Raw genomic sequence first — 72,089 nt, forward strand, 5'->3', positions numbered from 1 at the left:
CTCTTAAAGATAGCGGAGTCAGGGGATGTGGGAAGAAGGCAGGAACGGGGTACTGATTGTGGATGATCAGCCATGATCACATTGAATGGCGGTGCTGGCTCGAAGGGCCGAATGGCCTACTCCTGCACCTATTGTCTATTGTCTAATCCCATTTTCCTGCCTTCTCCCCATAACCCTTGACACCCATTCGAATCAAGAATTTGTCTCCCTGCCTAGACCAGTGGAAACATCCTCTCCACATCCACTCTATACAGGCCTTTCATTATTGTTTAAGTTTCAATGAGGTACCCCCTCATCCTTCTAAACTCCAGCGAGTACAGGCCCAGTGCCGACAAACGCTCAGCATAGGTTAACCCACTCATTCCTGGGATCGTTCTTGTAAACCTCCTCTGGACCCTCTCCACCCCTTCCCACAGATTCACCACCCTCTGAGCAAAGAAATTCCTCCTCATCCACTTTTTAAATGTACATCCTTTTATTCCGAGGCTGAGCCCTCTAGTCCTAGACTCTCCCACTATTGGAAACATCCTCTACACACATCCACTCTTTCACTATTCTGTAATTTTCAATGAGGTACCCGCTCATCCTTCTAAACTCCAGCTAGTACAGGCCCAGTGCCGACAAACGCTCATCATATGTTAACCCACTCATCCCTGGGATCGTTCTAGTAACATAGAAAATAGGTGCAAGAGTAGGCCATTCGGCCCTTCGAGCCTGCAACGCCATTCAATATGATCATGGCTGATCATCCAACTCAGTATCCCATCCCTGCCTTCTCTCCATACCCCCTGATCCCTTTAGCCACAAGGGCCACATCCCTCTTAAATATAGCCAATCAACTGGCCTCAACTACCTTCTGTGGCAGAGAATTCCACAGATTCAACATTCTCTGTGTGAAAAATGTTTTTCTCATCTCGGTCCTAAAAGATTTCCCCCTTATCCTTAAACTGTGACCCCTTGTTCTGGACTTCCCCAACATCGGGAACAATCTTCCTGCATCTAGCCTGTCCAACCCCTTAAGAATTTTGTAAGTTTCTATAAGATCCCCCCTCAATCTCCTAAATTCTAGGGAGTACAAGCCGAGTCTTTCTTCATATGAAAGTCCTGACATCACAGGAATCAGTCTGGTGAACTTTCTCTGTACTCCCTCTACGGCAAGAATGTCTTTCCTCAGATTAGGAGACAAAAACTCTACGCAATACTGTATTGTATTGTATTGTATTCAAATTTATTGTCATTGTCTCAATTAGAGACAACTAAATGAATTTCCCTTTACAGTCAGTATCATAAAAATAAATAAATAATAAATAAATAATAAAACATATTAAAAATAAAATAGAATTAAAAAAAAAAAAAAAACCCTGTACAACTGCAGTAGAACCTCCCTGCTCCTATACTCAAATCCTCAAAAGTAAAGGTCACCTATTCCTTTTCTCCAGAGTTGGTGCCTGCTGATGGTTTTTGTGTCTGTCGACACACACTCTATCCTCCCCCTCTCCATGGTACAAATGTGTTGATCGGGTTAATTGTTGAGGAAATGCCGTTTGAAAGATGTTTCCTGGATATAATTAGGCAACTGTCCAACTCTGTCGAAAGACCCACGGTGTTTCAATAATATTTTTGTTTGGTGCCATCACGCAGCAGCTATTAGATGTGTCCTGGCTGATCAGATGTCAAAGGGGAATTCAGCGTATCAGAAATAGACCATTCGGCCCATCAATAGACAATAGACAATAGGTGCAGGAGGAGGCCATTTGGTCCTTTAATTCTGAGGCTGTGACCTCTAGTCCTAGTCTCTCCCACTAGTGGTTAGCTAAGTTAGATCACAGACTAGAACATACAGTCCAGCACAGGAACAGGCCCTTCGCCCCACAATGTCCATGCCGTACATGATGCCAAGACCAACTCCCCTCTGCCTGCACGTGATCCGTATCCCTCCATCCCTGCATATCCATGTGCCGATCCAAAAGCCTCTTAAACACCACTATCGTATCTGCCTCCACCCCCATCCCTGGCAGCACGTTCCAGGCACCCACCACCCTCTGTGTAAATAAACCTGCCCCACACATCTCCTTTAAACTTTGCCTCTTTCATGATTTTAATTTTACTTTTAGACTCCTTCAAGAGAGAGAGCACGGAGACAGGCCCTTCGGCCCACCTAGTCCATGCCGACCATCAATCGCCCGTTCACACTAGTTCTATGTTATCCCACTCCCTACACACTAGAGGCAATTTACAGAGGCCATTTAAACCTACAAACCGGCATGTCTTTAGAGTGTGGGAGGAAACCGGAGCACCCGGAGAAAACCCACGCAGGTCACGGGGAGAACATGCAAACTCCGTACAGACAGCGCCCGTAGTCGGGATGGAACCTGGGTCTCTGGCGCTGTGAAGGAGCAGCTCTACCCGCTGCACCACCGTGTCGGTCTGCTCATCTTAAAGCTGTGCCCTCTAGTCTTGGACATCTCCACCCTGGGGAAAAGGTTGTGACTGTCTACCCTATCTACGCCTCTCATCATTTTATAAACGTCTATCAGTAGGTATGTTGCAAAGCCTACCTGAAGCGTCTTTGAAAATCTGCCGCTACGGGTGTGCGCGATTTTGGCGCCGTTTAGAGGGGGCGGGTTTAAAACGCGATTTTCTCTAAGCTGTTCAAATCGAAGATGTTCAGCCTAGTTAATTATTAACGAAAAATCGCTGGAAGACCCCGTCGCAAAAGCTATTATTAGGTTTAAAGGCCTTGAATAATAGTTATAGTAGTTTAAAAATCAATCTCTAAACCCGCGACCGCCAGCAACCGCAGGGTCTCATAAAGCAGACAACTGAAGGAAGGTTGTATATTTTTACATTAAAAAGGGCTTCTAAAGATCCCTTTATACAAAGTTTACTATTGCGAGTAGCTCATTTTGGGCCCATTATATCCCGCAGTATTTTTCTGGGCATTTGAGGGCACAAATCTACCGCAATGTGAACGTTCTAAACCAGCGCGTTCCACAGGGACCCACTAGAAAGCTGATTTAAATGGGCATTTATTTACAGCAATTGAACACTGAATTCCTTCCATTTGGCCTATAAATTAATGTAAATGAGATTTAAAAATCATGTTTTATTGTGAATTATTTGTGAATATTATTTGGACATTTAGGCTATTTAAAAATGTTAATCATTTATTAAGAAATGGATAGATGTTTAGATCTAGTAATTGAAGTCTGAAATTAGCTACAATTAGGTAACTAACTAATTATATGCTTTAATTTCAGGTCATCCAAGTAAGATTATTTTATATTTGTTTCAGAATGCTTCAATCTATGATAACTGAAAATTTCATTCAGTTCTCTTAATTTTTAAGAAAGTTATGGGCTTTTGACTGTTCACGATCACAACTTTTTTGTTATGTCCATAGAAAATCAATAGGGAACAAGATGCTCATTTCCGAGTATGAAAATGGCCATAACTTTTTAAATACTTGAGATATGAAAGTGAATTAGGTGTCAAATTAAACTTATTTTTATGCTTTATCTGATGGGATAAATTACAGACTTGATTTTTAAAATCTCAAAATTTTGTAACATTGCTACTATCAGGTCTCCCCTCAACCTCTGACGTTGCAGAGAAAACAATGCAAGTCTGTCCAACCTCCCCCTGTAGCTGAAACCCTCTAATCCCGGCATCGTTCTGGTAAACCTCCTCTAATAAGTAAGTAAGTAAGTAAGTTTTATTTATATAGCACGTTTTAAGTCAACTCGCATTGACACCAAAGTGCTTTACATAAATTAAATAATAAGTTTCCATACAAACCATAGAAAAAGGTTAAAAAAATGAATAAAATGGACACAACACATGATAGAGTTCAACACAAACGTCCCCCCACAGCAGAATCAAACATTTCCACTGTGGAGAAAGGCACCAGAAAGTTAAGTCCTCTTCCTCTGTGAAACACCCGAGGTCGGGGCCCATTTGTGGCCGTGCAGCCAGTCCGATGATTTTCAGAGCCCTCTTGCCGTGAAGATGGAACTTCGGCGTCGGGTGAACTAAGGTGTAGGTGACTAAGAAATAAAGTTTCCCCCTTCCCCACCCCCACCCCCACCCCCCACCCCCCACATAGAAGACCTCCACTAACATTTTTTAACAGGACTTAAAATAAAATAAAATAAAAGAAGGTGTAGAGACGGACTGCGGGCAGGCTGCCATACACAGACGGTGCCCACTCCTGCACATCCGCCACCTTTCTCTGCACCAAATGTCTCCAAAGCCCCCACATGCTTCCTGTAATGAGGGTGACCAGAACTGCACACAATACTCCAAATGCTGACACTAGACAATAGACAATAGGTGCAGGAGTAGGCCATTCAGCCCTTCGAGCCAGCACCGCCATTCAATGTGATCATAGACAATAGACAATAGTTGCAGGAGTAGGCCATTCGGCCCTTCGTACTAGCACCGCCACTCAATGTGATCATGGTTGATCATCCACAATCAGTACCCCGTTCCTGCCTTCTCCCCATATCCCCTGACTCCGCTATCTTTAAGAGCCCTATCTAGCTCTCTCTTGAAAGTATCCAGAGAACCTGCCTCCTCCGCCCTCTGAGGCAGAGAATTCCACAGACTCACAAATTTCTGGGTGAAAAAGTGTTTAAGAAGGAACTGCAGAAGGGTCTGAAGAAGTGTTTCGGCCTGAAACGTTGCCTATCTCCTTCGCTCCATAGTTGCTGCTGCACCTGCTGAGTTTCTCCAGCATTTTTGTCTACCTTCTCTAGGTGAAAACGTGTTTCCTCATCTCCGTTCTAAATGGCTTACCCCTTATTCTTAAACTGAGGGCCCTGTTTGTCAGTATATGGAGAGTTAATGAACGTGATTCTCGGCAGCGATGACAGTCGGTGTTTGTTGGTGTGCGTGATATTTACTATTGCAGTTTCCACCGTCTGTGGGAACATTTCTTCTTCTCTTCCCGGAGGTACATCCTATTTTGCACATTATGTTTCTTAACTTCTTGCAACACTCTCCTCTACGTTAAATCGCCCATTGTTGATGCTCAGTGTTCTCATGCCAGAGTCTTCTCACAGTTGCTGTCAACCAACTTGTTTGTGTCTTGCTGGTGAATAGACTTCACACATGTAACAGGCCCAGCACCTGCAAGAACAGGTAAGGTGATCTTAATCTGCACCTCCACTCAACTGGGCGGCTGGGCTTGTACACTCTGGAGTTTGGAAGGATGGGAGGGGATCTTATTGAAACATTAAGGGATTGGACACGCTAGAGGCAGGAAACATGTTCCCGATGTTGGGGGAGTCCAGAACCAGGGGCCACACAGTTTAAGAATAAGGGGTAAGCCATTTAGAACTGAGATGAGGAAACACTTTTTCACCCAGAGAGTGGTGAGTCTGTGGAATTCTCTGCCTCAGAGGGCAGTGCAGGCAGGTTCTCTGGATGCTTTCAAGAGAGAGCTAGATAGAGATAGAGTTAGGGGATATGGGGAGAAGGCAGGAACAGGGTACTGATTGGGGATGATCAGCCATGATCACAGTGAATGACGGTGCTGGCTCGAAGGGCCGAATGGCCTACTCCTGCACCTGTTGTCTGTTGTCTATTGTCTAAACTATTCGCCAAACTCTGTGGCCAAACGTCAGAGTATTTATCAGGTGTGTAGGAAGGAACTGCAGATGCTGGTTTATACCGGATAGACACAAAATGCTGGAGAAACTCAGCGGGCCAGGCAGCATCTCTGGAGAGAAGGAATGGGTGACGTTTCGGGTCGGGACCCTTCTTCGCGGGGGGTGGGGGGGTTTGGCATATCAGTGTCAGGCAATCACAGTTTAGATAGAGAGGGGTTATAATTAAATAAACAGTGAAAACAGTGATAGGAAGACTGAGAAATCACCATTTCATAAGTTTAGTTAAGTTTAGAGATTTCTTACAGAAACTGACAAAATTCTTAAGGGGTTGGACAGGCTAGATGCAGGAAGATTGTTCCCGATGTTGGGGCAGTCCAGAACAAGGGGTCACAGTTTAAGGATAAGGGGGAAATCTTTTAAGACCGAGATGAGAAAAACATTTTTCACACAGAGAGTGGTGAATCTGTGGAATTCTCTGCCACAGAAGGTAGTTGAGGCCACAGTTCATTAGCTATATTTAAGAGGGAGTTAGATGTGGCCCTTGTGGCTAAAGGGATCAGGGGGTATGGAGAGAAGGCAGGTACAGGATACTGAGTTGGATGATCAGCCATGATCATATTGAATGGCGGTGCAGGCTCGAAGGGCCGAATGGCCTACTCCTGCACCTATTTTCTATGTTTCTATGCAGCGGAGACACAGGCCCTTCGGCCCACTGCGTCCGTGCCGACCAGCGATCCCCGCACACTAACACTATCCTACACAAAAGGATAATTTACAATTTTTCCCGAAACCAACTAACCTACAAAGATCGGCACGTGTTTGGAGAGTGGGAAGAAACCGGAGCACCCGGAGAAAACCCACGCAGGTCACGGCTAGAACGTGCAAACTCCGTACAAACAGCACCCATAGCCAGGATCCAACCCGGGTCCCTGACGCTGTAAGGTTTTTTGTTGCATGCTATCCAGTCAGTGGAAAGACTATACATGATAACAATCAAGCCGTCCACAGTGTGCAGATACAGGTTAAGGGAATAGAAACATAGAAACATTGAAAATAGTTGCAGGATAAGGCCATTTGGCCCTTCGAACAAGCATCGCCATTCAATATGATCATGGCTGATCATCCAAAATCAGTACCCCGTTCCTGCTTTCTCCCCATATCCCTTGATTAGCCCTAAGAGCTAAATCTAACTCTCTCTTGAAAACATCCAGTGAATCGACCTCCACTGCCTTCTGTGGCAGAGAATTCCACAGATTCACAACTCTCTGGGTGAAAAAGATTTTTCTTCATCTCAGTCCTAAATGGCCTACCCCTTATTCTTAAACTGTGTGACCCCTGGTTCTGGACGCCCCCAACATCGGGAACATGTTTCCTGCATCTAGCCTGTCCAATCCCTTAAGAATGTGAAATGTTTCTATAAGATACCTTCTCATCCTTCTAAATTCCAGTGAATACAAGCCCAGTCGATCCGTTCATAAACCGAAGATAGACACAAAAAGCTGGAGTAACTCTGCGGGACAGGCAGCATCTCTGGAGAGAAGGAATGGGTGACATTTCGGGTCGAGTCCTGTAGGGCAAGTTGGACATTGAAAAAGTTAGAAATTGCCATTACAAGACCCTTCCTCAGACTTTGTCAGGTAGATGGTAGGTCAGGACCGCTGTCTAGTGGGTGATAGGATGGTTTAGTTGTCTGATAACGGTACCATTAAATAAAGATAGTGTATGCTTCTCCGTGGATCGTCACCTTGTCGTGGTGGAGAAGCTTGTGTGGTCCTGAGATCCTGAGAGCGATGCCGTCTGGAGCTATGCTCCTGGTAGGGCACCCATGGCGGTAAGGTCGAGGGGGAGGTCTCTGACAAAGAGCCAATCCAACCAAGACCTCAACGGTGGAACAGGCGGAGGACGATGGCTGACCTTAGTGGAGCTAACGTCACAACGGCTGGGAAGGCGGATGAAAGCTGCAGCAGAAAAGGGTCTCCGGTCGTCTTGGACTCCATGCCACTGGATCCTGACCCAGATCTGTCAAGGACCGTGGGTTGGCTGTGTGTGCACCAGTCTTCATACGCCTTCCCAGCCGTTGTGACGCTCCACTAAGGTGACAATCCACATTCTCTCTAAACCTGTCCTATCCATGTGTATGTTCAAATGTTTCTTAAATGATGGGATAGTCCCTGCCTCAACTACCTCCTCTGGCAGTTTGTTTTTGTTGTTAATTACGGGATTTGACCACGTAACAGGTTAGCATAACCTGCTCTTGTGCTGCTAGTAAGAATGTCATTGTCCTGTTTATGGGACCCCCATATGACAATGGAACTCACCTGCACCTTGGTACATGTTCTATGTGCTTAAAAATATATAAACAATAGACAATAGGTGCAGGAGGAGGCCATTCGACCCTTCGAGCCAGCACCGCCATTCAATGTGATCATGGCTGATCATCCCCAATCAGTACCCCGTTCCTGCCTTCTCCCCACATCCCCGGACTCCACTATCTTTAAGAGCCCTATCTAACTCTCTCTTGAAAGCATCCACCTCCCTCTGAGGCAGAGAATCCCACAGACTCACAACTCTCCGGGTGTCAGGGGTTATGGGGAGAAGGCAGGAGAATGGGGTCAGGAGGGAGAGATAGATCAGACATGATTTAATGGTGGAGTAGACATGATGGGCCGAATGCCTAATTCTGCAACTATCACTTGTCAGCTTATGAAATTATAAATATTATGGAGTTTGAGAGCATGTTAGTGTACTTTCCGGGGCAAACACAGAATCTATAGTTAAAATTCGAAGGAATGAACTGCAGTTACTGGTTTACACTGAAGGTAAACACAAAGTGCTGGCGTAACTCAGCGGGTCAGGCAGCATCTGTGGAGAACATGGATAGGTGTCGTTTCACAGAGTGCTGGAGTAACTCAGCGGGTCAGGCAGTGTATGTGGGGAACATGGAGAGGTGACGTTTCTGGTTGAGACCTTTCTGTAGAACATTATCCACCTTCTCTAGAAGTGCTGCCTGACCCACTGAATTACTCCAGTACTTTACATCATTTTTGTAAACCAGCATCTGCAGTTCCTTGTATATTCACCCATCACTTGCCAGGCTTTATCCCGTCCCCAACCTCTCTTTTCCCGCTTTCTCCCCCCCCCCCCCCCCCCAACTCCCCACTCCATCAGTCTGAAGAAAAGTCTCGATCCACAAATCTGAGTTACTCGGCCCACAAAGTGCTGGAGTAACTCAGTGGGTCAGGCAGCATCTGTGGAGAACATGGATAGGAGACGTTTCACAGAGTGCTGGGGTAACTCAGCGGGTCAGGCAGCATCTGTGCAGAACATGGATAGGTGACGTTTCCGATTGGGACCCTTGTTCAGATTGTAAGTGGAGGGTGGGCAATGAAACACTGTTGACTTGACTCTAGTCTCTTGGCGTATGTTCTACATGCCCGTCTAACGTGTGTATTCTTGCAGGGATGGATTCCAACAATTTTTCGTATTATGACTATGACAATGGCAGCTATCTGGACTACCCGGCGTTGGACCTGAGTGCAGCCCCCTGCATGCACACCTCCATTGGCCATTGGATCAACGTGATGTTGGCCGTGGTCTACAGCCTGGTGTGTCTCTTGGCCGTGACGGGGAACCTGTTGGTGATGGTGGTCATCCTTCACAACCGCCGCTCCATCTCATCCACGGACGTCTACCTGCTCCATCTGGCCACGGCCGACCTGCTCTTTGCCCTCACCCTGCCCTTCTGGGCAGTGGACGCCGTATCTGGCTGGGTGTTTGGTGACGCCATGTGTAAGGTGATCAGTATGTTGCAGGAGGTGAACTTTTACAATGGCATCCTGCTGCTGGCCTGCATCAGCGTGGACCGCTACCTGGCCATTGTCCGCTCTGTCCAGTCGCACGGCCACAAGAGGCCGTGGCTGGTCAAACTGGTGTGTGCCATCGTCTGGCTCGTGGCCCTGCTCCTGTCCTTGCCCGTTCTCCACAAGGGTGAGTTGATCCATGATCGCAGGACCCTGTGCTACGAGATCCTCGGCGCACATTCGGTCAACATCTGGAGAACCGCCACCAGGTTTGTACGGCACGTGATGGGTTTCCTCGTGCCGCTGGCCGCCATGGTCTTCTGCTACTCCGTCACTGTGTGGAAACTGTGCCAGACCAAGGGCTTCCAGAAGCAGAAAGCCATGAAGGTCATCATCGCGGTGGTGCTGGCCTTCCTGGCGTGCTGGCTGCCCCACAACGTCACGGTCTTCGTGGACACACTGATGAGGAGCAGTCTCATTGACCAGACCTGCGCCAGACGCGACCACTTGGACAAGGCAATAACCGCCACGCTAACCCTGGGCTACACGCACAGCTGCATCAACCCAATCCTCTACGCCTTCATCGGGGTGAAGTTCAGGAGGAACCTGGTCAAACTCTTGGCTAATAAAGGGCTCGTCAGCCAGAGTGTCCAAGCCCATTACAAGCGATCCGTGTCGACATCCTCTGAATCTGGACTCATTGTGGCCACGATATAGATTCGTCATGACAGCAAAAACTCAACCACTCGTCAAAACCTGATTGGTCTTTTGTCTGTTGCATTGGATCAAGTGCGAGGAGATGTTTCTTCTCCGCTGATTTGTGGTCGGTCATACCACTTGTGTTTTCTTTGGCTTCTCTGCTCCCATTAATCCATCTCTCTCTGTCTCTCTTGCATTCCCCCCCCCCCCCCCAGTAGCCATTCATGACTGAGTTGTGTAACATTTGGTAAATAAAACACGCAAAGATTCTTGGCTTCACCCTGCAACAGGTTGTCACGTCTTCATTAGCTCTCTGTTTAGTTAAGTTTACTTTGGCGATACAGCGTGGAAACAGGCCCTTCGGCCCACCGTGTCCGCACCGACCAGCGATCCCCACACATTAACACTATCACACACACACACACACACACACACACACACACACAGACACACACACACACACACACACACACACACACACACACACACACACACACACACACACACACACACACACACACACACACACACACACACACACACACACACACACACACACACACACACACACACACACGGCAATTTACAATTTTACCAAAGTCAATTAACAAACCTGTACGTGGGAGGAAAGCGGAAATTCCGGAGAAAACCCACACAGGTCACGGGGAGAACTATGTACAGACTATGTGCAGACAGCACCCGTAGTCGGGATTGAACCCGTGTCTCTGGCGCTGTGAGGCAGCAACTCTAACGCTGCGCCACACAGAAACAGGGTATTCTTTAGATCCCAGAACCTGGAAGAAATATTTGTCAATGCCCAGCTTCTTGTTGAGTCATACAGCACGGTAACAGGCCCTTCGGCCCTACTCGCCCATGCCAACCCAGATGCCCCATCTACATTAGTCCAACTTGCCCAAGTCTGGTCCATCGTATCATATATACTTATTAAAAGCCCGATCTAGTACGTGTGTATATGTGTGTGTGTACGTGTGTGTGTGTATATGGGTGTGTGTATATATGTGTATATATGTGTGTGTATATGTGTGTGTGTGTATATATGTGTGTGTATATATGTGTGTATATGTGGTTGTCTTTACATCTTCGCAAAAACACAATGCGGTAACGATTACATTTTTACATATTCTGATTGACATTTTTCCCCTCGAAGCAGGGAACACCTTCGCTGAACATTTTATGCTTTATTTCTTGGCTTATTCTCGACATTAATGATTAAAAGTGTAAAAAAGTCAAAAGACTTTGAATTTAAAACCACATTTCAACTGATGACGTCACAATGACTCAGCTAGCAGAGACCAGCCTCAATGAAGATTTCATCCTATATTTGACATGTTGTTTACGATTAAAGCTTTAAAAATGCCAACTTTCATAAGGTTTTTACTGTTAAAATCATTCCTGCCAGTTTCCAACACACTTCGATACAATGTTGCGACACAGGGACACTCTGAACTTTTCACCTCACAGGAGGGGGAGGGCGAATCACTATTGAAACACGCAGGGCAAGTGACAATAGACAATAGGTGCAGGAGTAGGCCATTCGGCCTTTCGAGCCAGCACTGCCATTCAATTTGATCATGGCTGATCATGGCTGATCATCCCCAATCAGTACCCCGTTCCTGACTTCTCCCCATATCCCCCGACTCTGCTATCATTAAGAGCCCTATCTAGCGCTCTCTTGAAAGTATCCAGAGAACCGGCCTCCACCGCCCTCTGAGGCAGAGAATTCCACAGACTCACAACTCTCTGTGTGAAAAAGTGTTTCCTCATCTCCGTTCTAAATGGCTTACACCTTATTCTTAAACTGTGGCCCCTGGTTCTGGACTCCCCCAACATCGGGAGCATGTTTCCTGCCTCTAGCGTGTCCAAACCCTTAAGATTCTTATATGTTTCAATAAGATACCCTCTCATCCTTCTAAACTCCAGAGTGTACAAGCCCAGCCGCTCCATTCAAAGTGCAATTGGAATTTTTTCAAAGCCCACTGCTGAGGGAGGTAAGGGGAGTGTTGGAATCTTACGTTCGTGGATGGCTTGAGATGGAGGACCATGCCTTCCCTGGGGGCTACAGGTAAGAACGGGTGGGTTGGGGGAGCAGACCCAACCGGTCTGCACTTGGTCTAGTATCTCTCTAAACCTTTCCTATCCATGTACCTGTCCGAATGTCTTTTAAATGATGCTATCGTCCCTGCCTCAACTACCGCCTCTGGCAGCTCGTTCCGTATACCCGCCACCCTCTGTGTTGCCCCTCAGGTTCCTATTAGATATTTCTTCTCTCACCTTAAACCTATGTCATATGTTCCTAAGTTCAAGGAGCAGAATAAAGCCATTCGGCCCATCAAGTCTACTCCATCAATCATGGCTGATCTATCTCTCCCTCCTAGCCCCATTCTCCTGCCTTCTCCCCATATCCCCCGACATCCGTACAAATCAAGAATATATCAGGTCTTCAGATTCTACCCCAAGATGTCTACATCCCTGGAAAAAGACTTCTGCCTGTTAGGCAGAGAGTCATAGTGTGGAAACAGGCCCTTCGGCCCAACTCGTCCACGCTGACCAAGGTGTCCCATGTACTTGAGTCCCACACGAGCAATGGCCAGTATTGGTGTAGGTGTAGGTACAGGTATATGTATAGGTATATATATATGGGTTCTGAAGAAGTCTGACAAAGGGTCTCGACCTGAAACCCATTCCTTCTCTCCAAAGATGCTGCTTGTCCGCTGAGCTACTCCAGCTTTTTGTGTCTATCTTCAGTAAAGCTGCATCTGCAGTTCCTTCCTACATGGTATATATATGGGTATAGGTATCGTTAAATGTATGGGCGCAGGTATAGGTATGTGCATAGGTATAGATATGCCATAGGTGTAGGTATCCATGACAGTATAGGTACAGATATAGGTATGCTACAGGTGTGCATATACTTATATGTTTAGGGATAGGTAAATGTATACGTATTGGCATAGGTATAGGTGTAGGCAGGAACTGCAGATGCTGGTTTAAACCAAAGGTAGACACAAAACGCTGGAGGAACTCAGGGGTACAGGCAGCAATCGACAATAGACAATGGGTGCAGGAGTAGGCCATTCGGCCCTTCGAGCCAGCACCGCCATTCAATGTGATCATGGCTGATCATCCACAATCAGTACCCCGTTCCTGCCTTCTCCCCATACCCCCTGACTCTGCTGTTTTTAACAGCCCTATCTAGCTCTCTCTTGAAAGCATCCAGAGAACCGGCCTCCACCGCCCTCTGAGGCAGAGAATTCCACAGACTCACAACTCTCTGTGTGAAAAAGTGTTTCCTCATCTCCGTTGATGGCTTACTCCTTATTCTTAAACTGTGGCCCCAGGTTCTGGATTCCCCCAACATTCATCTCTGGAGAGAAGGAATGTGTGATGTTTCGGGTTGAGACACTTCTTCAGACTCACCTTTCATAAGGTCATAATTGAAAGTGGTAGAATTAGGCCATTCGGCCCATCAAGTCTACGCCGCCATTCAATCATGGAGTATTGTGTGCAATTTTACTTCGGAGTCACGTGAGTGACTACGTGAAGAGCCCGCTCAGCACGCATGCGCGACATTGCGTTCACGCAGTGCAACAGCGACGCAGCGGGAATCAAGCGCTCCCGCTACAGTTTAAAAAGATGGACCGTCAGGTAAGTCTACTCTGAGGTCGGTTTTTCTTGGCAAAAGGAGAGTTTTTGCTTTGTTCCAACAGCTAAGAAAAATGAACAGAACAAGGCTCTCCAAGAAGCCTGTCCCCCATTCGACTCCAACGGAGGAGCGTTCCATCAGTGGGGGGCAGGAGGCGGTAGGACCACTAACCCAGCGCTCCACCATCCCCGACACCGAGCCGAGCCAAGTCTCACTAGCGCCTGAGCAGCGGACTGGATGTAAAGCCACTAAGAAGACCATCCGGCCGGTGGTTTCCGATTCGTCGGACGGGGACGTCTCACCGCCCGTTCGGGGCAGAGACAGCCGCCTGAGCCGAATGGAGCGGCTCATGGAGCGTATGCTCCAGCGAGACTTGCTTCGTGAGGAGCAGTTTCGCAGGGGGAGTTCAGGCACTCCCTCCACAGTGCCTCATGCACTGGCCATCGCTTCCCCCTCATCCGATGACAGCTTTGGCGACCAGGGCTGGGCTGGTCAAGAAGTGGGGTTAATGGCTGAAGAAGTCGGGAGTATGCCAGGGGTACAGGAACAGGAAGAGCTGCTGGGTGTGGTAGACTGCTACGTGGCAGCCCCACGTGAAGGACGGCCATTAGAGCCAAAACTGGCGGCCAGCATTAAGCACCTATCCAACAGGCCCCTACAGGAGCAGGTGGTTAATGAGGTCTTAGAACAATATACGGCTCCTGAAAATTGTGAATCGCTCAAAGTGCCGGCTGTCAACAGCCAAATCTGGGGGCACGTTGGGTCAAATATTTGAAATCAGGAACTAAAACATCAGCGGATCCTCAGGCTCCTGACGTCAGCCATCACCTCATTTGCTCGTTCTGTGGATGGTACAGAAATGACCATAAACCAGCAGGACACCCTCGCACTGCTGTGCAATACTCAATTTGAGATAAATAACCTCCGCAAGGAGATTATTAGACCTGCCCTCAACCCGAAATTCGCGGGGTTGTGTAAAACTCCAACCATTGAGTCAGATACACTGGTCTTTGGCAAAGACCTCACCAAAAAAAGTCAAAGACATGGAGGAGGCTTCCAAAACTTTCGGCCTCATGAGGGCAGGCCCCGGGACGAGCAAAACCAAAACCACAAAACCCAAGCGGCAGTACCCCATCGCGTCCACCAGTCGATGTCTACCCTATGGGACTGGTGAAAGCTCGGGGTCCACATATCACCACCGGAAGCCTTTTTTAGACCAAGGCCCAGAGCGGACCCCATGGAAAATGCGCCAACACCAAAACCTCACCAACACGTCAGACAACGCACAAGACTCGTCATCCTGCAAAGAAGCAGAAGAAACACCCATAACCATGGAGGTAGGTGGGTCTGGTTCCTACCAGCATATAGAAAGTAGGGGCACTATACTAACAGGGAGGAGATTATACGTGTTTAAGGAAGCATGGGAGTCTATCACGAGTGACAAATATATACTCAATAGCATTCGTGGATACAAAATACAGTTTGCACTAGAAAAATTGCCACCAGTTCAGCATTCACCCCAGAGGGTTTTTTCCCTCTCAGTTAAAGAAAAACGAGAGGGACAAGCTGAACTGGTGAGACTAATCACTAAGGGTATCATTGAAAAAACAAAACATGAACCCTTGGAATTTGTGTCTAATATATTTACTAAAACTAAAAAAGATGGTGGATGTCGCATCATCATTGACTTAACTTCACTAAATATGTTTGTTAAGTATGTACATTTCAAAATGGAAACGTTTCTTACTGCCAAACAACTGATTTCCAAAGGATACTTCATGGCAAGCATTGACCTCAAAGATGCTTACTATTCAGTACCCATTCATAAGGATCATCGCAGATACCTGAAATTTATCTGGATGGGGCAACAATGGCAGTTTAAAGTGTTACCGCACGGATTAACATCAGCCCCAAGATTATTCACCAAGATACTAAAACCAGCCCTGGCAATATTAAGGAGACAAAAACAATTTGGACCTTTGCACTATCAAAACTTACAAATAGCAAAGGTACAGGCACTAAAACGACATGCAGGTCATTATGAACGTATCATGAAATTACCCACTGAAGCAATATCAGAGCTACAGTGGTGGGCAGAAAACGTTTGGCATAGTTCCAGCCCTATCATCATTGTTAACCCTACTTTAGTTATCCAAACAGATGCCAGTGCTCAAGGCTGGGGAGCGACTAACTCCATATCCAGCACAGGTGGTAGATGGACTAACCCAGAGTCATCGTTACTACTTACACTGGGCATTAACTATCTAGAGATGTTGGGTGCCTTTTATGGTTTAAAAGCATATGCATCAAATATGCATCACTTGCATGTTCGGTTACAAATAGACAATACTACGGTGGTGGCCTATATTAACCACATGGGCGGCATAAAATCGATATCATGCGACAAATTGGTCAACACAATCTGGCAATGGTGTGTCGAAAGACATATTTGGCTATCAGCAACTTACCTGCCAGGTAAGCTAAATACAGTGGCAGACACCAGGTCACGCAAATTTAATGACAACACCGAATGGATGTTAAACCCCAAAGTGTTTGCTAAAATTATCAAGCAATATGGCACGCCAGATATCGACCTATTTGCGTCAAGGCTAAATCAACAGGTACCTATGTATGTCGCTTGGGAACCAGACCCTGAGGCAGCAGCGGTAGATGCGTTCGCGCTGGATTGGGGAAATTTCTTCTTCTATGCATTTCCTCCGTTCTGCCTCATCAGCCGGGTACTACGCAAAATACAAATGGACTCTGCTTCAGGTATTTTGATAGTACCCGACTGGCCTACACAGCCATGATTCCCATTACTCCACGACATGGTTGTTGAAACCCCGATGATATTTCCCAGTAACCCAGAATTATTAACCCACCCAGTATCTGGCATAAGCCACCCATGCCATGATAAAATCAAACTCCTGGGTTGCAGATTTTGAAAAGACCATTACTGGAACTGGAATTGTCAGAAAATACCATCAACACCATGACAGCATCCCACCGAACATCCACAAGAAAACAGTACTTGTCCAGCATCAAAAAGTGGGAGAAGTACTGCTTGGATACAGGGACCACCTAGTCAACCGCAACAGTTACCAACGTACTAGAGTTCCTGGCAGCCCTTCACCACGATGAACGACTCAGCTACAGTGCCATCAACACAGCTAGAAGTGCTCTGTCTGCCTATTTAACTCAGGCACCAGGACATCAGGCCATGGGGTCCCACCCGCTGGTGGTTAAACTAATGAAGGGAATTTACAACTCTAACCCCCCCAGACCAAGGTACACCAATATATGGGATGTCAGTGTGGTCCTGACATACCTCAGGGGATGGCCACCAGCCAGGTCCCTCACCCTGGAACAATCTACGCTCAAGACTATCATGCTGATGGCACTTGTATCTGCACAGAGGGTCCAGTCACTACACCTTTTGCGACTGGACAACATGATCATAGCTCCAGACCAGACCAGAGCAGACCAGGAACACCCAACCCAGTCGTGGAATTCCGGGCTTACCCGCCAGAACCACGGTTATGTGCCATGACCCACCTACTGTCCTACATAGACACAACCAAAATAATTCGAGGGAGTGAAAAAGCCTTATGGGTCAGTCACAAAAAACCTTATGGTCGGGTGACGAGCCAAACATTTCGAGATGGCTCAAGCAGGTGCTAAAAGCTGCTGGTATAAACACTAACATGTACAAATCTCACTCCACCAGGGCAGCATCCACGTCGACGGCCAAAAGAATGGACGTGCCTATAATAATAATAATAATACATTTTATTTTTGGGCACCTTTCAAATCTCAAGGTCACCTTACAAAGATTAAACAGAAGAGAAAAAAAACATATAGTCAGAGAAAAATAAATAATAAGGACATCATCAATACACAAATTAAAGATAGAAATCGCTCCAAAAACACAAAATCAAAAAAACACAATGTGAAGAGAGAGCAGCGGCAGCTAAAGCGCGCCAGCGTCCACTCTCTCTTCCGACAGCCATCTTGGACACAGACTAACAAAGTACCTTACACATAGAAAAATCATCCCCCCACAGTGGTTACCACTGTGGGGGAAGGCACAAAAGTCCAGTCCCCAACCCCAGTTCTCCCAAAAGTCAGGCCTATTAAGGCCACCGCTGTTGCCTGAATGGAGGCCCGATGTTCCTGGCCGTTCTAGCCGGGTGGTCTTGCGTTGGGAGAGTCCTCACAGCGGCTGGGCCACCTGGAACGGCCGCTTCCTAGCAGGGGATTGTCGGCTTCCGAAGCCGACAAGGACGCACCGAGTTGGAGCTCCCAGGCTCCCGATGTTAATGTCGGCGCCGCCCGCTCCGCTCCGCAGACCCGCAGCTCGGAGGTGTTGCTCTCGGCGGTACAGCTCACCGGAGCTCCAGCGCGTCGATCCAGCGCAGCGACCCAGGCAAGGCATCGCCCGCTCCGCTCCGCGATGGCGCTCCAGCGCTGTGCCGCCACCGAAGCCGAGGTGCTGGGCGGTCCCCACCAGGAAACGGCGCTCCAAGCCCGCTGGTAGGCCATGAGGACGGGTCGACGGGCAGCCCAGAGAAAAAGCTGCCTCACCGACCAGGTAGGGACCTAGAAGTAAGGTTACCTCCTTCCCCCCACAATAAGAGTCCATTTCTCCGAAAAAACGATGAACAAAACTAACTAAAAACTGAAATAAAAATGAATTAAACAGACGGTTGCTGGGTAGCAGCCGTTCCCCAAGATGGCTCCTCCTCCTATAGACCACATCCTGGCTACAGCAGGGTGGTCGGGGGAAAGAACGTTCCGAACTTTCTATAATAAGCCGTTGGCAAAACCTGCTTTATTTGCAGAGAAAATTTTACAGTCTGCAAATATTTAATTTAAGCCCAGGGGAGCAATTTAATTTCTTTGTTGTTATTGTTAATAAATACCGTTGTTGTTTTTACAAACAGATTCATTGGTTGATTACGATAACACACTTCCTCCGTCAAGGACTTCGGCAGTGAGTGAAGTAAGAACTGTTACACAGTTTGAAATCACAGAGCTTTAAAATCTTCACGTAGTCACTCACGTGACTCCGAAGTAAAATAGTAAGATTAAACGAGAACTTACCAGTTTGAAGTTTGATCTGTATTTTATGAGGAGTTACGATGAGGGATTACGTGCCCTCCGCTCCCACCCTCAATAATATGGGTCAAACTGATAACTGAGGTCTCCTTTTCTTTACTATGTTTATTTCAATAACTGTGTCTATCTGTGATTCCACACCGCTGCTTTGAAGTATGCCGCGCATGCGTGCTGAGCGGGCTCTTCACGTAATCCCTCATCGTAACTCCTCATAAAATACAGATCAAACTTCAAACTGGTAAATTCTCATTTAATCTTACTATTTTGCTCTCCTAATTTGAGAAAGGACATCCTTGCTGTTGAGGGAGTGCAGCGTAGATTCACGAGGTTAATCCCCGGGATGGCGGGACTGTCATATGTGGAAAGATTGTAAAAACTGGGCTTGTATTCACTGGAGAGGGGATCTTATAGAAACGTATAAAATTATAAAAGGACTGGTCAAGTTAGATGCAGGAAAAATGTTCCCAATGTTGGGGGAGTCCCGAACCAGGGGCCACAGTCTAAGAATAAAGGGGAGGCCATTTAAAACTCTGATGAGAAAAAGGTTTTTCATCCAGAGTTGTGAATTTGTGGAATTCTCTGCCTCAGAAGGCAGTGGAGGCCGATTCACTGGATGGATTTAAGAGAGAGTTAGATAGAGCTCTAGGGGCTAGTGGAATCAAGGGGTATGGGGAGAAAGCAGGCACGGGTTATTGTTTGTAGATGATCAGCCAAGATCACATTGAATGGCAGTGCTGGCTCGAAGGGCCGAATGGCCTCCTCCGGCACCTATTTTCTATGGCTGATCGATCTCTCCCTCCTAACCCCATTTTCGTTCCCTCTCCCCCTAACGCCTGACACTCGTACTCATCAAGAATCTACCATCATCATCCAGGCTTCCACTACTCATCGCTTGGATCTACCATGAAGAAAGTGCTCAGTTGTATTGGAATTGGCGTTGGTGAGATGAGAGCGTGGCCAGGGTGGTGTGGGTCTCTGATGGTGCTGGCTGCCTTTTTGAGGCAGTGCTTCCTGTAGATCCCTTCGATGGTGGGGAGGTCAGTAGTGTGATGGACCTTCGATGGTGGGGAGGTCAATAGTGTGATGGACCTTCAATTAGTAATAAAACATTATCGATTAAACATGTGAATTTAATAAAATACCAGAGCAAAAGGAGGCTACAGGTTTTTGGTTATTGAGTAGAGCTACTACTTGTGGACGGTGTGAGCTACAGGGGTTGAGCATGCTGGGTCTCTAGTCCTTGGAGCGCAGGAGGATGAGGGGTGATTTTATAGTGCATAAATCATTAGAGGATTAGATCTGGCAGTCTTTTGCCCAGAGTAGGTGAATCGAGGATCAGAGGACATACAGTAGGCTTAAAATGAGGGGGGGAGGGGGGAGGGGGAAAGATTTAATTGGAACCTGAGGGGTAACTTTTTTACACATAGGGTGGTGGGTGTATGGAACGAGTTGCCAGAGGAGGTAGTTGAGGCAGGGACTATCGCAATGTTTAAGAGACATTTGGACAGGTACTTGGATAGGACAGGTCGAGAGGGATATGGGCCAAACACAGGCAGGTGCGACTGGTGTAGATGGGGCATGTTGGTCGGCATGGGCGAGTTTGGCCGAAGGGCCTGTTTCCACGCTGTGACACTCTGTGACTCTAACAGGGCAGGTTCTGACTTGGGGCAAGGCCAACATTGGTGGTATTAGACAGGAACTGGCAGAAGATGATAGGTCTATGGAACTTCCGGAGAGTGGGATGCTTTAAAAATTGTGACGATGAGAGTTCAAAGCAAGAATATTGCTCTTAGAGTGAAGGGGTAACGTGGACTAGTGGAGTGCCGCAAGGTGCTGGGATCCCAGTTATTTACAATATATATTAACGATTTAGACGAGGGAATTAAATGTAACATTTCCAAGTTGGCAGAAGACACAAAGCTGGGTGGCAGTGTGAGCTGCGATGAGGATGCTATGAGGCTGCAGGGTGACTTGGACAGGTTGGGTGAGTGGGCAGATGCATGGCAGATGCAGTATAATGTGGATAAATGTGAGGTTATCCACTTTGGTGGCAAGAACAGGAAGGCAGATTATTATCTGAATGGTGTCAGATTAGGAAAAGGGGAAGTGCAGCGAGACCTGGGTGTGCTTGTACATCAGTCACTGAAAGTAAGCGTGCAGGTACAGCAGGCAGTGAAGAAAGCTAATGGCACGTTGGCCTTCATTGCGAGAGGATTATAAAAAAGGGAGGGAGAGAGAAAACGCGGAATTACAGACCAGTTAGTCTAACATCGATAGTGGGGAAACTGCTAGTTATTAAAGATGGGATAGCGGCACATTTGGAAAGTGGTGAAATCATTGGACAAAGTCAGCATGGATTTATGAAAGGTAAATCACGTCTGACGAATCTTATAGAATTTTTCGAGGATGTAACTAGTAGAGTGGATAAGGGAGAACCAGTGGATGTGTTATATCTGGACTTTCAGAAGGCTTTCGACAAGATCCCACATAAGAGATTAGTATACTAACCTAAAGCACACGGTATTGGGGGTTCAGTATTGATGTGGATAGAGAACTGGCTGGCAGTCAGGAAGCAAAGAGTAGGAGTAAACGGGTCCTTTTCACAATGGCAGGCAGTGTCTAGTGGGGTACCGCAAGGCTCGGTGCTGGGACTCCAGCTATTTACAATATATATTAATGATTTGGACGAGGGAATTGAATGCAACATTTCCAAGTTTGCGGATGACAAGAAGCTGGGGGGCAGTGTTAGCTGTGAGGAGGATGCTAGGAGGCTGAAAGGTGACATGGATAGGTTGGGTGAGTGGGCAAATGCATGTCAGATGCAGTATAATGTGGATAAATGTGAGGTTATCCAATTTGGTGGCAAGAACAGGAAAGTAGACTATTATCTGAATGGCGGCCGATTAGGAAAGGGGAGATGCAACGAGACCTGGATGTCATGGTACACCAGTCATTGAAAGTAGGCATGCAGGTGCAGCAGGCAGTGAAGAAAGCGAATGGTATGTTAGCATTCATAGCAAAAAGATTTGAGTATAGGAGCAGGGAGGTTCTACTGCAGTTGTACAGGGCCTTGGTGAGACCACACCTGGAGTATTGTGTACAGTTTTGGTCTCCTAATCTGAGGAAAGACATTCTTGCCATAGAGGGAGTACAGAGAAGGTTCACCAGACTGTTTCCTGGGATGGCGGGACTTTCATATGAAGAAAGACTGGATAGACTCGGCTTGTACTCGCTAGAATTTAGAAGATTGAGGGGGATCTTATAGAAACGTACAAAATTCTTAAGGGGTGTGGACAGGCTAGATGCAGGTAGATTGTTCCCGATGTTGGGGAATCCAGAACAAGGGGTCACAGTTTAAGGATAAGGGGGAAGTCTGTTAGGACCGAGATGAGAAAAAACATTTTTCAGAGAGTGGTGAACCTGTGGAATTCTCTGCCACAGAAAGTAGTTGAGGCCAGTTCATTGGCTATATTTAAGGCAGTTAGATGTGGCCCTTGTGGCAAAAGGGATCAGGGGGTATGGAGAGAAGGCAGGTACAGGATACTGAGTTAGATGATCAGCCATGATCATATTGAATGGCGGTGCAGGCTCGAAGGGTCGAATGGCCTATTCCTGCACTTGTTTTCTATGTTTCTATGTATTCACTGGAATTTAGAAGTATGAGAGGATACCTTATATTGGAAGCAGGAAAACCTTTCTCGATGTTGGGGGAATCCAGAACCAGGGGTCACAGTTTAAGAATAAGGGGTCGGCCATTTAGGACTGAGATGAGGAAAAACCTCTTCACCCAGAGAGTTGTGAATCTGTGGAATTCTCTGCCAAAGAAGGTCATGCAGGCCAATTCACTGGATGTTTTCAAGAGAGAGTTACATTTAGCTCTTAGGGCTAAAGGAATCAATGAATATAGGGAAATGGCAGGAACGGGGTAATGATTTAGGATGATTAGCCAAAGGGCGCATCGGCCCACCGAGTCCGCGCCGAATTGCGATCACCCCGTACACTAACACTATCCTACACACACTAGGGCCAATTAACATTTACACCAAGCCAATTAACCTGCAAACCTGCACGCCTTTGGAGTGTGGGAGGAAACCGGAGCTCCCAGAGAAAACCCACGCAGGTCACGGGCTGAACGTACAGACAGCACCCGTCGTCAGGATCGAACCTGGGACTCTGAGGTTGTGAGGCAGCGGCTCTACCCCCTGCGCCACCGTGCCGCCAAAATTACTCCAGCATTTTGTGTCTTTTTATTGTAAACCAGCCACCTGCAGTTTCTTGTAACTCCTTTTGTTTTTTGGAAAGATAGAAAAATAGAAACTTAGAAAATAGGTGCAGGAGTGGGCCATTCGGCCCTTCGAGCCAGCACCGCCATCCAATGTGATCATGGCTGATCATCCACAATCAGTACCCCGTCCCTGCCTTCTCCCCATATCCCCTGACTCCACTATCTTTAAAAGCCCTATCTAGCTCTCTTGAAAGTATCCAGAGAACCTGCCTCCACAGCCTTCTGTGGCAGAGAATACCACAGACTCACCACTCTCTGTGAGAAAATGTGTTTCCTCGTCTCCGTTCTAAATGGCTTACCCCTTATTCTTAAATGGCGCACTTAATAGAGCCAGCGCCACCATTCAATGTGATCATGTCTGATCATCCACAATCAGTACTCCCCATATCCCTTGATTCCGTTAGCCCTAAGAGCTAAATCTAACTCTCTCTTGAAAACATCCAGTGAACCTGCCTCCACTGCCCTCTGAGGCAGAGAATCCCACAGATTCACGACTCTCTGGGTGAAGTCGTTTTTCAAGTACATTTCTGCAAATAAATTCCTGTTTCTGAACAAGCGGTAAACGGCAGCTCTTTCCTCTTTCAAATTTCCCAACTATCTCTAAAAGATGATGTCACGTTGATGTTGCTAAACCTGGTGCATAACACAACACCAGAGAACTGTTTTTCTGTTCTTTTCACACGTTATTTGTTTAGAGATGCAGTGTGGAAACAGGCCCTTCAGCCCAACTTGCCCACACCGGCCAACATGTCCCATCTACACTAGTCCCACCTACCCGCGTTTGGTCCATATCCCTCCAAACCTGTCCTATCCATGTACCTATCTAAATGTTTCTTAAACGTTGCGATAGTCAAAGTGCTATAAAGCTGCATCATGACTTCCTGACTTATACACAGTCCAAGCATACCATTTGCCTACCATTCCACAATCTATTTGTGTTGCCACTTTCAGGGAGCTACGGACTTGAACCCCAAGATCTTATAGAAATGTACAAAATTCTTAAGGGGTGTGGACAGGCTAGATGCAGGTAGATTGTTCCCGATGTTGGGGAATCCAGAACAAGGGGTCACAGTTTAAGGATAAGGGGGAAGTCTGTTAGGACCGAGATGAGAAAAAACATTTTTCAGAGAGTGGTGAACCTGTGGAATTCTCTGCCACAGAAAGTAGTTGAGGCCAGTTCATTGGCTAGATTTAAGGCAGTTAGATCTGGCCCTTGTGGCAAAAGGGATCAGGGGGTATGGAGAGAAGGCAGGTACAGGATACTGAGTTAGATGATCAGCCATGATCATATTGAATGGCGGTGCAGGCTCGAAGGGCCGAATGGCCTATTCCTGCACTTGTTTTCTATGTTTCTATGTATTCACTGGAATTTAGAAGTATGAGAGGATACCTTATATTGGAAGCAGGAAAACCTTTCTCGATGTTGGGGGAATCCAGAACCAGGGGTCACAGTTTAAGAATAAGGGGTCGGCCATTTAGGACTGAGATGAGGAAAAACCTCTTCACCCAGAGAGTTGTGAATCTGTGGAATTCTCTGCCAAAGAAGGTCATGCAGGCCAATTCACTGGATGTTTTCAAGAGAGAGTTACATTTAGCTCTTAGGGCTAAAGGAATCAATGAATATAGGGAAATGGCAGGAACGGGGTAATGATTTAGGATGATTAGCCAAAGGGCGCATCGGCCCACCGAGTCCGTGCCGAATTGCGATCACCCCGTACACTAACACTATCCTACACACACTAGGGCCAATTAACATTTACACCAAGCTAATTAACCTGCAAACCTGCACGCCTTTGGAGTGTGGGAGGAAACCGGAGCTCCCGGAGAAAACCCACGCAGGTCACGGGCTGAACGTACAGACAGCACCCGTCGTCAGGATCGAACCTGGGACTCTGAGGTTGTGAGGCAGCGGCTCTACCCCCTGCGCCACCGTGCCGCCAAAATTACTCCAGCATTTTGTGTCTTTTTATTGTAAACCAGCCACCTGCAGTTTCTTGTAACTCCTTTTGTTTTTTGGAAAGATAGAAAAATAGAAACTTAGGAAATAGGTGCAGGAGTGGGCCATTCGGCCCTTCGAGCCAGCTCCGCCATCCAATGTGATCATGGCTGATCATCCACAATCAGTACCCCGTCCCTGCCTTCTCCCCATATCCCCTGACTCCACTATCTTTAAAAGCCCTATCTAGCTCTCTCTTGAAAGTATCCAGAGAACCTGCCTCCACAGCCTTCTGTGGCAGAGAATTCCACAGACTCACCACTCTCTGTGAGAAAATGTGTTTCCTCGTCTCCGTTCTAAATGGCTTACCCCTTATTCTTAAATGGCGCACTTAATAGAGCCAGCACCACCATTCAATGTGATCATGTCTGATTATCCACAATCAGTACTCCCCATATCCCTTGATTCCGTTAGCCCGAAGAGCTAAATCTAACTCTCTCTTGAAAACATCCAGTGAACCTGCCTCCACTGCCCTCTGAGGCAGAGAATCCCACAGATTCACGACTCTCTGGGTGAAGTCGTTTTTCAAGTACATTTCTGCAAATAAATTCCTGTTTCTGAACAAGCGTTAAACGGCAGCTCTTTCCTCTTTCAAATTTCCCAACTAACTCTAAAAGATGATGTCACGTTGATGTTGCTAAACCTGGTGCATAACACAACACCAGAGAACTGTTTTTCTGTTCTTTTCACACGTTATTTGTTTAGAGATGCAGTGTGGAAACAGGCCCTTCAGCCCAACTTGCCCACACTGGCCAACATGTCCCATCTACACTAGTCCCATCTACCCGCGTTTGGTCCATATCCCTCCAAACCTGTCCTATCCATGTACCTATCTAAATGTTTCTTAAACGTTGCGATAGTCAAAGTGCTATAAAGCTGCATCATGACTTCCTGACTTATACACAGTCCAAGCATACCATTTGCCTACCATTCCACGATCTATTTGTGTTGCCACTTTCAGGGAGCTACGGACTTGAACCCCAAGATCTTATAGAAACGTACAAAATTCTTAAGGGGTTGGACAGGCTAGATGCAGGAAGATTTTGCCCTTTGTTGGGGAAGTCCAGGACAAGGGGTCACAGTTTAAGGATAAAGGGGAAATCTTTTAGGACCGAGATGAGAAAAACATTTTTCACCCAGAGAGTGGTGGATCTCTGGAATTCTCTGCCACAGAAACATAGAAACATAGAAATTAGGTGCAGGAGTAGGCCATTCGGCCCTTCGAGCCTGCACCGCCATTCAATATGATCATGGCTGATCATCCAACTCAGTATCCCGTACCTGCCTTCTCTCCATACCCTCTGATCCCCTTAGCCACAAGGGCCACATCTAACTCCCTCTTAAATATAGCCAATGAACTGGCCTCGACTACCCTCTGTGGCAGGGAGTTCCAGAGATTCACCACTCTCTGTGTGAAAAAAGTTCTTCTCATCTCGGTTTTAAAGGATTTCCCCCTTATCCTTAAGCTGTGACCCCTTGTCCTGGACTTCCCCAACATCGGGAGCAATCTTCCTGCATCTAGCCTGTCCAACCCCTTAAGAATTTTGTAAGTTTCTATAAGATCCCCTCTCAATCTCCTAAATTCTAGAGAGTATAAACCAAGTCTATCCAGTCTTTCTTCATAAGACAGTCCTGACATCCCAGGAATCAGTCTGGTGAACCTTCTCTGCACTCCCTCTATGGCAATAATGTCCTTCCTCAGATTTGGAGACCAAAACTGTACGCAATACTCCAGGTGTGGTCTCACCAAGACCCTGTACAACTGCAGTAGAACCTCCCTGCTCCTATACTCAAATCCTTTTGCTATGAAAGCTAACATACCATTCACTTTCTTCACTGCCTGCTGCACCTGCGTGCCCACTTTCAATGACTGGTGTACCATGACACCCAGGTCTCGCTGCATCTCCCCTTTTCCTAGTCGGCCACCATTTAGATAATAGTCTGCTTTCCTGTTTTTGCCACCTAAATGGATAACCTCACATTTATCCACATTATACTGCATCTGCCAAACATTTGCCCACTCACCCAGCCTATCCAAGTCACCTTGCAGTCTCCTAGCATCCTCCTCACAGCTAACACTGCCCCCCAGCTTAGTGTCATCCGCAAACTTGGAGATATTGCCTTCAATTCCCTCATCCAGATCATTAATATATATTGTAAATAGCTGGGGTCCCAGCACTGAGCCTTGCGGTACCCCACTAGTCACTGCCTGCCATTGTGAAAAGGACCCGTTTACTCCTACTCTTTGCTTCCTGTTTGTCAGCCAGTTCTCTATCCACATCAATACTGAACCCCCAATGCCGTGTGCTTTGAGTTTGTAAACTAATCTCTTATGTGGGACCTTGTCGAAAGCCTTCTGGAAGTCCAGATACACCACATCCACTGGTTCTCCCCTATCCACGCTACTAGTTACATCCTCGAAAAATTCTATAAGATTCGTCAGACATGATTTACCTTTTGTAAATCCATGCTGACTTTGTCCAATGATTTCACCACTTTCCAAATGTGCTGCTATCCCATCTTTAATAACTGACTCTAGTAGTTTCCCCACTACCGATGTTAGACTAACTGGTCTGTAATTCCCCGTTTTCTCTCTCCCTCCCTTCTTAAAAAGTGGGGTTACGTTTGCTACCCGCCAATCCTCAGGAACTACTCCAGAATCTAAAGAGTTTTGAAAGATTATTACTAATGCATCCACTATTTCTGGAGCTACTTCCTTAAGTACTCTGGGATGCAGCCTATCTGGCCCTGGGGATTTATCGGCCTTTAATCCATTTAATTTACCCAACACCACTTCCCGGCTAACCTGGATTTCACTCAATTCCTCCAAGTCCTTTGACCCGCGGTCCCCTGCTATTTCCGGCAGATTATTTATGTCTTCCTTAGTGAAGACGGAACCAAAGTAGTTATTCAATTGGTCCGCCATATCCTTGTTCCCCATGATCAACTCACCCGTTTCTGACTGCAAAGGACCTACATTTGTTTTAACTAATCTCTTTCTTTTCACATATCTATAAAAACTTTTGCAGTCAGTTTTTATGTTCCCTGCCAGTTTTCTTTCATAATCTATTTTTCCTTTCCTAATTAAGCCCTTTGTCCTCCTCTGCTGGTCTCTGAATTTCTCCCAGTCCTCCGGTATGCTGCTTTTTCTGGCTAATTTGTACGCATCATCCTTCGCTTTGATACTATCCCTGATTTCCCTTGTTATCCACGGATGCACTACCTTCCCTGATTTATTCTTTTGCCAAACTGGGATGAACAATTTTGTAGTTCATCCATGCAGTGTTTAAATGTCTTCCATTGCAGAAGGTAGTTGAGGCCAGTTCATTAGCTATATTTAAGAGGGAGTTAGATGTGGCCCTTGTGGCTAAAGGGATGAGGGGGTATGGAGAGAAGGCAGGTACTTTCTTCCCCTCTCTCTATCTTTCTTTCCCTCTCTCTCTCTCTCTTTCCCTCTCCCTCTCCCTCTCTCTCTCTCTCTCTCTCTCTCTCCCCCTCCCCCATGCATGGAGTGATGACTCAGTCACTGGTGATGTTGCTTTAACCCTCTCCCCTCCTCCCCGCTCACCCTCTCTCCTCCTTCTCCACTCCCAGACGCTGCTGACTGACCCTGGCCCTGGACGATAGATCTCAAGCAGTGCCCAGATGACAAGTTTTTTGTCGTTCAGGTTATTTTCTTTGTCCTTGGACTGGGAACGCTGCTGCCATGGAATTTCTTTATCACCGCTATTCCCTATTTCGAGAAGCGCCTCGCTGGGAATACTTCGCTGGCCGGGATTTCCACTGGGAATGTCGAGGATCCCTGTCATTTTGGGAATTGGATGACGCTGCTCTCCATGCTGCCCCTGCTGATGTTCACCTGCCTCAACTCCATCCTGTACCCCAGGGTCTCGGAGATACTGCGGATTGCTGGCAGCTTGTTTGGGATCTTTATCCTGTTCTTGGTCACAGCCGTGATGGTGAAAACGCAAATTCCTGGGCGTGCACATCTCTGAAGATCTTTCCTGGTTCGAGAACACCGATGCAATTATCAAGAAAGCTCATCAGTGTCTCTACTTCCTGAAAAGATTACGGAGAGTCGGTTTGTCAAGGAGGACTCTCTCTAACTTCTACAGGTGCACAGTAGAGAGCATGCTGACCTGTTGCATCGTGGCTTGGTTCGGCAATTTCAATTCAATTCAATTCAATTCAAAGCACTTACAAAGTGGCAGTTTGGCTGGGTGGATCTGCAGTCACCAGTGTAGAGAATGAAGAGAAGTGGGGAGAGAACACAGTCTTGTGGAGAGCCAGTGAAGGTGAAGAGGGTGTCGGACAAGGTGTGGTTCACCAACACCCTCTGTGATCTGTTGGTGAGGAAGTCTATAATCCACAGAGTGAGTTGGTGGTTGAGGTGGAAGCGGGTGATGAGCTTCTCAGCCAAAATATGTGGCTGCATGGTGTTGAATGCTGATGAGAAGTCTGCAAACAAAAGTCTGGCTATGGTCTTGGGGATTTCCAGATGCTTATGGATGGTGTTTAAGATGAATATTTTTGCGTCATTGACACCCCTGCCAGCCTGGTAAGCAAACTGCAATGGATCCATCATCGAGCCAGTTGCCTTGGTGATGTGCTCCTTGATGATCCTCTCCATGGCCTTCATGACCAGGGAGGTGAGAGCCACCGGTCTAAGGTCATTCAGGACCTTGGTGGTGCCCTTCTTTGGGATGGGAATCACTGTTGAGTTTTTCCACATCGCGGGGACTGTGCTGCTGGTCAAAGAGCCCTGGAACAGATGCTGGAACACACCTCCCAGCTGCTCAGCTCAGTGCCATAGGGTCCACCCACAGATGTTGTCTGGCCCTGGAGCTGTGTTCTTTTTAGTCCTTTTGAGGGCTCTCACCACCTCTGATGTGTTGATGTTGAGGCCGGAGTCATCAGGTCTGAGTGTGGAGACGATTGATTCTAGCTGGGTGCTGTTGTCCTTTTCAAATCTGGTGTAGAAGGAGTTGAGATCATTCGGGAGTGAAGTGAAGCTGCTTCCTGCTACCTGAATGGGCTTGTGGCTGGTAGAGACAGAGTTCACTGCTGCCATGTTCTTAAGGCCCTGCCAAGCCGCACGGAGGTTCCCTTTTCCAAAGGTCTGCTCCACTTTGTTCTTGTATTTCAGCTTGGCAATTTTTATGGCCCGCTTGACCTCTCTGTTTACCTCCTTCTTCTCAGCTTCAGAACCGGTAAAAAATGTTCTCTTTTTCTTATTCAATATGTTTTTTAGATCTTTAGTCATCTAGGGTTTATTGTTAGGGAAGATTGTGACCTTCTTGGAGGGGATAATATTGTCTACACAGAAAGTGATGTATGCTGAGACTGTATCCGCTTGCTCACTGATGTTGGTGGAGGAGGATATGAGGGCATTCCAGTCTGTGGTTTCAAAACACCCTTGAAGCCTGTCAATACTGTCCGGTGTCCACTGTTTGATGTCCTTGATGACTTTCTCTGTTCTCTTTACCACAGGTGTGTAGGCAGGAGCGAGCAGTATGCTACTGTGGTCAGCAGAGCCTAGGGGAGGGAGGGAGACGGCTCTGTAGGCGTCTGGGATTGACCCATAGCATTTGTCCAGTGTTTTCCCTAGACGGGTGGTGCAGTTGACATACTGGTAGAATCCTTTAAGTGACTTGTCAATTGAACAGTGATTGAAGTCACCCATGATGAATTTGGGGGCGTCCGGAGATATCAGTTCGAGTCTGTCGAGCATATTTCTTATATGTTCCGTAGCAGTGGATGCATTTGCTCTGGGGTGGATATAAACCAGAATGAAAAACAGTTGTGGGAATTCCCTGGGAAGGTAGAAGGGACGCAGGGAGACAGCCAAGAGTTGTCAGGGTCAATGTCAGGGTTGCACAGTTCTTCTCTGACAACAACTGTTTTGCACCAGCGTGGATTGATGTAGAGGCAGACACCACCGCCATGGTGCTTGCCAGTCAGTTCAGTATCACGGTCTAACCTTACAGGAGACCCGAAGCCATCTATGTGCATGCTGTCACTGTTGTCACTCCCAGTCAGCCATGTTTCAGTGAAAGCAAGAATGGAAGCAGTCCGGTATTCATACATGTGAAAAACGTTAGCTTGCAGTTCATCAGTCTTGTTACGCAATGAGCGCACATTAGCAAGGATTACTGAGGGAAGTGCACGGTGCTTACTTTCTCCTCGCCTAAGTCTTGCCTTAATTCCACCCTTCTTCTTCCTCCCCCGTCTCGTTACCTTCTTTCTATTGTTGTGCAGGGTGCCTGTCCGGTCGGTTGGGAGTTTACATTGTAGCTCCTCCGGCAACTTGTCTATGGCAGGGGCTTGGTGAGAGTGAAAATGCAGCTGAAGTAAAAAGTCCCTGCAGTAAGTAATCCGTTGGTTGTCCGGAAGAGTATATCCATATGATGCAGTGGGCAGATAATCCAAGACGAACAGTAGAAGCATAAGAGTCCATAGTGTCCATGTGAAGTCCATACTTTGGAGCAGTGAACGCAAAAAGCTAGCTGGCTAATTAACGTTAGCTCGTTGGTCCGGTGTGTGTGTGAGGTAGTGGCAGCGCCCGCACAAAACACCACAAAAGTACTGAACTATACGGCAGCAATCGATACCCGATGTACTTAAAACGAAACAAAACACTCTCACAACTCACGTAACGTAACGAAGAGACAAACATTCAAAGCTACTCTCTGCACCGACCGTTCGACCGCACGAGCAGTGACCCGGAACCCGGATGGGTTCTGTTTGAGCGCCCTGGAGAGGAAGAGACTACAAAAAGTAGTAAACACTGCCCAGTCCATCATCAGCTCTGACCTTCCTTCCATCGAGGGGATTTATCGAAGTCGCTGCCTCACAAAGGCTGGCAGTATCATCAAAGACCCACACACCATCCTGGCCACACACTCATCTCCCTGCTACCTTCAGGTAGAATGTTCAAAAGGGAACTGCAGATGCTGGAATATCGAAGGTACACAAAATTACTGGAGGAACTCAGCGGGTGCAGCAGCATCTATGGAGCGAAGGAAATAGGCGACGTTTCGGGCCGAAACCCTTCTTCAGAAGAAGGGTTTCGCCCCGAAACGTCGCCTATTTCCTTCGCTCCATAGATGCTGCTGCACCCGCTGAGTTCCTCCAGTAATTTTGTGTACCTTCAGGTAGAAGGTACAGGAGCCTGAAGACTGCAACGACCAGGTTCAGGAATAGGTACTTCCCCACAGCCATCAGGCTATTAAACTTGGCTCGGACAAAACTCTGAACATTAATAACCCATTATTTGTTATTTGCACTTTATCAGTTTATTTATTCATGTGTTTTGTAGTCAATGCCTACTATGTTCTGTGAGCTGAAGCAAAGCAAAAATGTCATTGTCCTATCAGGGACACATGACAATAAACCTGAACTTGAACTTGAACTTGAAATGCAACTCTTTTGGAGCGGTCCTGCAGGGGTTGTTCGGATTGATTGGGCTTCTACCGGCCAAGTACAGCTGGTGTCTTCATGAGTGGCCAGGGCGTGGCAGGGACCTGCACAGCCTTGGCCTCCATCTTTGCCAAAATATGTGGGTCTGATGAGGAAGTGATGGCCTTGGGATATTTTAATCACCCCCTGTCTTGTGATCCTGATGACAATGGTCTTCTATCACATCCTGCCTCGGCTGGAGTTTATCCCGCTGTTCGTGTTCTGTAACGTGAGGGGGGGGGGGGGCTCTACCCCGATGCCCCTTTCCTCCACGACGCCTGGTACATGGTCTTCATGGTGGCCTTCGCCTTCTCCAATGGACACCTGGTCACCCTCTGTATGTGCTACGCCCCCAAACAAGTGTCTCCCCGTGATGCTGAGACAGGCGGCGCAGTCATGGCGTTCTTCCTGGCCCTGGGGCTGGCACTGGGAGCGGCTCTCTCCTTCCTCATCAGGTTCAGCGTCTGAAGCTCTCCCTACTACCCCTCCTCTCCCCCCCACTCCCCTCTCTCTCCCCCTCCCGCCCCCTCTCTCTCTCCCCTCCCTCTCTTTCTCACCCCTCTCTCTCTCCACCTCCCTCTCTCCCCCCTCTCTCTCTCCACCTCCCCTCTCTCCCCCCTCTCTCTCTCTCTCCCCTCCCTCTCTCTCCCTCCCCCTCTTTCCCCTCTCTCCTTCCTCATCAAGTTCACCACCTCCAGTTTAAATTCCATTTGGAATATTTTGGAGGACCAAGAAACCAAGAACCAAGGATACTGAGTTGGACGATCAGCCATGATCATATTGAATGGCGGTGCAGGCTCGAAGGGCCGAATGGCCTCTACTCCTGCACCTATTTTCTATGTTTCTGTCCCTCTGTACATCTTTGCTGTTAAGGATCTTGCCATTAACTGTATACTTTCCCCTTATGTTCTTCTTCTGCGAGTGGCGTGCACAGCCTAAAGTTGTAGGACAACTTGTTCTATTTGATCTTATATAAATGTGCACGCCAGGTTGATTGTCCCGCCATCCCGGGAATTAACCTGGTAAACCTACGCTGCACTCCCTCAATAGCAAGAATGTCCTTCCTCAAATTAGGGGACCAAAACTGCACACAATACTCCAGGTGTGGTCTCACTACGGCTCTGTACAACTGCAGAAGGATCTCTTTGCTCCTATATTCAATTCCTCTTGTTATAAAGGCCAACATGCCATTTGCTTTCTTCACTGCCTGCTGTACCTGCATGCTTACTTTAATAGACTGATGAACAAGGACCCCCCCAGATCCCATTGTACTTCCCTTTTCCCAACTTGACGCCATTTCCTGTTTTTGCTACCAAAGTGGATAACCTCACATTTATCCACATTAAACTTCATCTGCCATGCATCTGCGCACTCCCCCAACCTGTCCAAGTCACCTGCATTCTCATAGCATCCTCCTCACAGTTCACACTGCCACCCAGATTTGTGTCATCTGCAAATTTGCTAATGGTTCTTTGAATCCCTTTATCCAAATCATTGATGTATATTGTAAATAGCTGCGGTCCCAGCACCGAGCCTTGCGGTACCCCACTAGTCACTGCCTGCCATTCTGAAAGGGACCTGTTAATTCCTACTCTTTATTTCCTGTCTGCCAACCACTTCTCTATCCATGTCAGCACTCTAGAGTTATGAGTCTGTGGAATTTTCTGCCTCAGAGGACGGTGGAGGCCGGTTCTCTGGATACTTTCAAGAGAGCTAGATAGGGCTCTTAACAGTAGCGGAGTCAGGGGATATGGGGAGAAGGCAGGAACGGGGTACTGATTGGGGATGATCAGCCATGATCACATTGAATGGTGGTGCTGGCTCAAAGGGCCGAATGGCCTACTCCTGCACCTATTGTCTATTGTCCAAAGGGGCGAAGGTATCGTTGTGCAGTCGCGTGGATATCTAGTGGTTATTTCCATGTGTGAACCTTTCTGCTCGTTCTCTTCTAGTTACATCATGTGTTACAACACCATTTGCATTTCACAGACAACTTGGTTTATTTCCACTGGGTACACACGCGGGGCAGGCTCTCATTCCGCCCAGACCCACATCTCTCGTCACATCTATTGCACAGAACTTCCTGGCAACATTTTGCACTAACGGTCCAGAGAGCAGCTGCATCAGCACAAGATTCAGTCGCAAGACAGCACAGAACTCTGGAGAAGGTATGGAGACTTTCAATAGACAATAGGTGCAGGAGTAGGTCATTCGGCTGCACTGCCATTCAATGTTTAAGAAAGAACTGCAGATGCTGGAAAAGTTGAAGGTAGACAAAAATGCTGGAGAAACTCAGCGGGTGAGGCAGCGTCTTTGGAGCGAAGGAATAGGTGACGTTTCGGGTCGAGACCCTTCTTCAGACTTCATCTCGACCCGAAACGTCACCCATTCCTTCTCTCCAGAGAAGCTGCCTGAACCACTGAGTTACTCCAGCATTTTTGTGTCTATCTTCGGTGAAAACCAGCACCTGCAGTTCCGTTCCACACGGCTGGGATGGGTCAGCTACTGTAAGCCCGTTCCCATTTGAGACAGGGTGATGAGGGAAAGCAGAAAGTGCTGGAGAAACTCAGCGGGTCAGGCAGCATCTGTGGAGGGAATGGACAGGCAACGTTTCGGGTCGGGGATCCTTCTTCAGACTTATGGGGTGGAGGTGGGGGGGGGGGGAGTAAGCTGGAAGAGAGAGGTGGGGGCGGGACAAAGCCTGGCGAGTGATAGGTGGATAGAGATGAGGGGGGGGGGGTGGTTAGGGGCAGATGGGTGGAGAAGGTTGCAAAGGCTGGAGGTGAGAAGGAGACAAAATGGCGTCAGATACGGATAGGAGGAGTTAAACGTGAAGCCGGATGTGGGTGGATGGGCCGGGGGTTGCCAGGAACATCTGTGCAATAGATGTGACGAGAGATGTGGATCTGGGCGGAATGAGAGCCTGCCTCGCGTGTGTACCCAGTGGAAATAAACCAAGTTGTCTGTGAAACGCAAATGGTGTTGTAACACATGATGTAACTAGAAGGGAACGTGCAGAAAGGTTCATACATGGAAATAACCCCTAGATATCCACGTGACTGCACAACGATACCTTCGCCCCTTTGACAATAGACAATAGGTGCAGGAGTAGGCCACTCGTTGGAATTTAGAAGAATGAGGGGGGACCTTATTGAAACTTACCGAATAATGAAAGGCCTGGATAGAGTGGATGTGGAGAGGATGTTTCCACTAGTGGGAGAGTCTAGGACCAGTGAAGCCGGATGTGGGTGGAGGGGCCGGGGGTGGGGGGGGGGGGGGGGGGGGTAACGGGGGGGGGGGGGGGGGGGGTGAACAGGAGGATGACGGGATGGACGGATAGAAGGGAAATTGGGGATGGGGTTGGGAGGAGAGCAAACATACTCGGTGATGGGGAAAATGTGAACTGTCCCTGAATCTGGAGGTGCGCGTTCGTTTTCACACTTCTGTACCTCTTGCCCGATGGGAGAGGGGAGAAGAGGGAGTGACCGGGGGTGAGACTGGTCCTTGATGATGCTGCTGGCCTTGCCGAGGCAGCGTGAGGTGTAGATGGAGGCGATGGAAGGGAGGTTGGTTTGTGTGTGTGACGGTCTGGGCTGCGTCAACAATTCGCTGCAATTTCTTGCGGGTCTTGGACGGAGCTGTTCCCAAACCGTGCTGTGATGCTTGGTTTCCTGATTAGTACGGGTGTCGGGGAGAAGGCAGGAGAATGGGATCAGGAGGGAGAGATAGATCAGTCATGATTGAATTGCGGAGTAGACTTGATGGGCCGAATGGCCTCATTCTGCTCCTAGCACTCACTTTATGATCTTGTGACTGGGATCAGGAGTGGAGTAATGAGAAAGGTGGTTATTTGAATTTGGAGAATTCATTTGGTGAATTCATGCCATTAGGTGGTTAAGGGCTTGTCCAACTTGGCGATTTTTTCGGCGACTGCCGGCGTCATTGACTGATGTATCAGGGTCGCCGAAAGATTTTGAACATTTCAAAATCCAGCGGTGACAAAAAAAAATGTTGCGACACTTGAGGAAACACGTCATCGCATCAATATGTCATCACCGCCGCGACTATTTCGATGGCCTGATACCTCAGTCAATGATGCCGGCAGTCGCCAAAAAAATCGCCAAGCGGGGCAGGCCCTTAAGTAACTCAAATGGAACATGATGCACATTGTGTGTGGCCTCACTCTGGCAATGGAGGATGTGTAGTCAGTTCAGTTCAGTGTAGGTTATTGTCACGTGTACCGAGGTACAGTGAAAAGCTTTTGTTGCGTGCTAACCAGTCAGCGGAAAGACAATACAATACAATTCAATTTATTGTCATTTGGACCCCTTGAGGTCCAAACGAAATGTCGTTTCTGCAGCCATACATTACAAAACATAAAGACCCGAGACACAACACGGTTTACACAAACATCCATCACATCGCTGTGATGGAAGGCAAAAAAAACTTATCTCTCCACTGCACTCTCCCCCCCGATGTCAGAGTCAGAGTCAAAGTCAAAGCCCCCGGCTGGCGATGGCGATTATCCCGCGGCCATTAAAGCCACGCCGGGTGATGCAAGGTCGCGCACCGGGTCTTGGTGTTAGAGCCCCCAGCGTGCGCTCGCAAAGTCCCGCGGCCATTCCAAGCCGCGCGGGGCGATGCTGTAAGGCCCCGCTCAGGTGCTCTTCAACCCCGCAACTCGGGCGGGAGAAGTCGCCGTTGCGGAAGCCCCGAAAAGCGGTCTCCCAGCAGGGACCCGCGGGCTCCCGGCGTTGCCGTCCGCCAAACCCGCAGTTGCAGCCTCCGAATCTCCGGAGGTCGGGTGGCAGCAGCGTCCACCACAGCTCCACCCGCTCCGGACTCGGCCAGCCCCGTGACGGTGAGCAGTCGGCAGCTCCGCAGCTGGAACCCCAGGTCGTTCCTGCTGGAGGCCGCTCCACGTTGCAGCCCCAACGACAACGGAGACCCGACAAAGAAAAGGTCGGGTCTCCCGTGCAGGGGAAAGATTTTAAAGTTACCCCCTCCCCCCCACACACACATACCCCAACAAAAAAAATAACAAAAACTACATAAAAACGAGACAAAAAATAATAAAACACAGACGGACTGCAGAGGGCGCTGCTGACGAGAGTCGCGCCGCCCACCGAAAATACAATACATGATTACAATCGAGCCGTCCACAGTGTACAGATACAGGATAAAGGGAATAACGTTTAGTGCAAGTTACAGGGGCAGCATGGTAGAGCTGCTGCCTCACAGCGCCATCGACCCTGGTTCGATCCTGACTACGGGCGCTGTCAGTACAGAGTTTGTATGTTCTTCCTGTGACCTGCGTGGGTTTTCTCCGGGTGCTCTGGTTTCCTCCCACACTCCAAAGGACTGCAGGTTTGTAGGTTAATTGGCTTGGTGTAAATGTAAATTGTCCTCAGTGTCCCTAATTTGAGGAAGGACATCCTTGTGATTGAGGCAGTGCAGCGTAGGTTCACCAGATTGATCCCTGGGATGGCGGGACTGTCGTATGAGGAAAGATTGAAAAGACTAGGCTCGTATTCACTGGAGTTTAGAAGGATGAGGGGGATCTTATAGAAACATATACATTTATAAAAGGACTGGACAAGCAAGATGCAGGAAAAATGTTCCCAATGTTGGGCGAGTCCAGAACCAGGGGCCACAGTCTTAGAATAAAGGGGAGGTCATTTAAGACTGAGGTGAGAAAAAACTTTTTCACCCAGAGAGTTGTGAATTTGTGGAATTCCCTGTCACAGAGGGCAGTGGATGCCAAATCACTGGATGGATTTAAGAGAGAGTTAGATAGAGCTCTAGGGGCTAGTGGAGTCGAGGGATATGGGGAGAAGGCAGGCACGGGTTATTGATAGGGGACGATCAGCCATGATCACAATGAATGGCGGTGCTGGCTCGATGGGCTGAATGGCCTCCTCCTGCACCTATTTTCTATGTTTCTGTTTCTATGTTTCTATGTGTGTAGGATAGTGTTAGTGCAATGAATTCCACAGATTCACCACCCCCTGACTAAAGAAATTCCTCCTCATCTCCTTCCTAAACGAACATTCTTTAATTCTGAGGCTGTGCCCTCTGGTCCTAGACTCTCCCACTAGTGGAAACATCCTCTCCACATCCACTCTATCCAGGCCTTTCACTATTCTGTAAATTTCAATGAGGTACCCCCTCATCCTTCTAAACTCCAGCGAGTACGGGCCCAGTGCCGACAAACGCTCATCATGTTGATTCACTCATTCCTGGGATCGTTCTTGTAAACCTCCTCTGGACCCTCTCCAGAGCCAGCACATCCTTCCTCAGATACGGGGCCCAAAACTGCTCACAATATTCCAAATGTGGCCTGACCAGCGCCTTATAGAGCCTCAGCGTTACATCCCTGTGTTTGTATTCTAATTGGCCCTTCAGCCCAACATGCTCACACCGGCCAACATGTCCCATCTACACTAGTCCCACCTGCCTGCATTTGGTCAATATCCCTCCAAACCTGTCCTATCGATGTACATGTCCAAATGTTTCTTAAATGTTGGGATAGTCCCAGCCTCAACTACCTCCTCTGGCAGCTCGTTCCATACACCCACCACCCTCTGTGTGAAAAAGTTATCCCTCAGATTCCGATTAAATCTTTTCCCCTTCACCTTAAACCTGTGTCCTCTGGTCCTCGATTCCCCTACTCAGGGCAAGAGACTCTATGCATTTACCCAATCTATTCCTCTCATGATTTTGTGCACCTCTATAAGATCACCCTTCACCCTCCCATGCTCCAAGGAATAGAGTCCCAGCCTACTCAACCTCTCCCTGTAGCTCAGACACTCAAGTCCTGGCAAACCCTCGTAAATCTTCTCTGAACCCTTTCCAGCTTGACAACATCTTTCCTATAATACGGTGCCCAGAACTGAACACAATATTCTAAATGCGGTCTCACCAACGTCTTATACAACTGCAACATGACCTCCCAACTTCTATACTCAATACTCTGCCTGATTAAGGCCAAAATGCCAAAAGCCTTTTTGACCACCTTATCTACCTGCGACTCCACCTTCAGGTGCCTAGTCCTCTTAAGATAAACACTAGCCACATAGTGAATGTCATTTGAAATCCTAATTCCGTCCCAGGAGCGGAAAATAATGCAGAAAGTTGTGACCACTGCCCAGTCCATCATCGGCTCTGACCTCCCCACCATCGAAGGGATCTATCGTAGTCGCTGCCTCAAAAAGGCAGCCAACATCATCAGAGACCCACACCATCCTGGCCACACACTCATCTCACCACTGCCATCAGGCTATTAAACATGATATCAAATAAGCTCTGAACCATAACAGTGTTACTATATCTGTTTATTTATCGTGCAATATTTATATATGGTCTATGGTTGTATATGGTTTATGTATATATGGTCTATGGTCCATAGACACACTGAACCTTTATCTTCCATTTTGTATTATGTTTACATATTCTGTTTGGACGCGCTAGAGGCAGGAAACATGTTCCCGATGTTGGGGGAGACCAGAACCAGGGGCCACAGTTTAAGAATAAGGTGTAAGCCATTTGGAACGGAGACGAGGAAACACTTTTTCTCACAGAGAGTTGTGAGTCTGAGGAATTCTCTGCCTCAGAGGGTGGTAGAGGCCGGTTCTCTGGATCCTTTCAAGAGAGAGCTAGATTGGGCTCTTAAAGATAGCGGTGTCAGGGGATATGGGGAGAAGGCAGGAACAGGGTACTGATTGGGGATGATCAGCCATGATCACATTGAATGGCGGTGCTGGCTCGAAGGGCCGAATGGCCTACTCCTGCAACTATTGTCTATTGTCTGTTGTGCTGCAGCAAGTAAGAATTTCAATGTCTTATCTGGGACACATGACAATAAAACTCTCTACGCTCTATGTTTCAGAATATGATTTCGAAGAAAATCAACTTTGGTGACTTGGATTTCGATTACATTTTTGAAAATTACACTGGAGAATATGAATATGATGCAAATGCGTCTCCGTGCAAACCAATGGTTCCGAGTTATTCCATCAGCGTTGTCCTGGCCGTGGTCTACAGCCTGGTGTGTCTCTTGGCCGTGACGGGGAACCTGTTGGTGTTGGTGGTCATCCTTCTCAACCACCGCTCCATCTCATCCACGGACGTCTACCTGCTCCATCTGGCCATGGCCGACCTGCTCTTTGCCCTCACCCTGCCCTTCTGGGCAGTGGACGCCGTGTCTGGCTGGGTGTTTGGTGACGCCATGTGTAAGGTGATCAGTATGTTGCAGGAGGTGAACTTTTACAGTGGCATCCTCCTGCTGGCCTGCATCAGCGTGGACCGCTACCTGGTTATTGTCCGCTCTGCCCAGTCGCACGGCCGCAATAGGTCATGGATGGTCAAACTGGTGTGTGCCGTCGTCTGGCTCGTGGCCCTGCTCCTGTCCTTGCCCGTCCTCTACAAGGGTGAGTGGACCCACGGTGCCAGGACCCTGTGCTACGAGATCCTCGACGGACAATCGGCCGACATCTGGAGAACCGCCACCAGGTTCTTGCGGCACGTGATTGGCTTCCTCGTGCCGCTGGCCGCCATGGTCTTCTGCTACTCCGTCACCGTGTGGAAACTGTGGCGGACCAAGGGCTTCCAGAAGCAGAAAGCCATGAAGGTCATCATCGCGGTGGTGCTGGCCTTCCTTGTGTGCTGGCTGCCCCACAACGTCACGGTGCTGGTCGACACGCTGATGAGGAGCAAACTCATCGAAGACTCTTGCCCCAAACGCGACCACTTGGACAGGGCTCTGTCCGCCACCCAAACCCTGGGCTTCACGCACAGCTGCATCAACCCAATCCTCTACGCATTCATCGGGGTGAAATTCAGGAAGAACCTGGTGAAGATCCTGACCGATGTAGGACTCATGAAGACAAGTGAAACTGCCGATTTCAGGAGATCAGAATCGTACACCATCTCCGGCCAAACCTCAACCACCATTTAGACCACGTAGGCAACGTCTCTTTACGCTCAGCTTTACTATTGCCATGTGTACCGAGGTACAGGGAACAGCTTTGTTCTGCAGCTGCCCAAACACACCAGATAATACTGGACATAAATACAATCAAGCCAAACTCAAGTCCAATAGGTAGTGCAAAGGGGAAGATACAGAGTGCAGAATATAGTTCTCAGCATTAGACAATAGACAATAGGTGCAGGAGTAGGCCATTCGGCCCTTCGAGCCAGCACCGCCATTCAATGTGATCATGGCTGATCATCCACAATCATTACCCCGTTCCTGCCTTCTCCCTATATCCCCTGACTCCGCTATCTGTGAGAGCCCTATCTAGCTCTCTCTTGAAAGTATCCAGAGAACCTGCCTCCACCGCCCTCCGAGGTAGAGAATGCCACAGACTCACAACTCTCTGTGTGAAAAAGTGTTTCCTCGTCTCCGTTCTAAATGGCTTACCCCTTATTCTTAAACTGTGTGGCCCCTGGTTCTGGACTCCCCCAACATGTTTCCTGCCTCTAGCGTGTCCAAGCCCTTAATAGTCTTACATGTTTCAATAAGATACCCTCTCATCCTTCTAAATTCCAGAGTGTACAAGCCCAGCCGCTCCATTCTCTCAGCATATGACAGTCCCGCCATCCCAGGAATTAACCTTGTAAACCTACGCTGCACTCCCTCAATAGCAAGAATAGCAAGGCACCTTCTTCAGATTCCTCAAAGTGCTTGAGTACCTTGGACCCGGACACAAAACCTCACCCATTCCTTCTAGCCAGCTAACAATGATCTAGTCTACATTTTCCTTCATCAACCCCCTTTGATTGGGGGGGGGGGGGGGTGGGTGGGGGGGGAATGAGGGACAGGTATATCTCCACTTTTTTCTTTTTTTCTTTTTCCTATTCTTTTTATTTATTTGTTCTTTTCTCTTATATCTTTATTCACTCTATGGCCACACTACTTTGGTAGCCTAGGGGTCTTATCTTTTCACTTTTTTTCCTCTTGTTCTTTCTCCCTCATTTTCAGGTTAAAATTTAAGCTGTACAAGAATTGTATAATTTTACATGCCGAATGTTTTATTCTTGTACAATTGCTTCTAATAAAAATCATTAAAATTAAAAAAAAATCAACACCCTTTGATATCTCGTTTTTCACACCCTACCCTTCCATATCTCGTTTTCCTCTCCCCCGACGCTCAGTCTGAAGAAGAGTCTCGACCCAAAACATCACCCATTCCTTCCCCGCTTGACAAACACCTTTCCTGTACCCTGGTGCCCAGAACTGAACACAATACTCTAAATGCTGCCTCACCAACGTCTGATACAACTGCAACATGACCTCCCAACTTCTATACTCAATATGTTTAAGAAGGAACTGCAAATGCTGGAAAATCGAAGATACACAAAAAAGCTGGAGAAACTCAGCGGGTGCAGCAGCATCTATGGAACGATGCTGCTCCATAGCTGCTGCTGCACCCGCTGAGTTTCTCCAGCTTTTTTGTGTACCTTCTATACTCAATACTCTGACTGATGAAGACCAAAGCACCAAAAGCCTGTTTGACCACCTTATCAACCTGCGACTCCACCTTCAAGGAATCGTGCACCTGTACTCCTAGATCCCTCTGCACTACAACACTACAAAGAGGCCGACCATTCACTGCCCTTGTCAGACGTCTCATAGCACAACACCTCACATTTCTCTGTAATAAATTCCATCGACCATTCCTCAGCCCACCTGGCCAATCGATCAAGATCCTGCTGCAATTCTTCGCAACAATCTCCAAGACCTTCGGTTTCCTCCCACACTCCAAAGACGTACAGGTTTGCAGGTTGATTGGCTTGGTATAAATGTAAAATTGTCCCTAGTGTGTGAAGGATAGTGTAAGTGTGCGGGAATCGCTGGTCAGCATGGACTCCGCGGGCCGAAGGGCATGTTTCTGCACTGTATCTCTGAACTAAACTAAACTCAGCGGGTCAGGCAGCATCTGTGGAGGGAATAGGCAGACAAGGCTTCGAGTGTGAAGTCCGAAGAGTCATCAGTCTATTTCCCTCCACAGATGCTGCCTGACCCGCTGAGATTTTCCGCGACCGCTGCTTCTCTTTCCACAAATGCTGAACTAACTTTCGAACAAATGCAGATTGTTCTGCATGGGCAATGTTGCAGCTGTGTCTTGCAACATGGAAACTTTCATCAGATAAAATAATGCTTACAAGGTTAATTCCCGGGATGGCGGGACTGTCATATGCTGAGAGAATGGAGCGGCTGGGCTTGTACACTCTGGAGTTTAGAAGGTGTAGGGATGGGATCTTATTGAAACATATAAGATTATTAAGGGTTTGGGCACGCTAGAGGCAGGAAACATGTTCCCGATGTTGATGAGCGTGGGGGGGGAGAGGAAGACAATGGGGTCCCGGCGTGAGGGAACCTCCGTGGGGGATGGTGGGGGAGCAAAGAGGGATCCAGTGTGGGGGTGGGGGGGTGGGGGGGAACGACGACTCTAGTTTAGAATCCTGGGGATAAGTCTGTGTTTGTTTGTTTGTTTGTTTGTTTGTACGTTCCGGTGAAGGCGCTGTGCATACGATCACCAAACAACCAGCCAACAGTCGCTTTTATTTTTTTTCATGTTAAATTTAATGTTAATTTCACGTTTTCGTGTATCGTGTGGTGTGTTGTGACTGTCGGGAGAACAAGTTCCCTCTGGGGATGCATAAAGTTCTATCCTATCGCTTCGTTTCATTCAAATAGAGAGATATAGAACAAAGAAAATAAAGGAATGCAAAAAAAAGTAGTGATAGGCCTTTACCCTGTATCTGTACACTGTGGACGGCTCGATTGTAATCATGTATTGTCTTTCCGCTGACTGGTTAGTACGCAACAAAAGCTTTTCACTATACCTCTGTACAGTGCTGCAGAGGGTGTACACACATTTGGACACTACTGATGCATCTGTAAGGATTACATTTTTTGACTTCTCAAGCGCCTTCAATACAATTCAGCCCCGACTGCTAGAGGAGATGATGGAGAAGATGAAAGTGGATCCATCACTGGTACTGTGGTGTTTGGATTACCTTTCCCTCAGACCACAGTACGTGCGCCTACAGAACAGTGTCTCGGGCACCATCTTGAGCAGCACAGGGGCTCCACAAGGAACTGTGCTGGCTCCGTTCCTGTTTACCATCTACACAGCGGATCTTCAATATAACACCAACAGCTGCTTTTTGCAGAAGTTTTCGGATGATACAGCTGTTGTCGGCCTCATTAAAGGGGGCAATGAGGAGGAGTACAGAGACATAATAAGTAACTTTGTGGAGTGGAGTGCACACAATAACCTCCATCTTAACACCAAAAAAACCAAGGAGATAGTTGTGGATTTCAGGAGGGGGAGGAGGAGGACTCAAGCAACACCAATCACCATTAAGGGCACTGAGGTGGAGGTGGTCGCTAACCACAGGTACCTTGGGGTGCAGCTTGACAGCTGAACTGGAAGTGTCATATGGAGGCGGTGTACAGGAAGGGACAAAGCCGACTGTATTTTTTAAGGAGGCTGAGGTCATTTAACATCTGCCAACCCCTACTGTGCAGTGTCTACCATTCAGTGGTGGCCAGTGCTCTGTTTTTTGCTGTGGCCTGTTGGGGAGATGGCGCCCGCATAACGGACAAAAACAGACTGGACAAGCTAATCAGGAAGGCCAGCTCAGTGGTCGGGGCTGAGCAACGAACGGTCCAGCAGGTGGCAGAGGCCAGAACTCTGAACAAACTGGGTTCAATAATGACCAACCCCACTCACCCACTCCATGCCCTGAAGGTGATCAAGAGCAGCATCTTCAGTCAGAGGCTGATTGCACCAATGTGCAAAACTGAGAGACATAGGAAGTCCTGTTTACCAGCTGCTATAAGGTTATATAATGCGCATAAATAACTGCACTTTTTTTTTAATTAATTGTATTTTAACTTGTATTTTAACTTGTATTTTAACTTGTTAAGTATGGAAGCCATTTGAGGAAATGTGTGGTGTTATGTCTGTCTTGAAGCTGTCGTGGCACTGTAATTTCCAGTAAAGGATTATTAAAGGTATAATCAATCAATCAATCAGTACACGGGACAATATACTAAACTCAACTCCAGATTCAGGGACAGTTTCTTCCCGGCTGTTATCGGGCAACTGAACCATCCTATCACCAACTAGGGAGCGGTCCTGACCAATTTTCCCTCTAATTGTTAGTAGTTCGTGCGCGCAGAAATCTTGTATTGTGTAATTTTTGAAGCTGTTACAAATGGGTGTGTGTGTGGCACTGAGTCCTTGTGCAAATATAAGCTTGAAATTTTCACGATATTTTTTCCACAGCCACTCTCTCATGGCTAATATAACTGTATCGCCTTGTTTTAATACAATACAAATATCATATTTGTAGAAATATAAATGCAATTTATGAAGTGATGTATTCTGTTAAGATTCTATTCTATACTTTGAAGTTTGAATGGATACTTTGTTGAGTTTGTTGTTCCATTAAATAAAATATCAATGAGTATTTGTTATTTTTATGTGATGCAATGCCAAAATAAAGTAAAAACGGTAACATATTTTATTACATTTTTGATTAAATTTGCAGAAAATGGGAAATCGTAACTCATCAAACGCAAGGATAGTTGCAAACTAGGTTATATGGATGCTCAATGTGAAGATATTTACACATAGTTTATGTAGGTCTACAAATTTATTGCTATTGAGGGAGTGCAGCGTAGGTTTACAAGGTTAATTCCCGGGATGGCAGGACTGTCATATGCTGAGAGAATGGAGCGGGTGGGCTTGTACACTCTGGAATTTAGAAGGATGAGAGAGGATCTTATTGAAACATATAAGATTATTTAGGGTTTGGACACGCTAGAGGTGGGAAACATGTTCCCAATGTTGGGGGAGTCCAGAACCAGGGGGCCACAGTTTAAGAATAAGGAGTAAGCCATTTAGAACGGAGACGAGGAAACACTTTTTCACACAGAGAGTTGTGAGTCTGTGGAATTCTCTGCATCAGAGGGCGGTGGAGGCCGGTTGTCTGGATACTTTCAAGAGAGAGCTAGATAGGGCTCTTATAGAAAGCGGAGCCAGAGGATATGGGCAGAAGGCAGGAACGTGGTACTGATTGGGGATGATCAGCCACGATCACATTGAAGTGCAGTTTCATACCATTCAAATGCAAGTTCATACTACAATACAATACAACAATACAATTCAATTTATTGTCATTTGGACTCCTTGAGGTCCAAACGAAATGTCGTTTCTGCAGCCATACATTACAAACAAATAGATCCAAGACACAACATAATTTACATAAACATCCATCACATTGCTGTGATGGAAGGCCAAAAAAACTTATCTCTCCACTGCACTCTCCCCCCCGATGTCAGAGTCAAAGTCAAAGCCCCCGGCTGGCGATGGTGATTGTCCCGCGGCCATTAAAGCCACGCCGGGTGATGCAAGGTCGCACACCGGGTCTTGATGTTAAAGCCCCCGGCGTGCGCTAGCAGTCCCGTGGCCATTCCAAGCCGTGCGGGGCGATGGTGTAAGGCCCCGCTCCAGGAGCTCTTCAACCCTGCAACTCGGCCGGGAGAAGTCGCCGTTGCGGAAGCCCCGAAAAGCGGTCTCCCCCCAGGGACCCGCGGGCTCCCGGCGCCGCCGTCCGCCAAACCCGCAGTTGCAGCCACCGAATTTCCGAAGGTCGGGCCGCAGCAGCGTCCACCACAGCTCCACCCGCTCTGGACTCGGCCAGCTCCGCAGGTTCATACTATTTCAAGCAGGGTGCAAGGCCACCAAATTCAAGTGCAGTTTCTGACCACTTCAAGCAGGGTGCAAGGCCCCCCAATTCAAGTGCAGTTTGATACCACTTCAAACAGGGTGCAAGGCCACCAAATTCAAATGCAGTTTCATCCCATTTCAAGCAGGGTGCAAGGCCACCAAATTCAAATGCAGTTTCATACCACTTCAAACAGGGTGCAAGGCCACAACATTCAAATGCAGTTTCATACCATTTCAAGCAGGGTGAAACCACCATAAAACCACACAAAACACCACACTCACAGTTCAGTGGACATTCAGTGTGATCTGTTGATTCACAGCTCAGACAGAGTCGTGACCTCTCCCTCACCCATTTTGCAGACAGAGCCACACCTACACTTCCGAGGTTTATAATCCCTTCCCCCTCCACCCGGAAGGGGTGCAGCCTTCATGGCGTGATTGACAGGAGAGAGATTTTCAACATTTTTTAAACACTAATAACACTTTTATTTTTAATTGATGGGACGAATCCTCTGCACCTGATGAGTGGAGGGGGGCTGAGTAGGATGGCCAAAAATCACAGCCGTAAGTGACTTTTATCTAAAATCAATGTACAGTGCAAACAGGAAGTTGTCAAGTTTCCACCACCAACAGCCATTTGCAGTACTTCACTTCAAACCAACCACATTTTCATTTTCAAACCACATTAAGTGCACTCAAGGTCAGTAAAACCACACTCACAGTTTAGTAGACATGTGTTAAGTGTTATTCACAGCTCAGACTGAGAGAGGTGACCCTCTCGCTTTCCCCATCTTGCGGAGACTGAATGAGGCACTCAACACTTCCGGGTTTTAGAGTCCCTCCGGAAGGGCGTGGCCTTCAGGAGAGAGAATCTCAACATTTTTTAAACACTGATAACTCTTTTGTTTTTCTCCACTCCCCCTCTCCTCTCTCCCCCCCTCCTCTCTCCCCCCCTCTCCTCCCCCCCCCCCCTCTCCTCTCCCCCCCCCTCTCCTATTTTTATTTTTCATCGATGGGATGTCGTGCACAGCGGAGGGGGACTGAGTAAGATGGCCATAAATCACAGCCATAAGTGGCAGCGTTGTTTCTAAAATCAATATACAGAACAATGGGAAGTGGTCAAGATCAGACTTTTAGTAATATACCAGACCAAGTGCAGACCCGTTGGGTCTGTTCCCCCAACGTGCGGTTGTGGAGGGAAGTGTGTAGGGGGTGTGGAGGGGAGGGGGTTTAGGGGAGGGAGGGAGGGTGAGGATGGAGGGGAGGAGGGGAGAGAGAGAGGGGGGGGAGAGAGGGGGGAGGAAGAGAGGGGGGAAGAAGAGAGGGGGGAGAGGAGGGGGGGAGAGGAGAGGGGGGGAGGAGAGGGGGGAGAGGAGAGGGGGGGGAGGAGGAAAGGGGGGAGGAGGAGGGGGGAGAGATGAGAGAAAGAGAGAGGGATAGGGAGAGAGAGAGAGGTCGGGGGAGAGGGAGGAGGGGAGAGGAGAGGGAGAGGGAGGAGGGGAGAGGGAGATGGGGAGAGGGGAGAGGGGAAGGAGAGGAGAGGGGGGGGATGGAGGAGAGGGGGGGGAGAGGAGAGGGGGGAGAGGAGAGGTGGGGGGAGAGGAGAGGGGGGGAGAGAGGAGATGGGGGGAGAGGGGAGGAGAGGGGAGGAGAGGGGGGAGAGGAGAGGGGGGAGAGAGGAGAGGGGGGAGGGAGGAGAGGGAGGAGAGGGGGGAGAGGAGAGGGGGAGAGGAGTGGGGGGAGAGAGAGAGAAAGAGAGAGGGATAGGGAGAGAGAGAGAGAGGTGGGGAGAGGGAGGAGGGGAGAGAGAGAGTGCCTTTTTACTTCAACCCAAACAACCATTTGCAGGCAGTGCTTTTTTACCTCTAACCATATTTTCATTTTCAAACCAAATTAAGGGTACTCACAGTGCTGTAGACATTTGTTCAGTGTCATTCAGAGCTCAGAGTGACAGAGACTAATTGACAGAGCTCCATCTTGCAGAGATTAATTGAGGCACACCACTTCCTGGTTTTATAGTCCCTCCCTCCCCCCTGCCGCCAGCGGGGGCAGCAGAGAGAATGGGGAATTTTGTAAAAACATTAATATCTCTGTCATTTTTCATCGACGGGAAAATTCCTCGGCACACATGCGGCGGAGGGGGGCTCTGAGCGTGGTGGTCAAAAATGACGGCCGTAGGTGGCGGCGTTCTCTCGGAAATCGCAGCACAGAAAGCCAAATGCGGTCAAGAACAGAGGTTTAATAATATAGATAGATTGTCAAGCTTGACAAAATTTATGAGGATGTTGCCGGGAGTAGAGGGTGCGAGCTACAGGGAGAGGTTGAGTAGGCTGGGTCTCTATTCCATGGAGCGCAAGAGGATGAGGGGTGATCTTATAGGGGTGTGTAAAATCATGAGAGGAATAGATCGGGTAGATACACAGAGTCTCTTGCCCAGAGTAGGGGAATCGAGGACCAGAGGACATAGGTTCAATGTGAAGGGGGAAAGATTGAATAGGAATCTGAGGGGTAACATTTTCACACAGATGGTGGTGGGTGTATGGAACGAGCTGCCAGACGAGGTAGTTGAGGCTGGGACTATCCCAACGTTTAGGAAACAGTTAGGCAGGTACATGGATAGGACAGGTTTGGAGGGATATGGACCAAGCGCAGGCAAGTGTGACAAGTGTAGATGGGGCATTATTGGCTGGTGTGGGCAAGTTGGGCCGAAGGGCCTGTTTCCACACTGTATCACTCTATGATTATATGACTCTATGACCTCTATAAGATCACCCCTCATCCTCCTGCGCTCCATGGAATAGAGACCCAGCCTACTCAACCTCTCCCTGTAGCTCACACCCTCTAGTCCCGGCAACATCCTCATAAATCTTCTCTGCACCCTTTCCAGCTTGACAACATCTTTCCTATAACACGGTGCCCAGAACTGAACACAATATTCTAAATGCGGTCTCACCGATGTCTTATACAACTGCAACATGACCTCCCAACTTCTATGCTCAATACTCTGACTGATGAAGGCCAAAGTGCCAAAAGCCTTTTTGATCACCTTATCTACCTGCGACTCGACCTTCAAGGAACCATGCACCTGTACTCCTAGATCCCTCTGCTCTACAACACTATCCAGAGGCCGACATTCACTGTGTAGGTCCTGCACCATGTTAGTGGTCAGAAAAATGCAACACCTCACACTTCCCTATATTAAATTGCATAATGTTGAAGGCCCTGCAACTTCTACAGCAGGGGTCGGCAACCTTGTTCTGCATAGGGACCAGGACCCATGTCTGTGAGCAGATGGCGGGCCACATCTATCGCCATAGTATGACAATAGACAATAGGTGGAGTAGGCCGTTCGGCCCTTCGAGCCAGCACAGCCATTCATGGCTGATAATCCCCACCCCCCAATTTATTTTTGAGCAGGAACGCAGTCCCTCACCACCACAAATGTTGCAGTTGAGCATCCCGCATTTGGGAACATTGCGGGTGTCAGCACATCCGAAGTGCAATGGGATAGCCTTGTCCTGGGAGAACCATTTTGATCACGGTCTCGCCCCTCCCCCGCCATGACACTTGCTGTGGTTTTTCTCATTAGTTTTCACGTGTTTTTCAATTAGTTTTCTGCAGTTCCCAGATCAGCTCATGTGCCCCCTGGACTGGCTATCGTGCCCAGATCGGCTGCGTGCCCCTGGACTGGCTGTAGCGCCCAGGTTGCGAAAACAAATCGAGAGAAGAAAACGCCTGCGGTCCGGATGATTTCGTAGGCCGTAAGTTGCCGACCCCTATTCCACAGGATACATTTGAACATTTATTTCCTCATTCAAATCTGAAGGAAGTCTTATTTCACACCTTGTGGTTTTTGACATTTGCAAACATTACTGTGATTGCATCAGAAGCAATGCTGTGGAATCTTGTTTGTCTCAATAACAACAGCAGCACTTCCCTTTGGCTTAGTTTAGTATTAGTTTTGTTTCGTTTAGACACAGCGTGGACACAGGCCCCTCAGCCCACCGACTCACCATCCCCGCACACAAACCAACCTCCCTTCCATTGATTCCATCTACACCTCACGCTGCCTCGGCAAGGCCAGCAGCATCATCAAAGACCAGTCTCAACTCGGTCACTCCCTCTTCTCCCCTCTCCCACCAGGCAAGGGGTACAGAAGTGTGAAAACCAACGCACACCTCCAGATTCAGGGACAGTTTCTTCCCGGCTATTATCAGGCAACTGAACCATCCTCTCACCAACTAGAGAGCGGTCCTGACCTCCCATCTACCTCATTGGTGACCCTCGGACTATCCTTGATCGGACTTTGCTGGCATTACCTTGCACTAAACGTTATTCCCTTTATCCTGTATCTGTACACTGTGGACGGATGGATTGTAATCATGTACTAGACTAAGTGCTATGTTCACACGGGAGGGCTGGTCCCTCAATGCAATATTCCACCTCTCCATCAATTCCAATATTGCTGGCCAGTGGGGGGGGGGGGCTTTCTGGAGCGCTAGTATGGGTGTTGTGGGCTGAAGGGACGGATTTCCAGAGGGCTAGTATGGACATTGTGGGCCAAATGGATTCTTGGGGTGGCAGCTCAGTCACTCAAGCCTGATGTGCTGGCAGCTCGCTCACGACTGGTGGGCTGGCAGTTGACACGGCTATTCCTTGAAATTCCATGTCAAGCAGGGTCCAAGGCCACTAAATTCAAATGCAGTTTCATGCCATTTCATGCAGGGTGCAAGGCCACCACATTCAAATTCAGTTTCATACCATTTCAAGCAGGGTGAAAACACTATAAAACACCACGTAAACACCACACTCACAGTTCAGTAGACACTCAGTGTGTTCAGTTGATTCACAGCTCAGAGTCGTGACCTCTATCTCCCCCATCTTGCAGAGACTGAGCCACGCCCACACTTCTGGGTTTATAATCCCTCCACCCTCCCACAGGAAAGGGCGTGGCCTTCATGGCGTGATTGACAGGAGAGAGATTCTCACCATTTTTTAAACACTAATAACGCTTTTATTTTTCATTGATGGGAAGAATCCTCTGCACCTGATGAGTGGAGGGGGACTAAGTAAGATGGCCAAAAATCACAGCCGTAAGTGGTAGCTTTTTATAGAAAATCAATATACAGTGCAAACAGGAAGTTGTCAACTTTCCACCACCAACAGCCATTTACAGTACTTCACTTCAAACCAACCACCACCAACAGCCATTTGCAGCGCTTCACTTCAAATCAACCACATTTTCATTTTCAAACCACATTAAGGGCACTCAAGGTCAGTAAAACCACACTCACAGTTTAGTAGACATGTGTTCAGTGTTATTCACAGCTCAGACTGAGAGACGTGACCCTCTCGCTCCCCCATTCTTGCAGAGACTGTCTGAGGTACTCAACACTTTCGGGTTTTATAGTCCCTCCGGAAGGTGCGTGGCCTTCAGGAGAGAGAATCTCAACATTTTTTAAACACTAATAACTCTTTTATTTTTCATCAATGGGAAAAATCCTCTTGTCCTGCACAGCGGAGGGGGACTCTGAGTGAGATGGCCAAAAATCACAACCGTAAGTGGCAGCGTTTTTTTAAAAGTCAATATACAGAACACCAGGAAGTGGTCAAGATCAGACTTTTAGTAATATAGATTAGACCAAGTGGGACCTGTTGGGTCCCGTCCCCTCAGCGCGCGATTGCGGGGGAGGGGAGGGGGGGCCTTCGACGTCACACACACACTAACCACCCCCTCTTGATATTACTCCTTTTACCCCATTCCCCACCCTATCCACTCACGCATAACACCCAACTGCGTACGCGCAGCTAAAGGGGGGGGGGGGGTGGAGAGGGAGAGTGGTAGAGATTGAGGGGTTGGGTGCACAGCGTCACAGGGGAGGGCTGCCCCGCGCCCCCTCGGCACTAACAACCGCCGCAACCATGTTCTAGTACTTCAAGGAGCCCAGCTGGCTGAGCTTGCAGCATGACCTGAGCAGCAGTTTAAAAACGCTAAGTGACAAATTTAAAGAAGTAAAAGTTAAGAAGCCAAGAATTACAGAAGACAGAACAGGGGTGACGTCACTCGCAGCGCGAGCAGAGGCAGGCGGTCAGATCCATTGTGATGTCATCAGCGAGACCATCTCGTTTATTTTCTAAGATATTTAAGATTTGTGAACATTTTCATAAATAACTCGAGAAATAATGCATGAAATTTTCAGACAAGGCAATTTTTGATTTCACGGGATAAAACCGGAATATGTAAAGATTTTACCGTTAGCGCGTCGTTTCTTCGAGTAGATGTGATTGCACACAAACAAATAAATACACACACACACATCCAAGATCAGAGTTTTATAGTTATTAGGATAATATAATATACTAGACAAAGTGGGAGACGTTGGGCCCCGTCCCCAAGGCAATATTCCATCACTGATCCATAGCACCCAACTGCACAGGCGCGGCTGAGGGGTGCCCGGTGTGACGCAAGTCACGGAACCCTTCCCCAACTGCGCCTCGCCATCCCTCTTCCTACCCCTAACCTCCTCCATCCCCCCTTACCCTTCCTCTTCTTTCCCCTCTCCTCCTCCCCTCCCCCACTCACCTCTCCCTCCTTCTCCTTTCCCCAACCCTCAGTCACTCCTTTCTTCCCTCCGTAACCCCTCTCTCCTCCCTAAACATATCCTATCCCTCTATCCCCCTATCCCATCCCCCACATTCTCCGTCCTCACCTCCCCCACTGCCCTCCTCTCCCTCTATTCCCCACTTCCCCCCTCCCCCACTCCTCTCCCGTTGGGCAACGCAATAATCCACCAAACTGCACATGAGCGTTGCGGTGTTCAAAGTTGTGCCGTTGTCGGCTGAAATTAAGTTAAAGTTAATAAAGTGAACCCGTGGAGGCGTTTGTAAAGTAGATGGAAACTTAACCGTGGAGCCGATGGGTCCCCATTGTGAGGCCAGGCAAGTACACGTGGAAAAAAAAAATATGGCGAAATTCGGGATCCCATTGTGACGTCATGACATCGTACGCTGCTGACGGGCGGGGAAAGTGGAAAAGTGCTTTTTGTAAAGTTTAAAATGTGAATTAGTTGTAAAATATACCATCAATCTGAATGAAACTTGCCACAGCACACCACAGGACAATGGTAAGTAAGGTGGACCAACAATTGTAGCGCTATCATGTACCGTTTTGGCGCAGTTTCAGGATCACCCTCATCACGCACACGCACATACACATGCACGTATACAAACATTCAAGATAAGAGTTTTAGTGATGGATAGATAGATAGATAGCTTCAGAATTAAAGGACATCCATTTAGGAAGGAGATGAGGAGAAATTTATTTAGTCAGAGGGTGGTGAATCTGTGGAATTCTTTGCCATAGACGGCAGTGGAGGCCACAAGTCAGTGGATATTTTTAAAGCAGACATAGATAGATTCCCCCAGTGATCCCCCCTGCCCTCCAACTGTACGACCACATCCTTACCCAGACTCGATACCACAGCCACATTTGCTTCCTCGGGGCCTGCCTGCCCCATCATCTCATACCCCGTGGCTTCCAGCTCCAGTTCCCTACCTCCCAGTTCGGACCCCAACCGGACCATCGGTACCGACTGGCTATCCACCGGCATACCCAGCAATTCTCCAACCGGGCACTGAGATCCACCCTGGTCGCGATGCGCCGGCACCAACAGGACCTCACATCGACACTCCCTGTACTTCAGGCCTCACTAACCCAGACCTGCAACGGACCCCAGCTGTATTTCATCCGCCGGAAGATCCACCTCTTTAATAAAAAATTCCTGGCCTACCTTAATTCCACAAAGGACCTTAAATTATCCCGACTCCGGGCCGCTCCCGACGCCTACACTCCGCGACTCGACCGCCCGCAGACTATAGGCCCCAACACTGGCCCGCATCGCATCGCATCGCCTGCCCGAGTCCCGCGACACCCGCCATCTTGGCCACTAGGAGCGACTTCCATACTCACCCGGACGCCGCCTTCACCGACCTCCACATCGATGCCGCCGCCGACCCTCACCTGCCGACCAATGACGCCCAGCCTCGCAGCTTCTACGGTAACTCGGACTTTCTCCCCCTACCTCGCCGATTCCTCCGACATCGCCGCCGGACCCGACCCACCCGGCATCGATACCCGCCGGACCGGGGCTCCCCCAACATGGCCGCCGGACCCGACCCACCCAACATGGCCGCCGGACCCGACCCACCCAACATGGCCGCCGGACCCGACCCACCCGGCATTGATACCCGCCGGACCGGGGGCGCTCTCAACATGGCCGCCGCAACGCACCCGATTCATCTCGCCGCCGACCCGCCGACCCTCCGCCCACCGGGACCACCCTCCCTCCCACGCATCGCCCGCGGACCCCGACTCAACCACCACTGGACTCCGACCATCGGGTCCGGTGACCCGCGCCACTCCACCCCCCTCCAGTAACCCACAGCCGTCGCCTTACCTGGAGCCTGGACTCTGCACTGGGCCTGCAGCCTTCACGCTGCTTACTCCCACTCTCCTGGACTTAACTCCACTGGGTCCTAGCGCCCGTCTGCCCAGCCTTGCTAACCTCAGTGGCTGCTCCACTGACCCTCCTCCATCCCCCCCCAACCATGTCACCCCCGCTCTTCCCCACCCACATTACAGCCCTCTCTCCCCCCCAGCCCTTGACCACCCACCACTCCTCCAACACCCACAACCCCCCCCCCCCCCCACACATCGCCCCGTCCCCAGTCTACCCACCTGCCTTCTTCTGGCCCCAACTCCCACCCCTGCCGGGTGTTCACCACCCCCCCCCCCCGACCTCCCCCTCTCCCCCACCCAACGGTCTGTCCTCAGCAGAGGTCTTACCTTTGTCCCCCTCCGTCCCCATCTCAATGAGTTCCGCGCCCACCATGACTTGGAGCGCTTCTACCGTCGTCTCCGCCTCACAGCGCACTTCCATGGGAAGGAGTCCTCGCCCCCCAATGATGACCCCTTTTCCCGTCTCCAACGCACCCCCTCCTCGTGGAACCCCCCTCATAAAGTCCCGGCTCTGGAACTCTTTATTCAGAACTGCCGCCGCGACGTCAACCGCCTCAACTTCTCCACTCCCCTGTCTCACTCTAATCTTTCCCCCTCTGAACGCACTGCCATTGAATCACTCCGCAAAAACCCAGATTGGGTCAGCAAACCAGCCGACAAGGGAGGTGCCGTGGTAGTCTGGCGCGCCGATCTCTACAAAGCTGAGGCCACGCGCCAACTCTCGGACACCTCCTCCTACTTACCCTTGGACCATGACCTCACTGACGAGCACCAGGCCACCATATCTAGCACCATCACCGACTTCATCAATTCCCACGTCCTGCCCGACCAAGCTTCCAACCTCATCGTTCCCCAGCCCCACACGGCCCGTTTTTACCTTCTCCCCAAAATCCACAAACCCGGTTCTCCCGGCAGACCCATTGTCTCTGCGTGTTCGTGCCCCACCGAACTCATCTCCACATACCTTGACTCCATCCTATCCCCCTTGGTCAAATCCCTCCCCACCTATGTTCTAGACACCTCGATGCATTCCACTCTCTGGGCCCTCACCCCCTCATCTTTACCATGGATGTCCGGTCACTCTACACCTCCATCCCCCACCAGGATGGCCTCGGAGCCCTCCGGTTCTTCCTCGACCAGAGGAGCAACCTATACCCAGCCAATGACACTCTCCTCCGCTTAGCGGAGTTGGTCCTCACCCTCAACAACTTTACATTTGACTCCTCCCATTTCCTCCAAACACAAGGCGTAGCTATGGGCACACGCATGGGCCCCAGCTACGCCTGCCTCTTTGTCGGGTACGTTGAACAATCTTTGTTCGAGACGTACCAGGGCCCCATCCCCGACCTCTACCTCCGTTACATTGACGACTGCTTTGGGGCCACCTCCTGCACCTACACACAACTGACTGACTTCATCCACTTCACCACCAACTTCCATCCGGCACTCCAATGCACCTGGACGATTTCCGACACTTCCCTACCATTCCTTGACCTCACCATTTCCATCGCAGGGGACAGACTCCTGACCGACATACATTACAAACCCACTGACTCACATGGCTATCTGGACTACACGTCTTCCCACCCTGCCCCCTGTAAAGACTCCATCCCCTACTCCCAATTCCTCCGCCTACGCCGCATCTGTTCCCAGGATGAGACATTCCATACCAGGGCATCGGAAATGTCCTCGTTCTTCAGGGAACGGGGATTCCCCTCCGCCACCATAGATGAGGCTCACACCAGGGTCTCATCCATACCCCGTAACACTGCTCTCTCTCCCTGTCAAGTCAAACTGAAATTAAAGAACAGGTGCAGAAAAATGCTACAATTGAAATCACGAGACAGTGATTAAAGTGGGCGGAACCCCAACCTGCCGAGTTCTGCCTGGGGGTCAAAAGGGCACACAGCACCAGAAGCCAGTGGAAGGAGAGACAAGAAACTTACGAGCAGAGAACTTGAACAGTAAATCAAAAGGACTGTCCGAAAAGACTGCCGCGAGAGAGCCAGAAAAGGCAAGCAGGACTGATTTTCTACAGACCCGATTGGCAGCCGGTAAGGACTGAACTCTAAATGGACTGAGTCGAAGACTGCAGCCCCAGAGACTCTGTTTAACCCTTTAAAAGCTGAGAAACTTGTCTGGCTAACGTGTTGATATTGGTGGTGTCTGTTAAAGACCAAAACTGTTAAAGACCAAAACTGTTAAAGACCAAAACTGATAAAGACCAAAACTGATAAAGACTAAAACTGCTAAAAAAAACTGCTAAAGACTAATCTGCCAAAATAAAAGAAGGAGAAAATAAAAGGTGGAAAATAAGTGTTTGGTCTGAGTGAATCCAGTTCATCATTTCGGGGTAGATAAATCAAATCCCTTTCAAGCGGGGAAACTGCAAAAACATTAGAAGACTTGACAGTGAAAAACCGCTGTGACCAGGAGACTCCAGTGAAAAACCGGGCGGGGCCAGGAGATCTGGAAACCTGGAAAAGAGACAGTTAAGTCAAGATAAAACATGGCTGATGAAGTTGCTGGAAAGTCAGCTGAGCAGCTCAAGCTGAAGAGGACAACAGCAAAAAGGGCATTCTCTCGTCTTGTTAACAGCATCATTAGAAACCATGAAGAAATGTCTGAAGAGGAGCTCAGGAACAATTTCAACAAACTCATGCAGGAGGCCGAAAAAGTCATGGAAGCCAATGACGATGTGGAGGCTGGACTCATTGCAGAGCTGGAGGCGGAGCTGGACGCAGATGAAGAAACTGTGTTAACTGAACAGCAAAATGCCGACCTGGCAAAGACTGCAAAGGAGTGTGAGTCGAAACTAAAAGAGGTCAAAGGGCTCATCCAGGCCACTCTATGGGCAAACTTTGGAAATGTTGAATTATCCACCTCACTACAGACAGCAGATGGTGCATGTGAACTTGCTGCTGCCACCGCACCATCAAATAGCAACCAAGAAGCATATGAATTCATGCTTAACCAGCTGCAGAAACTGGTACAGACTGCAAAGGAGACGTACAGTCGGTGGAAACGTTGGGTCCCTCTGGATGAGCAAGAGAGCTTCCAGAAACACCTAAGAACACTCGAGCTTCTCGTCCCCAAGCTGGTTTCCAGGAAGGCTGACTTCATACAGGCAAGAATAAAGAAGGACGCTGAAGGATTAGCACAAGCGGCGAAAGCTTTCAATTATCCTTCACCAGCCATCAGACTGAGGCCCACGGCCCTTCCTAAGTTTACTGGAAACAAGCGTGACTTTTATAGATGGAGGAAGGATTGGGAAGCACTGCAAAAGCAAGGTGAACCCACTGGATCAAATGAGGTGAAGAAGGTTCAATTGCTGGACAGTCTGGAGGACAAAATTACAAGAGACCTCCGCCTCACAAGTTATAACACTGCAGATGATATATTTCGTGTCCTAGAGAACCGGTTTGGAAATCAAACAGCTATTGCTATTGAGATAGTGGAGGAGCTTCAGAGAATCCCACCTGTCAGAGGACATCAGCCACGTAAAATAGTGGAATTAATTCAAGCTGTGGAAAAGGCGCTTAATGACTTGAGCGATCTCGGAGACACAGGCGCTATTAAAAATCCACTGATGACAAAATCAATTGAAACCAAGCTTCCAGAAACCCTTAAGAAGGAATGGCTGGTTTATGTAGCTGACAAGAGGAATGGTGTGGCACCAGAGAAACGGTTTGACAGTCTCTTGTCATTTCTCAAAGAGCAGGAGAGCATATACGAACAGCTCGAGCAACTGAGGGACGAGGAGCCGAGTAGAAAGGAAACTCGGACTGAACCAAGACATGCCAGAACCAAGTCTACCAAGTCAGAAAATGACCACACAAGTTGTGTAGTCTGTGGTGACATAAAGCATAAAAGGAAGCTGTACTTCTGCAAGCAGTTTCGAGGGCTAAAGCTGACAGAGAAAAGAGCTGCAGTAAAGAAGTTGGGAGCATGCAAAAAGTGTCTTGAAGTTCATGATGATGGTTCATACTGCAAACCTGCATATCTGTGTAAAAATCAAATCTGCAAGGATGAACAGAATCCTGAGCATCATTTTTATCTGTGCCCCAATTATGAGATGAGGAAAAGCAGTGTGGATCAGAGAAGGAGTAAATTTGGTCCAGAGGAAGATAAAAGCAAGAAGAAATATACAGTGGACCAAGAGGTGTTTTTCAGCAAACTTCCACCAGAGTTGGCAAAACAATGCCGAGATGTGTTCTCCAACACTGCATCAAGAGCCTCCAACACTGCAAAGCATCAGCCAAGCCTCCTAAAGGAAGGTGGACTGCAAGAGCATCCAGTGATTTTGATGCTTCTGGAGGTCGTAGCAAATGCTGGACAAAAGGTTGGGACATTAATTGACTTGGCTTCAGATACCAACTACATAACTCACAAGGCTGCGAGTAGACTGAACCTTAGGAGTGAAGACATCACGCTTATCGTCCATGGAGTTGGGGGGATGAAGGTCCATGTAGAGACGAGGCGCTACCTTCTAAAGATCCGAGTGAAGACTCCCAAGGGCACACTCAAGTCGCACCAGTTAGTTTGTTATGGATTGGACAGCATTGCAGATGTTCACAAACATGTGACACCACAGCAGCTGCAAAAGTTCTTTCCAGACGTCCCACTTGAGGAACTTGTGAGACCAAAAGAGATACATTTGCTCATAAGCCATAGAGAAGGTCAGCTAGCGCCTCAGAGGATTAGAACTGTTGGAGATCTCATTCTGTGGGATGGACCACTGGGAAAGACTGTTGGAGGTTGTCATCCTGAGCTATTTGAGAAGCTTACTAGGTCAGCCCACATGTCCAAAACACACTTCGCAAGATCAATGAGAGCAGCTGCTTTAAGGTATGAGGAGCTCACTGCCCCGGTCCCTGAGGAACTTTCACCAAACGGACAGGTCGCCGTCAAAGTTCAGAAGTCACGCACATCAACCGCCAATCGGGACTTCTTGGATTGGTGGAAGTGGGATAGCATTGGAGCAGCATGCGAGCCAAAGTGCGGGGGTTGCCGCTGTGGAAACTGCCAGCCAGGCGGAAAAGAAATGACTCTTGCTGAAGAGAGAGAGCTCGAAGTGGTAAGGGAAGGCCTCACCTACGTAACAGGAGACCGTCACAGTAAAGACCCACATTGGCATGCTAGCTATCCTTGGTTGGAAGACCCAGCTTCTCTACCAAATAATAAAAGGACAGTGGAAGCCACATTTCTCAGGACGGAGAGGCAGCTATCCAGAGAACCTGAATGGAAAAGTGCCTACACAGCTCAGGTGCACGACATGGTGGACCGAAAGGCTGCAATCAAATTGTCCGAAGACATGATTGCAAACTGGAAGGGACCAGTGTGGTATGTGAGTCACCTTATTGCTCCAAACCCCCACTCTGTCACAACCCCAGTGAGACTAGTGTGGAACAGCAGCCAAAAGTGCAATGGTGTCAGCTTAAATGATTTGCTGATGAAAGGTCCAGACGTCCTCAACCAAATTCGCGCCGTCCTCCTCAGATTCAGAGGAGGAATCTATGCTGCTCTGGGAGACATAAAGCAGATGTATAAATCAGTCTGGTTGGAGGACCGTGAAGTACACTTACACAGATTCCTCTGGCGAGATTCCGAGAACGAGGAGCTGGGAGAGTATGCTATCACAAGAGTGAACATCGGAGACAAACCTGCGGGGTGCATTGCACAGTTGGCAATGCGTGAGTCTGCTAATCTTCCTTCTTTTACCCACCTCAAGGATGAGCAGCAAGTACTCCAGAAAGACAGCTATGTTGACGACATCCTCACATCTCACAAAAGCCTCGACCAGTTGAGAATCATCACAGCATATGTGGAACGAATCCTAAAAGCTGATGGGTTAGAGCTCAAGCCTTGGGTCCTGTCTGGCCAAAGTGGGAGGAAGGAGGACAGTGATGCTTTAAAGAAAAGCAAAACAAAAAGCATGATCCTACCAAACCAAATGCATAATAATGATAACAAGGCACTTGGTCTGGGCTACATTGTTGAAGAGGACATGCTCCACGTTATGGTGGGAATCAATTTCTCCAAGAGAAAGAAAAAGATGCGGCTTGGTCAAGGCCTTCTACAAGAGCAAATCAAAACTCAGACGCCAAATCCCCTAACAAGAAGAGAGCTTCTCAGCCAGGTAGCAGGGCTATATGATCCCATCGGCATAGTGGCTCCTGTTAAGCAAAAGGGAGCGATTCTAGTACGCAGAGCTTTCCAAGAAGCAAAAGAGGGAAGCTGTTCGGTCAGAGACACATGGGACATGGCACTCTCAGGTGGACTCAGGGAGGATGCAATTAAGCTCTTTGAAGAGTACGTACAACTTGGAAAAGTCAAGTTCGTCAGGGCACTGACTCCCTCTTGCTCCGCAACTGAACCCTTGGGAATCACCTTTTCTGACGGAAGTGAGCACACCTACGGGGCAGTGATGTACCTGAGATGGGATTCAGACCATGGCCCAATTGTCAGACTTGTTGAATCCAAGGCCAAGTTAACTCTCTTGGACCACAGAGGAGACGCTGTTAAAGCAGAGATGTGCGGAGCAGTGTTCGCCTCACGCTTAAAGAAGTATTTTGAGCTACACAGTCGAATTCAAGTGGAGAAATGGTATCATCTTGTGGATAGCCAAACAATCCTTGGTGCAATACAGCGAGAAAGCTACGGATTTCAGACATTCTTCCCCAATCGGATTGGAGAGATTCAAACAAGCACCAACATTCAGAACTGGCGGTGGATTCCTGGCCCACAAAATATCGCTGATGTAATCACCAGAGGTGCCAGCCCTCAAGACCTTGCTCAGTATTCGGAGTGGCAAAATGGACCGAAGTTCCTGGTATTGCCTGTGAGTGAGTGGCCAATAAAATCAGCTAAAGAACTGGCTGCCACTGCCAGAGAGAACATCAACAAGTTACAGAAGAAAGCTTTTGTTGCAGCACTATCAAGGGCCAAAGTAGAGAACCAAGAACCGGAACCAACAAACCCAAAGAGACCACCTGCAGGGCCAGCTATTCAGAACCTTGTTGATGTCAAGCGGTTCAGCATTCTAACTCGACTGATCAAGACAGTTGCATGGATTTGGAGAGCAGCGAAGAGGTTTTTTGGCAAGAACAAAGCCCTAAACAATCCAAAGTGGGAGGCCATCTCTTTGACAGGAGTCATTACAATAAGAAAACAAGAAAATGCTCTAAAATACATTTTTTGTGCTGCGCAATGGGGCACAACTTTCCCAAGCACCACAACAGATCGACTGGTAGCCTATAAAGACCCCATCAAACCTAGACTTCAAAGTTTGACTTTAAAGCGTCGAACTCCCAAGTGGTTCCATTGGAAGATCGAGTGGGAGGTGTCAAGTCAAACTGAAATTAAAGAACAGGTGCAGAAAAATGCTACAATTGAAATCACGAGACAGTGATTAAAGTGGGCGGAACCCCAACCTGCCGAGTTCTGCCTGGGGGTCAAAAGGGCACACAGCACCAGAAGCCAGTGGGAGGAGAGACAAGAAATTTGCGAGCAGAGAACTTGAACAGTAAATCAAAAGGACTGTCCGAAAAGACTGCCGCGAGAGAGCCAGAAAAGGCAAGCAGGACTGATTTTCTACAGACCCGATTGGCAGCCGGTAAGGACTGAACTCTAAATGGACTGAGTCGAAGACTGCAGCCCCAGAGACTCTGTTTAACCCTTTAAAAGCTGAGAAACGTGTCTGGCTAACGTGTTGATATTGGTGGTGTCTGTTAAAGACCAAAACTGTTAAAGACCAAAACTGTTAAAGACCAAAACTGATAAAGACCAAAACTGATAAAGACCAAAAATGGTAAAGACTAAAACTGCTAAAAACTGCTAAGGACTAATCTGCCAAAATAAAAGAAGGAGAAAATAAAAAAGGTGGAAAAGAAGTGTTTGGTCTGAGTGAATCCAGTTCATCATTTCGGGGTAGATAAATCAAATCCCTTTCAAGCGGGGAAACTGCAAAAACATTAGAAGACTTGACACTCCCCATCCCCGCACTCGCAACAAGGGCAGATTCCCTCTGGTCCTCACCTTTCACCCCACCAGCCGCCAAATACAACACATAAACCTCCGCCATTTCCGCCACCTCCAACGTGACCCCACCACTCGCCACATCTTCCCATCTCCCCCCATGTCTGCCTTCCGCAAAGACCGCTCCCTCCGCAACTCCCTCGTCAATTCTTCCCTTCCCTCCCGCACCACCCCCTCCCCGGGCACTTTCCGTTGCAACCGCAAGAAATGCAACACCTGTCCCTTCACCTCCCCCCTCGACTCCATTCAAGGACCCAAGCAGTCGTTCCAGGTGCGACAAAGGTTCACCTGTATCTCCTCCAACCTCATCTACTGCATCCGCTGCTCTAGATGTCAGCTGATTTACATCGGGGAGACCAAGCGTAGGTTGGGCGATCGTTTCGCCGAACGCCTCCGCTCAGTCCGCAATAATCTACCTGAACACCCGGTGGCTCAGCACTTCAACTCCCCCTCCCATTCCCAATCCGACCTCTCTGTCCTGGGTCTCCTCCATTGCCAGAGTGAGCAACAGCGGAAATTGGAGGAACAGCACCTCATATTCCGTCTGGGGACCTTGCGTCCGTATGGCATTAACATTGAATTCTCCCAATTTTGCTAGCCCTTGCTGTCTCCTCCCCTTCCTTAACCCCCCCCCACCCCCCATCAGTCTGAAGAAGGGTTTCGGCCCGAAACGTCGCCTATTTCCTTCGCTCCATAGATGCTGCTGCACCCGCTGAGTTTCCCCAGCAATTTTGTGTACCTTAGATAGATTCTTGATTAGTGCGGGTGTCAGGGGTTATAGGGAGAAGGCAGGAGAATGGGGTTAGGAGGTAGAGATAGATCAGCCACGATTGAATGGCGGAGTAGATTTGATGGGCCGAGTGGCCTAACTCTGCTCCTCTCACTTATATAGCACAGTGGGGTACAGGTACAATGATCATCTAACTTGCAGCAGCATCACCGGCACAAAGGCTCAGACAATGCCCAGAAACAGGAATGACTTCATGGAAGGAAGCAGAGGGTGATGGTGTAAGATTGTTTATCAGACCTGTGACTGGTATTTTTGTATTGTATTTTAATGACCACACAGCCAGGCTGGTGGAATTTGTTATCAGTACAGCTCGGTACAGGTTCCAACATTTCATCAAACATTAAACATATAACATAGATATACATACATACAGACACATGACATAATACATAAGGGCCATGCTTATTCTTATTCCTCACCGTACAGAGTTTAAAATGTTAATTGCAGTGGGAATGAAACTGTTTTTGAAGCGGTTTGTTTTGGAGGCAATTGTCCTGTAACGCCTCCCAGAGGGCAGTAGCTGAAAGGCATAGTGTGCAGGGTGAGTGGGATCAGAGATGATCTTGCGGGCTCTGTGTAGTGTCCGTTTGTGGTAAAGTGATTCAAGGGAGGGTAGGGGTAAGCCAATAATTTTGGATGCTCTGTTGATGATGCGCTGTAATTTCTTCCGGCAGAGTGAGTCGAGACTGCCGAACCAGACTGTGATGGATGAAGTGAGGATGCTTTCGATGATGGCTGTATAGAAGCGGAGCATGAGATGAGACCTTACTCTGAACTTCCTGAGCTGTCGGAGATGGAAAAGTCTTTGCTGGGCTTTTCCATAGATGTGGTCTACGTTTTTCCTCCATTTGAGGTAGTTGCTGATGTGGGTTCCAAGGAGTTTGAATGTGTCAGTGATGGAGATGGGTTCACCTTTAATGAGCACAGGAGTTTTGGGGGGTGGCTGCTGTCTTGGCTCGATGATGAGTTCTTTTGTTTTTGATGAATTGAGTAAGAGATCATGGTCTGTGCACCAGGTCACTGCTTGGTTGACCTGTGCACGGTATTCAGTGCAATGGTGCTGTTTGCATTAACAATTTGGATAAGAATGGGCTGTTTCCGCGCTGTATCTCTCAACTAAACTAAAATACACCTGAGACTGGTGGTGTGCGTCGAGGATTAGTGTTGAGCCCATTGTTCTTTGTGGTTTTAATCAACAATTTGGAGAAGGATGTGCACGGCACGCATACTAAAGGGCCGGTCCCACCAGCATGCGCCTGTATGCGGCAAGCGCGACCTAACGTGTTCGCTTGAGCCGTACGGCCTCGCGGGGCCGGTCCCACTTCGATCGCCGGAGCTCTATGGAGTTGTGCGGAGCTGGGACCAACATCGCGCGGGGCTCCGAAAAATTGACCGTGTTCAAAGATTCTGCGCGGCAACGGCCTGCCACCCTGCAGCCGCCTCGACGCCGTACGCACCGCCTCGACGGGCATACGCAGCTTCTCGATGCCGTACGCACGTCTTGAAGCCGTACGTCACGCGCAAACTTCCCGCGGACTTCGCTCGAGCTTCACGTCACTACCTCGACCTCCGCGCGGCCCCCGCTTCCGGTTTGGTCGCGCTTGCCACATGCAGGTCGTGGGACAGGCCCTTAAGTTTGCAGATGACATTAAAGTAGATGGTATTGTGGACAGTGAAGATGCTTCTCCATTGATCGTCACCTTGTCGTGGTGGAGAAGCTTGTGTGGGCCTGAGATCCTGAGAGCGATGCCGTCTGGAGCTATGCTCCTGGTAGGGCCACCCATGGCGGTAAGGTCGAGGGGGACAAAGAGCAATCCAACCAAGACCTCAACGGTGGAACAGGCAGAGGACGATGGCTGACCTTAGTGGAGCTAACGTCACAACGGCTGGGAAGGCGGATGAAGGCTGCAGCAGAAAAGGGTCTCCGGTCGTCTTGGACTCCATGCCACTGGATCCTGACCCAGATCTGTCAAGGACCGTGAGGTGGCTGTCTGTGCACCAGTCTCCCCACGTTAAACAAAGTCACGCACAGGCGTCCTCCAACCCTGGAGACACCCATGGTCAGCCATGACCGCAGGGGGCCTAAGAAGAAAGCTGGTTAACAGAAATGACAGCAGGATCTTGTGTCTATCACAGATAGATAGTACAGGCCCGTACAAAGCTTTTCAAAAAGGGAGGTGGCATGACAGGATTACAACATTATGTGAAATAATGTGTGCAAAGCGCCTTGCGGCTGGGGTCCAGGGCCGGCTTAAGGCCCTGGTAGCTCTGGGGTTTTTAGATGCTCTCTGGTGCATTCTAAGCCTTATTTTGGAGCATTTTTGCAACAAATTTATGACCAATATTTCAGTAATAATTTTGGTTGAGTCAAGAGTAATGAGTGAGTGGAATGGGATGATTGGGGTCATTGTTGTACACATTTTTTTCTTCATGAAGTTGTCCTTGTTTTAATACTCAAGTTGTATTGTTATAAAATGTTATGTAAAATGTTATAAATGAGTGTGCAAAAACTGCAAATCAAATACTGTAAGTTTTTGCAGTAAAGAAAACCGTTTTTTAGAATTAGAACCTTTTTTTAGAGTTCCCATTTATTCTAAATCTAGGTTATTTTGAATTTAGATATACTTATGTTTATATTTTTGCAGCAATTCGTTTGCAATTTTGCAAGAACCTGTTTTGAATGTTTTTTATGCATTGTGCACTGCTGTTGCAATAAATGCGACACAAGAAGAAGAAGTGACAATATTACATGTTTTCAGTTTCCCATTAAAATCCACGTCAGACATCTTGAGCGTAAACATGTTTAAGAAAGAACTGCAGATGCTGGCAAATCGAAGGTAGACAAAAAATGCTGGAGAAACTCAGTGGGTGAGGCAGCATCTGTGGAGAAAAGGAGTTGGCGACATTTTGGGTCGAGGTCTGAAGAAGGGTCTCGACCCGAAACGTCGCCTATGGATTTCCTTCGCTCCATAGATGCTGCCTCACCCGCTGAGTTTCTCCAGCATTTTTTGTCTACCTTTGAAGGTAAACATGGCCTTTTTAATTTGGCAAATCAGGGGTAAAAGACTAGATGTGGGCGTGTGCAGACAATGCATCAATGGACGAGGAAAAGGTCAATATTCATGGTTCTACCTTACCTCAGCCCAGACAAGGCCCCACTCACCCAGACTAGGCCCCAGACTTACTAGGCCCCACTCACCCAGACTAGGCCCCACTCACCCAGACTTACTAGGCCCCACTCACCCAGACTTACTAGGCCTCACTCACCCAGACTTACTAGGCCCCACTCGCCCAGACTATGCCCCACTCGCCCAGATTAGGCCCCACTTGCCCAGACTAGGCCCCACTCACCCAGACTAGGCCCCACTCACCCAGACTAGGCCCCACTTACCCAGACTTACTAGGCACCACTCACCCAGACTAGGCCCCACTCACCCAGATTAGGCCCCACTCACCCAGACTAGGCCGCACTCACCCAAACAAAGCCCCACTCACCAAGATTAAGCGCAGGCTCTGCGATCGTTTCGCTGAACACCTTCGCTCAGTCCGTCTAAACCCACCTGATCTCCCAGTTGCCAAACACTTCAACTCCCCCTCCCATTCCCACACTGACCTTTCTGTCCTGGGCCTCCTCCACTGTCAGAGTGAGGCCCAGCGCAAATTGGAGGAACAGCACCTCATATTCCGCTTGGGCAACTTACACCCCAGCTGCATTAACATTGACTTCTATAACTTGAAGCAACCCTTGCTTTCCCTCTCACTCCCCCTCCCTCCCCCTTCTCTCCTTCCCCTAGCTAACAATACCCTATCACATTCCTCTATACCCCCCTTTGATGTCTCCCCGTTTTCACATCTTAACCTTCCTTATCTCTGTACCTCCCTCTCCCCTAACTCTCAGTCTGAAGATGAGTCTTGACCCGAAACGTCACCCATTCCTTCTCTCCAGAAATGCTGCCTGTCTAGCTGAGTTACTCCAGCATACGGAGTTTAGATGTTTAGGGACTGTTGCTGTTCTTACTTGCTGTTGTACAAGAGGTTGGTGAGGCCGTATTTGGAGTATTGTGCTCAGTTCTGGTCACACTACTGTAGGAAAGATGTCTTTAAACTGGAAGGAATACAGTGTGAAGTTTGCCCGGTGACCACGTGGGGTTTCTCCGGGTGCTCCGGTTGCATAGAAACATAGAAAATAGGTGCAGGAGGAGGTCATTCGGCCCTTCGAGCCAGCACCACCATTCATTGTAATCATGGCTGATCAATAACCCGTGCCTGCCTTCTCCCCATATCCCTTGACTCCACTAGCCCCTAGAGCTCTATCTAACCCTCTCTTAAATCCATCCAGTGACTTGGCCTCCACTGCCCTCTGTGGCAGGGAATTCCATAAATTCACAACTCTCTGGGTGAAATTTTTTTTTCTCACCTCAGTCTTAAATGACCTCCCCTTTATTCTAATACTGTGGCCCTGGTTCTGGACTCACCCAACATGGGGAACATTTTTCCTGCATCTAGCTTGTCCAGTCCTTTTATAATTTTATATGTTTCTACAAGATCCCCCCACATCCTTCTAAACTCCACTGAATACAAGCCTAGTCTTTTCAACATTTCCTCATATGACAGTCCCGCCATCCCAGGGATCAATCTCGTGAACCTACGCTGCACTGCTTCAATCACAAGGATGTCCTTCCTCAAATTAGGAGACCAAAACTGTACACAATAATCCAGATGTGGTCTCACCAGAGCCCTATACAACTGCAGAAGAACCTCTTTATTCCTATACTGAAATCCTCTTGTTATGAAGGCCAACATTCCATTAGCTTTCTTCACTGCCTGCTGTACCTGCACGCCAACTTTCAATGACCGGTGTCAACTGCCACCTCCCCCTTACCTAACCTAACCCCGTTGAGATAATAATCTGCCCCCTTGTTTTTGCCTCAAAGTGGATAACCTCACATTTATCTATATTATACTGCATCTGCCACGCATCTGCCCACTTACTCAACCTGTCCATGTCCTGCAACCTCCTAACATCCTCTTCACAGTTCACACTGCCACCTAGCTTTGTGTCATCCGCAAACTTGCTAGTGTTGCTCCTAATTCCCTCTTCCAAATCATTAATATATATGGTAAATAGTTGCAGCCCCAACACCGAGCCTTGCAGCACTCCACTCGCCTCTGCCTGCCATTCTGAAAAGGACCCGTTCATTCCTACTCGTTGCTTCCGGTCTGCCAACCAATTTTCTATCCATGTCAACACCCTACCCCCAATACCATGTGCTCTAATTTTAGTCACCAGTCTCCCGTGCGGGACTTTATCAAAGGCTTTCTGAAAGTCTAGATACACTACATCCACTGGCTCCCCATCATCCATTTTACTTGTCACATCCTCAAAAAATTCCAGAAGATTAGTCAAGCATGATTTCCCTTTCATAAATCCATGTTGACTTGGACTAATCCTTTTACTGCTATCCAAATGCCCCATTATTACCTCTTTAATAATTGACTCCAGCATCTTTCCCACCACCGAAGTCAGGCTAACTGGTCTGTAATTCCCCGTTTTCTCTCTCGCTCCTTTCTTGAAAAGTGGGATAACATTAGCTATCCTCCAATCCACAGGAACTGATCCTGAATCTATTGAACATTGGAAAATGATCACCAACGTGTCCACTATTTCTAGAGCCACCTCACTGAGGACCCTGGGGTGCATCTAAATCAGGCCCAGGGGATTTATCATCCTTCAGTCCCATTAGTCTACCCAATAGTATTTCTCGCCTAATGAAAATGTCTTTCAGTTCCACTACCCCCTTAGATCCTCTGTCCTCCAGTACATCTGGGAGATTGTTTGTGTCTTCCTTAGTGAAGACAGATCCGAAGTACCTATTCAACTCTTCTGCCATTTCCTTGTAGCCCATAATAATTTCACCCGTGTCTGCCTTCAAGGGACCCACATTTGACTTTGCTACTCTTTTCCCCTTAACATATCTAAAGAAGCTTTTACTGTCCTTCTTTATATTCCTGGCCAGCTTCCCTTCGTACTTCATCTTTTCAGCCCGTATTGCCCGTTTTGTTTCCTTCTGTTGTCCTATGAAAGTTTCCCAATCCTCTGGCTTCCGGCTACTCTTTGCTGTGTTATACATCTTTTCTTTTAGTTTTATTCTATCCCTAACATCTCTTGTCAGCCACGGTTGCCTCCTACTCCCCTTAGAATCTTTCTTCCTTTTTGGAATGAAATTATCCCGCGTCTTCCGGATTATGCCCAGAAATTCCTGTCATAATAATAATAATAATAATAATAAATACTTTATTGATCCCCTCAGGGAAATTCAGATGTCCAGAAGCTCCCAACCAACAAACCCACAGATTCAAAACGAACGCAGACAGAAAATACATAGAATACAATGTGGACACTACCTGAGAGCAATAAATACTTAAAAAGAGCAATAATTAAAAGTTAAAAATTAATAATTGCAAAATGCATCCCCCTACAGCCTAGCGGTCCGAATTATAAAATCTAATGGCTGCAGGGGTGAAGGATCTCCTGAACCGCTCCGTTCTACAGGGCAGGGAGAGGAGCCGGTTGTTGTTCCGAGTGCTCTTTTGACTCTCCAGAATTATATGGAGGGGATGCCCGGGGTTTATCAGGATGACCTGCACCTTGTGCCTCATACGCCTCTCAAGCACCTCCATCCCAGAGTCTACTCTCCCCTCCAGCACTGAGCTAGCTCGATTAACCAGTTTGACCAGCTACCTATTGTTTTTTGCACTAATGCTGTTGCCCCAGCAGACAACAGCGTAGAAAATAACGCTTGCAACCACTGTGTTGTAAAACATGTGCAGCATATCCTTACACACATTGAAGGATTTGAGCCTTCTGAGGAAAAAGAGTCTGCTCTGGCCTTTTTTGTAGAGGGAGTCAGAGTTGACAGACCAGTCCAGTTTGTTGTCAAGGTGCACTCCAAGGTGTTTATATGTCTGCACCACCTCAATGTCAGCCCCTGCAGCGTTGACCGGCTGAAGGGGGAGCTTGGACCTGCCAAAGTTAACCACCATCTCTTTAGTCTTTGTTGTGTTCAGGGTGAGACAGTTCTCTTCACTCCAGGCACAAAAGGCACTGGTCAAGTTCCTGTATTCCTCCTCCTGCCCGTTCCTTACACATGCCACAATGGCTGTATCATCTGAATATTTCTGTACGTGGCATGTGTCAGACTTATAGTTAAAGTCTGCTGTGTACAGGGTGAAGAGGAACGGGGCCAGAACCGTTCCCTGTGGGGCTCCAACATTGCACACCACTGTGCCAGACACACTGTCCCCCAGCTTGACAAACTGTGGTCGACCCGTCAGGTAGTCGTGTATCCAGGAGATAAATGTGGA

General features: G+C 48.3%; 3 protein-coding genes and 1 non-coding gene across 4 annotated transcripts; 3 read left to right on the forward strand and 1 right to left on the reverse strand.

Annotated features, from left to right (window-relative positions):
- The first annotated feature begins 9,073 nt into the window (after positions 1-9,073).
- On the forward strand, positions 9,074-10,309 carry LOC116974914 (C-X-C chemokine receptor type 2-like). Its single transcript, XM_033023522.1, has one exon. It carries the CDS (start codon positions 9,074-9,076, stop codon positions 10,127-10,129), a length of 1,056 nt encoding a protein of 351 aa, XP_032879413.1. The 3' UTR covers positions 10,130-10,309.
- An 18,473-nt stretch (positions 10,310-28,782) lies between these two features.
- Positions 28,783-33,181, forward strand: LOC116974916 (equilibrative nucleoside transporter 2-like; the record flags this gene model as incomplete). The annotated part of the gene is given in 5 exon segments (XM_033023523.1): positions 28,783-29,166; positions 32,602-32,661; positions 32,663-32,770; positions 32,772-32,892; positions 32,895-33,181. Coding segments are annotated over 5 exon segments (879 nt in total), but the record flags the coding sequence as incomplete, so codon positions are not given.
- Positions 33,182-40,523: 7,342 nt separating this feature from the next.
- Positions 40,524-41,745, forward strand: LOC116974917 (C-X-C chemokine receptor type 2-like). The gene has a single exon (XM_033023524.1). It carries the CDS (start codon positions 40,524-40,526, stop codon positions 41,586-41,588), a length of 1,065 nt encoding a protein of 354 aa, XP_032879415.1. The 3' UTR covers positions 41,589-41,745.
- Positions 41,746-50,792: 9,047 nt separating this feature from the next.
- Positions 50,793-50,949, reverse strand: LOC116975677. The gene has a single exon (XR_004412689.1). It is a non-coding gene; the product is annotated as a U1 spliceosomal RNA (small nuclear RNA).
- Positions 50,950-72,089: the final 21,140 nt, after the last annotated feature.

The sequence above is a fragment of the Amblyraja radiata genome, chromosome 7 (assembly GCF_010909765.2).
Source record: "Amblyraja radiata isolate CabotCenter1 chromosome 7, sAmbRad1.1.pri, whole genome shotgun sequence".
Lineage (NCBI taxonomy): Eukaryota > Metazoa > Chordata > Chondrichthyes > Rajiformes > Rajidae > Amblyraja > Amblyraja radiata.

What these genes read in the sequence shown, in the direction of transcription:
- LOC116974917 (XM_033023524.1), top strand. Translation starts at nt 40,524, where the DNA reads ATGATTTCGAAGAAAATCAACTTTGGTGACTTGGATTTCGATTACATT.
- LOC116974914 (XM_033023522.1), top strand. Translation starts at nt 9,074, where the DNA reads ATGGATTCCAACAATTTTTCGTATTATGACTATGACAATGGCAGCTAT.